This window comes from Setaria viridis, chromosome 4 (assembly GCF_005286985.2).
Source record: "Setaria viridis chromosome 4, Setaria_viridis_v4.0, whole genome shotgun sequence".
Taxonomy (NCBI): Eukaryota; Viridiplantae; Streptophyta; class Magnoliopsida; order Poales; family Poaceae; genus Setaria; species Setaria viridis.
The window spans coordinates 25,250,683-25,322,771 of record NC_048266.2 but is presented as its reverse complement, the minus strand read 5'-3'; the positions used below and the strand labels follow the sequence as shown (position 1 = coordinate 25,322,771).

At 47.8% G+C, this 72,089-nt stretch overlaps 1 protein-coding gene and 1 pseudogene across 1 annotated transcript; one reads left to right on the top strand and one right to left on the bottom strand.

Annotated features, from left to right (window-relative positions):
- Positions 1-36,673: 36,673 nt before the first annotated feature.
- Positions 36,674-37,809, bottom strand: LOC140222620 (uncharacterized; annotated as a pseudogene).
- Positions 37,810-58,377: 20,568 nt separating this feature from the next.
- On the top strand, positions 58,378-60,848 carry LOC117851246 (ubiquitin-conjugating enzyme E2 5B). Its single transcript, XM_034733028.2, has 4 exons — positions 58,378-58,695; positions 59,494-59,621; positions 60,222-60,326; positions 60,529-60,848. Exons 1-4 carry the CDS (start codon positions 58,626-58,628, stop codon positions 60,670-60,672), a joined length of 447 nt encoding a protein of 148 aa, XP_034588919.1. The 5' UTR covers positions 58,378-58,625; the 3' UTR covers positions 60,673-60,848.
- The last annotated feature ends 11,241 nt before the right edge of the window (positions 60,849-72,089 follow it).

Sequence of the window (72,089 nt, the reverse complement as noted above, 5' to 3'; positions counted from 1 at the left end):
TAGGGGATATATGTGGAAAATAGATGTCCTTCACTAAAAATCATGAAAAATTCACCAAAGTCTCTGTCACACACATTCAACCCACTGCTAAAGTTTCACTCTCAGAATCACTGTAGATTTTGATATAAAAATGGTTAAGTACATACTACCTTTGGGTAATGAAACAATTTTAATTATCTTTGTACTAGTCCAATGGGTCCCAAAGTTTTACAGTAACTCAGTGATGACATGATTGAGTTACTGCTAAATTCTCAGTGTCATATGTTGCTGTTTGAATATGGTAACAAATTTGGAAGATGAACTGGTTTAAATGAATAAAACAAAATGTTAACTCATAGTAAGGTTAAAATGGTAATTTATGGAAGAGGTACTCAAAAAAATTCCAAAACAGGATAACTTTCCAAATGAACCTTGAGAAACCCTAGAGTGACCCCACTTTCCTTTTGTGAAATCTAAATTATAAAACCTTAAATGTGTACACAATCACCATCAAAGTCAACCCCGAGTTTTATACCACAACAAACCTTACTTCATGAAGATAATGAAAGTCTAGAACCTTGTTTAGGTGAATGTGGTCGAAATGCAATTTACACTTCAACAATAATTCATGTCTTGCATCCTGCATGTGAAAGCATGAAAAATTGAACTACCTACGTATGCATATCGTGTAGAAGTTAATATCGCCAACGGAACCTACGAGCTCCACCCCACACCGGAAGAGGAACCCACCGCAGAGCTACATCATGTGGAAGCTGAGCTCGAGCTAGATCAAGACCCTGAAGACCAGCTAACTTTCTCTGAACCTGAAGGCAAGCCCCGATGCATGATCCCCTGTGTTAAACTTATGCAACATGTTGATGCTTATGATTGTGCATTTATGTTTCTAGGAGTTGATTGAAACCATAGATGCATGAAACTTAGTACCTTGATCTGAACACTAGTTGCTAAAGTCGAGTAAATGCAATGCTTAAATAAGACTCGGTAAAAGTCGAGTGATTGCCTGTCACTCGCGAGTTATAGGAGTTGATTGCTTTACTTATGTTATAACCATAAGGACGATGGACGGGGTCGGGCTTTATTGTTCGGTACTCGGTGGTTTGTCCCGTCTATCTACTTAAAATGGACTAAGGTCAAAAAGTGATAGTGTTCGTGATCAAGTGTTTGAAAGTACTAATCTCATACCTAGTATGGGATGGGGAAGCCTAGTACCTAATTGAACTAGGACGTGAGTGTATCGTTCCACTATCTCTGGAAACTGAGTTTTCCCCTGGTGCATCATGTGGTGACAAGTGCAGTCACAGTACGGCAGAGGCCGGGACTGTGAGGCCTTGTACCAAGGGAAGTGGACCCGACATGTGCCTGGGAATTGATGGGGATGGCTGAAAAGTGAAGTGACCCGTTGTGGTGCACAGATGTCGTGGGATTAGGTTCACCATGCATGATTAACAAACTCGATTTGAATCGTCTGCCTCTCACAATTTGGGACTACTTGATCGCTATGCTGCACTGAGTAAAGATTGAACATGATGGAAATATTAAACTTGATGCTTGTCATTAATTGTTTGAAAACTATGTTTTCTTAGTATAAGTTGCTAATTTAGACTGGTTAATGAACTTAGAACCTGAGCTAAAATATTAAAAGTAAGGATCAACATTAGTCGCTTTTGGCAAAAACAAACCCACAACCAACGAGCCTGCATGTCTAGAAGTTAGTGGTTTAGCAACCACTGTCGGGTCAGTCTTGTTGGGTATTAGTTGCTCAGCCTTGCTTGTGGCATAACTTTTCAGGTAACATTGATAGTTTGGCTGCTAGCGTCACTTGGCCTACCTAGCACCCTCCGGGTTGGATAGTCGAGTGGGATCCCTCCTCGGACGGTGAGGACAAGGGTTATTAATATCATGGTCAGCTTCGCCATGGTATTATGTATCGACATTTAGCTTTCGCATGTATACTTCTTCATTGTTTACAACCTTGCAAACTCTGTCTGAATTTTGAAAATTCTAATGTAATAAAATGTTGAACTACATGTGATGGGAACATTGTAATCTCTGTAACCATTCACCTTTGTGTGAGCAATGCTTCTCGATCCTGAGTATGTGGTTTATCAGATGAAATCCGATGGACGACCCAGTTGGCTTGTTTAAAGTGCATGATCGCATGTTAGGCGACTTAAGTGCATTTTAGCCAAGATAATTTGGGGCGGTTCTTCCACAATATCATTGAAGTGGGTCTCGCCCTTCTTGCTAATGCATCTATGCCTCTGAAATTCTAGGATCAAGCTTTCTTAACTGCCACCTATCTTATTAATATTCTGCCTAGCAAAGTCATAAATTTTGAAACCCCTGTCGAGCGTCTTCTCCATGAGAAACCCAATTACAGCTCGCTCCGTGCGTTTGGGTGTGCTTGTTGGCCAAATTTATGTCCCTTCAATTCTCATAAGCTTGCTTTTCGGTCTATTCGGTCCACCTTCTTTGGTTATAGCTCCATGCATAAAGGCTTCAAGTGTGTCGACCCTACCACTTGTAGAATCTATATATCTCGTGATGTCATCTTAGATGAATCCTATTTTCCCTTTTCGCACCTCCATCCAAATGCGGGAGCTCTCCTCCGAAAAGAAATCCTCCTTCTACCCAGTCACCTTCGGAATCAGGGGGATGAAAATTTTTCTAACCATATTACTACTAAACCTATTGGCTTGGATGATAGCACTACAAAGGAAAATTTACAAACAGAAGCTTGGAGCACCTGGATCTTGGATACTGCAGGAAATCCCGACCACGCCTCTCCCAGCTTAGCGCGTGGGCGGGGGTGCATAGCGCGCGCAGACGTGCTCCCGACCGCTCCGACCGCGCCCGCAACGCATGTGGACGCGCTCGCAGCGCACGTGGATGCGCTCGCCTGTAGCACGTGTGGACGCGCTCCTGACCGCGACCGTAGCACGTGCGCACGTGCTCCCAACTACTCCGTTCGTGCTCGTAGCGCGCGCGGACGCGCCAGCAACCGTGCCTACACCAGAGTCCAGCGTGCCAAGATCCTCTGCAGCGCCAGGATTAGCTGCGCCCGATTCTATTTCTTCTCCTGCACCTGTGGTGCCTCGACGACATATGAGACTTCAAAGTGGGATTACTAAACCAAAACAATTCACGGATATGATCAGGTATGGCCTGTTTTTAGCAAATGGCGAGCCGCATGATTTTCAGGAAGCATTAACAGATCCTAGATGGAAAGAAGCTATGCAAGATGAATACAATGCACTTATCAGGAATCAGACCTGGCATTTGGTTCCAGAAAAGAAAGGCAAAAATATCATTGATTGTAAATGGGTGTTTAAAGTCAAAAGAAAATCTAATGGCACTATAGACAGATACAAGGTGAGGCTTGTTGCAAAAGGCTTTCGACAATGGTATGGGATTGATTATGAAGACACATTCAGCCCAGTGGTTAAAATTGCAACTGTAAGGCTTGTTCTTTCTATTGCTGTCTCAAAAGGATGGTGTCTCAGACAATTAGATGTGCAAAATGCTTTTCTTCATGGCGTTCTAGAAGAAGAGCTATATATGAGGCAACCCCTAGGATTTGAATATAAAGAAGCTTCACATCTTGTGTGCAGATTGGATAAAGCTATTTATGGTTTGAAACAAGCTCCACGGGCTTGGTATGCTCGGTTAAGCTTTAAACTCATTGCTCTTGGCTTCTTAGCTTCCAGGTCTGATACATCATTATTTATCTATCAAAGATCAAATGTGACAATTTATATGTCAGTGTATGTTGATGACATCTGTTGACACCATTTTTTGACATACATCAAGGATGGCGTCAAAAGGAAGCAGAGATGCCGATGCATAGTGGAAAGACAATGACTAGTGAAATCGGCCAATGGGGTTGCAGAGGGCTCAGCCAACAAAGTTATAAGAGATCGGCTGATGATGGCGAAAGCTTTTGCCGATAGAGGAAGATAGAAGCCTAGCTAATGGAATCACAAGGGTGCAGCCGATGGCAGATAATAGAGGCATAGCCCATGGAGTGAGCTGATGCGAGAATAAGGGTTCCAGCAGATTGGAAATGTCGGAGGTTCGGCCGATGAAGAGCAGGTTTTGGCCAATAGAGGACAAGTTCATTTCTGACTCTTGTGCGAGTCATTTTTATTTTATTTAAAGAGTTTGTTTCTTTAGAGATAGATCTTATGTTTTGTCATAATCCACTAGGACTAGAAGTGTTGATGTTTAGGGTATAAATAGGGGCCCTGCGAGGTCTGGGAAGATGGCCCTGCGAGGTCTGGGAAGATATACACATCATAATCAATACAAATCTACTATTTTTGCAAATTACTTTCAAGTCGACGACTTCGCCATTATTTTCTTTTCTTCATGAGTTCTTCCAAGCTAGTTGGGCTGCATCTCTTCGATCTCCGGCTAGACTGTAAGTTCCGCGTTTATCGAATACTTTCTAGGCTTTAACTTTGGGCGCATCGCTGTAATTTCGTCTAGATTTATTAACAAGTTATCGATATTTGCTAGATCCGCAAGCTTTATTAGTTAAATCTTGTTGTTTTAGCTTTTACCACAGTTATCCAGCTTGGAACACGTTCCGATCAGCTTTTACTTTATTTTCTTGTATCATTCTACTGTCACATAACCGATTAGATCTGTTTTGATTGTTATCCATGTAGTACTGTTTAGGTTGCCCTTTATGCTTCCTTTGCATCTACTACATCCACATCGGCTGATCTAGCCGATTGTCTTTTGCTTGTGCCGGCAGTCCTGCTGATATGTCGTGTGGAGCGATTCAGAACACCAGCTGATTTGCTCTTGTATTTGACATTTTATTTGTCCTTGTCAATCTGCAGGTCAGATTGACTGGCACGCCATGGATCGATAGGGCTAGAACCCGAACAGGAGCGAAGCAGATTCTCCCGAGTTTTGTGTGTTAGTGCGCGAAGGTCATCTCTTGATTTTGTGTCAACACACTTTTAGCATGCCTAGTAGGACACTACAAAGCCTCAACATGTCTGCACCGAAGAGTGCTGAAGTTTCGGATGACAACGTCATCGAGGTTACGGAGAATGAGCTCCAGGACGATCAGAAGAGCGAGGTGGCAAGGGTTGTAGAAGAATTCAGATTGTTGTGCCTGAAGTCCTTCAGCCGTACTAGGAAAGGGGAACCTATCAAAAAGCACGCCCTTCCAACTCCTCGCCAGATCACCATTGCTGAAGACACAGGGAAGATGCAGGAGATGATCGACCAGGCTCTCAATCACGCACTGATCAACCAAGCTGCAGTAATGACCAACACCATGCACAAACCGTCCTCAACACTCTCTATGGTGGAAGCTCTCAGAGGTTTCATAGTCCAGCATACGGGCCACCTAGGAGCATTCCGGTTGGAAGTGTGATGACTCCATCTGCGGTAGGACAGTTGGCTTCTCAGCCGATCTAGATGTCAAGTGGGGGTTGAGGTGCTGCACTACTTCAAAACACCAATGTTGTGACACCCTCGCTCACTTAGACAGCAAACCAGCCTGCTCTAGCATACTCTGTGCCATCGTCGTTGGCAGCATTGGCGCCATGGGGGGCAACAGGGACACCATTCGGACCTGTCCGGAATCCGGCCATTGGATATGGGATGCTTCCAGGATCATTTGTTCTAGCCATGGGTCTCCAGTACAACCACCATCACCATCAGTTCCGCACCCAACAGTCCAGCGTTGTTAGCAGAATCCACCAGAAGTCAGCAGGGAGGAAGGTGCTCCGGATCTTCACAAAGATGGGTCACCAATAGTGGTGTACGACGAGACAACCGACGTGTTGCGGCAAGTTGATCCTCCTCGTCAGCAAGCGTCGGCTCCTCAATAGATGATCCAACCGCAGCCTCTGCAACATATATCGGCTATTCAACAGCCAATCGTCGTGCCACAGATTCAGCAGTAGGTGCGGGCAATCCAGCCAATGCTCCAACCTATTGTCCAGCAGCAGCCGCAACAGGTTGATTGGGCTGCAAAGATAGTCAAGGTGTTGTAAGATCAGTTTGGGCTAAAACCTAAACTGCAGACCTACACGTATAGGACGTCGTACCCGTTAGCCTATGATATGTTGCCATTCCCTCACTGATACAAGGTGCCCGATTTCACTAAATTCTCAGGCCAAGACAACACATCGATGGTGGAGCATGTTAATAGGTTCATCATTCAGTGCGGGGAAGCAGCTGCTCAAGATGCTTTGAGAGTTCGGCTATTCTCATCATCCCTGTCCGGGTCGGCCTTCCAGTGGTTCACGATGCTTCCACCTAACTCCATCATCACCTGGGCCGATCTGGAGAAATAGTTCCACAAGTACTTCTACGCTGGGGTTCATGAGATGAAGCTGACGGATCTGACCAGTCTCAAGCAGAGGAGTGATGAATCGGTGGCCAGCTTCATCCAGTGATTCAGAGAGGTCAGGAACAAGTGCTATAGGTTGGTCTTGAGCGACAGCCAACTAGCCGACGCGGCTTTTCAGGGGCTCCTACCGCACATCAAAGAAAAGTATGCTTCACAGGAGTTTGAGAGTCTGAGCTAGATTGTACATCGGCTGTCGAATCAAGATGCATGCCCATTTGATCAGAGGAAGAACTTCTAGAAGAAAGTGGCGTACATAGAGTCTTCGAACTCAGAGGGAGAGGCAGAGATCGGTTTGGCAGAATGGGTTAAGACCAAAACGTTGATCTCATGCTCGTACGGCAAGAAGGAGCCTGAGAAGTTCGGATTCGACATCTTCAAGGCTGATAAGATCTTTGACTTGCTGCTGCAAGAAGGGCAGATCAAGCTCTCACCATACCGTACGATCCCGTTGGCCGAAGAACTTAAAAACATCAAGTACTGCAGGTGGCACAATGCCACATCTCATGACACCAATGAGTGCAAAGTCTTCCGCCAGCAGATCCAATCGGCTATTGAGCAAGGGAGGCTGAAGTTTGAAGCTCCTTCGAAACTAGTAAAGTTGATGAAAATCAACCAACATCCGTTCCCAACAAATATGGTGGAAGTTGGGGGCAAAAGCGCACCTCCCATGAAGGTGATGACATAAGAATCGGCCAAAAGGAGTGGAGTTGTGGACCCTAAAGTACAAGTGTCAGCCAACGACATCAGAGGAAAGAGTTAGTTGCAGGAAGGGGAAAGCTCAGAAAGGCCTCGCCGGCTGATCACTTCCCAAGAGTTGCTCAACAAGTTCCAAAGACAGCAAGAATAGGCAAGGCGCCGGGAAGAGATTATACGCCGCCATGAAGACCACTAGAGATGCCCATTCTTCATATACTATTGGGAGGAGGGAATCAAGCTACCATCGATTGACAACTGCCCTAAGTGCAACGGATCATACCAAGACAACCGATTGTCCAAAAGGCTGTTCTTTGATGGTAGGAATCAAAAGCCGATCAGCAGGGATAGGTCCATGATGATAGGCGCATCCTAGTGCGTGATCGGCTGGGGGGCAGAGTCAGTATACACGATCAGCTAGGGGGCAGGTTTAATGTACCCAGCAGACTGGAGGATAGAGCCAATGCAATGGTCCTCGACGAAGAGCCTCTGTGTCGCAAACCGGAGCGATGGCATGCATCACAAGACAAAGCTTTAGAACACCCTAGATGGTGCCCAGCAGGTTTGACTAAGTCCCAGAAGAGGAGGGTCCAACGCCTGCGACAATGGGAGAAACAGGAAGAGGAACAAAGGTGTGCTTCGGAAAGGAAAGGGGTCAAAAATCCCGGTGTGGCGCATCAAAGACAAAGCTGATGACGAAGATAACAATCCTGGATCAGCTGCCGATGTCAAAATGGTCTTCATCTTGCCGATGGAGTTCATGGCTCCAACCGACCACAAAGTAACAGAAGCAGAACAGGGGATGGCACAGTTAGCCTTGGAGCCTATGTCAGCCACCTTTGAAAACCCCGAAGACAAAAAAATGTCGGCACCTGAAAGCTCTCTTCCTCAAGGGGCAAGTCGACGGGAGGCCAGTTACCAAACTTTTAGTGGATGGAGGCGCAACCGTGAACATCATGCCGTATGCCATGTTCCGCAAGATCGGCAAAGGTGAGGAAGACTTGATCAAAACTGACATGATGTTGAATGACTTCGAAGGAAACATCTCCCCAGCCTGGGGGGCACTCTGCGTCCACCTCACCATCGGCAGTAAGACCCTACCTACTACTTTCTTTGTCATTAATGGTAAAGGGTCCTACAACATGCTTCTGGGTCGAGATTGGATTCACGCCAACGTCTGCATCCCGTCTACAATGCATCAATGTCTCGTCCAATGGATCAGCGACTCAGTTGAAGTGGTCACCGCCGATTCCTCTTTCAGCATCGCTGCCGCCAACGCACAACAGTGGAATTATGAACAAGTCAGCTGCATATCTGGTAGAGTCTGGGACACAGACTTCCTAAAGATGTCCGATTTCGGGCTACAGCTAATCCAAGCAGTCGACTCTGAAGAATCATCCTGATGGATGAGTTCAACCAAGAAGATGAGAAGCTGGGGCACAGGTTTACATCGGCCGATGAGTTAAAGATGGTAGATCTTGGAGATGGGAGCAAGCCAAGGCTAATGTATATTAGTGCTAAGTTAGATCCTGAGTATAAGCGCGACTTAATTAAGTTGTTAAAAGAATTCAAAGATTGTTTTGCTTGGGAGTATCATGAAATACCTGGTTTAGATCGATTATTGTTGAACATTAGTTGCCAATAAAGCCAAGATATCGGCCGTATCAGCAGCCTACGCGATGTTGTAATCCGAAGATATTACCTGATATTAAGGCCGAGATTACAAGATTAATTGAAGCAGGGTTTATTCGGCAATGTCGGTATGCTGAGTGGATTTCTAATGTGGTTCCTGTGTACAAGAAGAATGGAAAACTGCACGTTTGCATTGATTACAAGAATCCCAATCAAGCCACACCGATGGATGGTTATCCGATGCCGACAGCTGATGTGTTGATAGATGCCGCTTCAGGACACAGAGTCATCAGTTTCATGGATGGCAATGCTGGATATAACCAAGTGTTAATGGCTGAAGAAGATATTTCTAAGACGGCCTTCAGGTGTCCTAGGCATATTAGCTTATTCGAATGGGTGGTCATGACGTTTGGATTGAAAAACACTAGGGCTACATATCAACGGGCTATGAATTACATCTTCCATAAACTTATCGGTACCCTAGTGGAGTTTATATCGATGATGTCATAGTCAAATCGAAAGGGTACCGAGAGCACTTAGCCGATTTGCGTAAAGTCCTGGAATGCACAAGGAAACATGGTTGAAAATGAACCCGAATAAACGTGCTTTTGGCATGTCGGCTGGACAATTCTTAGGATTCATGGTCCATGAACGTGGCATTGAAATTAATCAGAAGATCATTGGTGCTATTAACAAGGTCGTGGCTCCGCAAAATAAGACTGAGTTGCGGTCGTTGATCGGCAAGATCAATTTCATCCAAAGATTCATATCAAACCTGTCTGGAAGGATTCAATCTTTCAGCCCGTTGCTTAAACTAAAAGCCGATCAGGAGTTTGTTTGGGGGGCAGAGCAAGAAAAGACATTTGATGATATCAAACAATACCTGGTGTCACCTCCTGTGTTGGTTCCTCCACAAGCTAACAAGCCATTCAGGTTGTACTTTTCAGCCGATGAGTGTGCTATCGGGTCGGCTCTTGTCCAAGAATTTGAAGGGAAGGAACGAGTAATTTATTATGTGAGCAGAAGACTCTTGGATACAGAGACCAGGTATTCTCCAGTCGAGAGATTGTGTCTGTGCTTATATTTCTCCTACACTAAGCTTAGACACTATTTGTTATCTGCCGAGTGCGTTGTGGTATGCAAAGATGATGTAGTCAAATACATGTTGTCATTGCCGATTTTAAATGGAAGGATTGGGAAGTGGATTCTAGCTCTATCGGAGTTTGATCTAAAGTACGAATCAACTAAAGCTGTCAAGGGGCAAGTCATGGCCAATTTCGTGGCTCAGCATTGTGGGCCAGAGGTTGCTATTGTTGAAGTATCCCTATGGACTTTATTCTTTGATGTATCCTCATGTGGGACTGGATCAGGAATCGGCATAATTCTCATATCGCCTCGGGGGGCAAACTATGAGTTCTCGCTGCCGATTGAGGCTTCCGCTACCAACAATCAGGCTGCGTATCAAGCCATTTTGAAGGGGATCCCATTGCTGAGAGAAATCAAAGCTGATGCCGTTGAGATATTTGGGGACTCTATGCTTATTATCAATCAGCTGACTGGAGGATGTGAATGCAGAGATGATATTTTGAGAATTTACTATGAGTAGTGCCTTTAGTTACTTAAAGAGTTCAAAAAAGTGTGGTTATTGAGCATATTCCCAGAGATTACAATGAGGATGCTAACAAACTCGCTCAGCATATTTCTGGTTACCGGCCGATTTGTTGTGCTATGGCCTCAGAGTTGATGGCTGATGATTGAAGGAAAGAGATAGCAGATTACTTAAAGGATCCTTCCAAGAAAGTCGATAGCAAGCTTGATTTCAGGCTTTGAAATATGTATTGCTTGAGAATGACCTTTATTATCGGACAGTTGATGGGGTCCTGCTTAAATGTCTTGGGGTCGAAGAAGCCAAGAATCTGATGGGCGAAATTCATGAAGGGGTTTGCGGAGCTCATCAATCGGCTTTTAAGATGAAATGGATGATTAGAAACAATGGGTATTATTAGCCGATGATACTTGAAGATTGCTTCAAATACTATAAGGGCTGTCAAGATTGTCGGAAGTTTGGCAACATACAAAGAGCCCGGCTTCGGCTGTGAACCCTATAATAAAGCCGTGGCCATTTAGGGTTGGGGTATTGATTTGATCGACCAGATTTATCCACCTTCAATTAAGGGTCATAAGTTCATATTGGTAGCAACAGATTATTTTACCAAGTGGGTTGAAGCAATTCCCCTGAAGAATGTGACATCGGCAAACATGGTTGATTTTGTCAAAGAACACATCATCTATCGATTTGGTATTCCTCAAACTATCACAACCGATCAAGGGACAATGTTCACTTTGGGAGAGTTCAAAGAATTTGCTACTAGTATGGGAATTAAATTGTTGAATTCTTCTCCGTATTATGCCTAGGCAAATGGTCAAGCTGAATCATCTAACAAGGGGATCATTAAATTAATTAAGAGGAAGATCGAAGAGCAGCCAAGGCGCTGGCACACTACGTTGAACGAATCCTTATGGGCATATCGGAGGGCTTGTCATGGAGCCACAAAAGTATCCCCTTATCAGTTGGTTTATGGACATGAAGCAGTTCTACCTTGGGAGTTAAGGATGCGTGTGTCGTTGCAAGACCAGTTAACAGCCGAAGAATACTCTACTTTGATGAAAGGGGAGTTGGAAGACTTAGCGGGTCATCGGCTAAGGGCTTTGATCAGCATCAAAGAAAATAAGAAGAGGGTGGCTAGATGGTACGATAACAAGGTCAAGGTCAAAGAGTTTTCCTAAGGAGATTTAGTCTGGAAGCTGGTGTTGCCGATTGGGTCTAAAGATCCCAAATTTGGAAAATGGTCGCCTACGTGGGAGGGAACGTATTGGATAAACTGGTGTGCTCCTGGCAACGTGTATATTTTGGAGACACTTGAAGGGGAGGAGTTCACAAGGGCTCTAAATGGAAAATACTTAAAGAAATATTACACTAGTATATAGGTAGATGCATAGCCGACGGTGTGATGCCTCGGATAGACATAGCCGATACCGAGGGTATCGCCTTTAGTCCAAAAAGAGAGAAGTAAAAAAGGCAGACATACGGATAGCTAATGAAATTAGCTGTGATATGGTCGACACAATATAACTCGCCCTTAGGACAAATAATACTTGCAAAACTTGGAATAAAGAAGGTTATTACATCAAAGTTATTGTCGTATCTTGGCCAAGACATTTTATCATAGGCAAATCTGGCTGGCTCTATATTGGTATCGGCAAATATCTACTCCCTTTGGTGAGATGTGCTTGCGAGGCACCCCAGTTGGGCCTCAGTAGTGCCGATTTTCCTATCAACTTGGCCTAGTTCTAGTAGAAGTTGAATCCTCCTTGCCTCCAAACTGGTCAACTTGTCTTCGAGCAATACGCGGGGGGGGGGGGGGGAGGTTGATGGCTTCGAAGGATTGGCTGTTGCGCCTGCTGGTTTGAGCCTACGGCTTCAATTGAGGACAAGATCGTTTTGACGTCCGTGGGCAGATGGTCTTTGATTCGATCATGATGAGCTTGGATCAAAGCTTTGTCTGTTTGGATGAGAGGCTCGTTGGAATGGAGGATCTGGATTACTCGTTCAAGCTGTTCGTCCACTTGATTTGGCTAGAAAAGAGAACAATGGGTCAAGGTTTGGTTCACGATAACTAGTTCAGGATGGAGAAAGCATAGCAATACCTGGTTGACCGAAGAAGAGGTATCCATCTTGGTCGCGTGAATTCGATCTGGCTTGAGGACTTGCAGTGTGTGCGATCTTGAAGGTGACCTCAAGGGAGGCGTAGGGGTCCGTATTTATAAGACAAGTAAACATGTGAAATGTGAGCAACGGTTAGTCAAAAGGGGCTTTAAATGGGACTAGACGTTGGCGAGTCAGAAAAAGCTACGAAGAAATGGCCGATTTACATTCAAGATGGACGTTGAATATTGACATCATGGGAGGAATGTACCAATTGCCTGTATACATAGGAGCCAATAATGTTCGTTACAACTATTCCAGAAGAGTCTGGATAGCATCTATCGCACGTAGGAGAATCTGAACGGCGGCCTCTATTTCCCTACGATCATCATCGGTTGAACTGGGTATGTCTGTTATGCTCTGGTGTAGCCGAATAGCCTGATGGGCATGTGTTTGCTTTTCCTGCTCTAACTGCTTGAAGACTTCTGGAAGCTAAGCAAGCTTGGTTTCTTCGACGGTGATGGCGTGACCAATGCTTTTTAGTTCTTTCATTAGTTCTGCTCTCCTCTTTTTAAGCCGATCAATTTCACCAACAATATTGGGGCGAGAATCTCTAAGAAAGCCAATCTTTTGATGGATTTCGTCGGCTTGAAGCTTATGTAATTCCTTGTCCTTATGCAATTGTTCCCGTTTGACGCGATCGGCTGTGCGGCGTAGAGCCCTTAACACCGGGACTTGGTGGCTCTCTATATAGGCTGCGGGGAGGATGGCTTCCTCTTTGTCTTCCGGGATCTGGCCTTGCAGGTTATGGAGGATGTCGTGCATCGGCTGTGCATCTTTAACTAGTTGGCCAATGTCTTGCTGAAGGAAGTATAGTATGTCTTGAAGTTTGGCCTTCACATCATCAGGAATAGATCCTGAAACCAGCAGGTGTGACAAAACTTCTTCTTCCTCATGGATTTCCCCAACCTGGAAGGAGAAGAGGCTATTGTTCAGAGTGTGCTGAGCTTGCAACGATCAGTAAAGTATAAGATGATGAAGCTAGTTGATGGGAAATCGGCTAATATGCGAAAAAGTGCTTACCATCTTCCATTGAGTCTCTTTAGCCTGTGTTGATGACTCTACTGGAGGCTCTTGTTGAACGAGTTCAACCGAAGGTGGCATGTTCTCAGAAGACGTATCGGCTATCGGTGATTCAAGGGGAGCGGCCATCGCATTTGAAATAGTCTGTATAGAAAACCAGCTAATTCTTAGCAACAAGGGTTGAAAGGGTTGGAATAGAATATGTGTTTTACCTCAAGTATTGAGGTGATGGCTGGTGCAGTCTCCTGAGTATCTTTAACCTGCGGATCAACCGATGAAGGAGGCAGAGGCATGGCCAATACTAGGACGGGCTCCTCTGGTGCCGATTGTGCGGAAGGATGAAAGAAACAATAGTCAGCGCTGGTTAAAATATCTAAAGAGATTCAAATAAGTAAGATTACATGGATAGCCTCTATCAAGAGTGATGCTACCACTGATGCTACTTCCGTCAAAACGGCCATTTGGGGTGCTGCCGCTACCATTGGATAAGTCTCCTGGGCTGATGTTGCTGTCGGCAGATCAGTCGCCTATGCCGATGTTGAGCCCTTTTGAAGGCGCTTCTTGCGGGTAGTCTTCTCGAGGGCAGAGACTTTGCGCTTCCGACCTGAGGCTATGTACATTAAGGATGGTGCACCGTAGCCAATAGTAGGATCAGCCGATGGAGGGGCGTAGGCAATCGGCTTGTTGTTTTGGCTAACTCTTGGAGGTTTAAAGTCAATACCCTACAAAGGGGATATGTATTAGTGGGAAGAAAATATCTATGACAAAAGAAGATTCGAAAATCGGTAGTAATTACCCCTCCATCAGGATCATTGAAGTCTAGGTCAAACTTCCAGCAGTATATTCCTGTCGCCACGCAGAAGAGATGATTCTTCCATTCTTTCCACCACAACTTGAATTGTTTAATAGTGAAGGTGGCAGCTGTCCATGATTCCAAGTTGATGGTGCTGGTGTCCCGGGCCAAGTTGCTGAGTCTGTTATATTCAAGGCTGCTGGAAAGTTTCTCACGGGGCTTCACAAGATTAGCAAAATAAGGTATTATCGGCAATTGACCAAAGCTGAGTTGACGAGCTGCTACCGACGAGTGATAAATTCGTACGTCGGATATTGACCTTTACCGGCGAAGAAGTTAGCTGGAAGAATTCTAGGCTTGATGATCACCTCTAAGATTTCTCCGCTAAAGGTGCATGTGACGAAGTCGAAGCAATATGGCAGCTCAAAAATGGGGACTTCACTGTGATAAGCGTACCAGAGGGTAGCCCCTTTGGTGAGTCCGTTGTAACAACACTTGAAGGCTTCGGCTGCTGCGGAAGGGGTGAGTTTACTGCCAGGGACAGCTGATACTGCTTCACCATAAGACATGCATCGGTGGGTTGCAGCTGGTTCTTTCTCTGGTTGATCGCTGGGAAAAGACATACTCTTGATGTCGTACTTGCAGGCACGTTGGAAGTGAAGATTGAGCCACAGATTGATGAACCACCAGGGGCCGCCTAGATTGCTGATGGATTCTCCAGCCAATAGTTTGCTGCATACTTGATGCAGTAAGTGATAGGCCAATCGAAGAAGATGCTTTCCTAGGGGAATTGAAGACCCCGTTGCCAATGCTTCGGCCAAAGGTTGCAAATTACTGGTTGGGCCGGCCGATCTTCCGCAGAATACAAATTTGTCCAACCACATATTCAGAAAGGCCACGTGCTCATTTTCTTCAATGGTTCCGGTTCTGATGTGATGATCAATATAACCTTTCCATCCACCAATGGATTTTGTCTCCAGCCGGCAAGAACCTTTAGCCGGGAAGTGAAATGGCAAATTGGTAGAAGTGATATCCAAGCCCGTCAGCATCAGGACGTTGGCTAAGGTTGGGGTCATCGTCCCATGACTGAACAAGAAGACGTTTAGGGTGTCCGACTAGAAATATGATGCGGCTATGAGCATGGGTTCGTTTCTAGCCATATCTGATAGAGAAAGGGTAATGCATTGACTGATGCGGCGCTCTTGCTAGAAGACCCTTTTGGAATTGGTTACCCTAAGATACCATCCGGGTGTGCGGTTGGGCCAAGATCTAAAGGCGTTATCCCAATCGGCTAGATCCATCGACGCATACTTAAAAGGGGTTTCAATAGTCTCCAAATTAATCAGATCTGTTCGATTAGGGTCTCCCATGGGGCCTAAGGTGATGAATCCAGAGGTATCAGCTATGGGGATGGTGATTCTATCTTTAAGCTCCTGAGAAATGCGAAAATAGCTAAGTAAGGAAGGGAAAATAGAAACACGGGGAAAATGATGGAGGCAGAGAGGTGTACCTCGGGCATGGCGGTAAGAGTGGCCATGGAACTGGTTTGGAATCTGAAGTGATTAGCAAGTGAATCACCGATGGTCGCTGGAGATCATTGATGGTCGTCGGGAATCGTCGAAGGTCGCCTTTCGCTCAGAGGAAAGAGGAAGCAAGGTGTGGCGGTGCGAGAAGATGAACTGGTGGGGAAGAAGAAGATGATGGCTGTAAATTTATAAACTCACCCGAGAGGGTAAATGCGGTATCTCATCCATCGCTTGTGCGAAACCCGAAGGGCTCTTACCCCCAGACGCTTTTTCAGGCAATCATGCCTGAGGAGATTTCGGAACAGAAAATATTTTGTTACTTGGTGATTGGTAAACATCAACGTTTTCCTAGGGAAAGTGAAAATCATGGTTGAGATAATTTCGGAGCAAAAGATATGTTTCACTCCAAAACTGGGGGGCATGTGTTGACACCATTTTTTGACATACATCAAGGATGGCGTCAAAAGGAAGCGGAGATGCCGATGCATAGTGGAAAGACAACGGCTAGTGGAATCAACCGATGGGGTTGCAGAGGGCTCAGCTGATGAAGTTATAAGAGATCAGCTTATGATGGCGAAAGCTTTGCTGATAGAGGAAGATAGAAGCCTAGCCAATGGAATCACAAGGGTGCAGCCGATGGAAGATAATAGAGGCATAGCCGATGGAGTTAGCCGATGCGAGCAGAAGGGTTCTAGCCGATTGGAAATGTCGGAGGTTCAGCCGATGAAGAGCAGGTTCTGGCCGATAGAGGCCATGTTCGTTTCCGACTCTTGTGCGAGTCATTTTTATTTTATTTAAAGAGTTTGTTTCTTTAAAAATAGATCTTATGTTTTGTCATAATTGACTAGGACTAGAAGTCTTGATGTTTAGGGTATAAATAGGGGCCCTGCGAGGTCTGGGAAGATATACACATCATAATCAATACAAATCTACTATTTTCGCAAATTACTTTCAAGTCGACGACTTCGCCATTATTTTCTTTTCTTCATGAGTTCTTCCAAGCTAGTTGGGCTGCATCTCTTCGATCTCCGGCTAGACTGTAAGTTCCACGTTTACCGAATACTTTCTAGGCTTTAACTTTGGGCGCATCACTGTCGTTTCGTCTAGATTTATTCACAAGTTATCGATATTTGCTAGATCCGCAAGCTTTATTAGTTAAATCTTGTTGTTTTAGCTTTTATCACAGTTATCCATCTTGGAACACGTTCCGGTCGGCTTTTACTTTATTTTCTTATATCATTCTACTGTCACATAGCCGATTAGATCTGTTTTGAGTGTTATCCACGTAGTACTGTTTAGGTTGTCCTTTATGCTTCCTTTGCATCTACTACGTCCACATCGGCTGATCTAGCCGATTGTCTTTTGCTCACGTTGGCAGTCCTGCTGATACGTCATGTGGAGCGATTCAGAACACCAGCCGATTTGCTCTTGTATTTGACATTTTATTTGTCCTTGTCAATCTGCAGGTCAGATTGACTAGCACGCCGCGGATCGATAGGGCTACAACCCGAACAGGAGCGAAGCAGATTCTCCCGGGTTTTGTGTGTTAGTGCGTGAAGGTCGTCTCTTGATTTTTGCGTCAACAACATCATTGTCTCAAGTTCATCTAGTCAGGCTGTTGCGTCTTTACTTGCTGATCTTAAGAAGGATTTTGCTCTAAAAGACTTGGGGGACCTCAGTTATTTCCTAGGAATAGAAGTTCCAAGAAAAAAGGAGCATCTGCTGCTAACTCAAGAAAAGTATGCAAAGGAGATTTTGGCTCGAGTAGGTATGACCAACTGAAAGCCATCCACTACTCCTTTGTATGCTAGTGAGAAGCTCTCAAAATATGAAGGAGATCCACTGAATTCAGATGATAGTACAAGATATAGAAGCGTTGTAGGAGCTTTACAATATCTGACGCTTACTAGGTGTGATCTAGCCTTCGTAGTCAACAAGGTGTGTCATTTCTTACATGCTCCTACAACTATTCATTAGACAGCAGTGAAGAGGATACTTCGGTATATAAAAAGTACCTTGAATGTTGGTTTGAGCTTTTGGGCATCTACTTCTATTTTAATCAACGCATTTTCTGATGCTGATTGGGCAGGCAGTATTGATGATAGAAGGTCTACAGGTGGCTTTGCTGTTTATTTTGGACCGAATTTAATTTCGTGGAATGCTAGAAAGCAAGCAACAGTTTCAAGATCAAGTACAGAGGCGGAATATAAATCTATGGCTGAAGGCTTTACTGCGAGAGCTTGATGTATTTTCGGTTCAAACTCCATGTTTGTGGTGTGATAATTTAGGTGCTACATATTTGTCAGCCAATCCTATTTTTCATGCAAGAGCTAAGCATATATAGATTGACTTTCATTTTGTTCGAGAGCGTGTTGTTAACAAGCAGCTGCAAGTACGCTTGGTGGCGTCAAGGGATCAGCTAGCAGATGGGTTTACTAAGGCATTGCCGAGTGGTTTGTTTGAGTTTGAGCAGTTCAAAACCAATCTAAATCTCACGGCTAAAAGAGGTTTAGATTGAGAGCGGCTGTTGGAATTAGAGATATCATCATATGCAAGTTGGATTATGCAATCCTAGAGATATAGGTGTTGAGACTTTGGTTTCGGTTGTTAGAGATAGGAATCTTGTTGTAATCATATCCAATCTAACCGAATATCTGCAATGCCTTAGGATATAATCTGTTGGGACTCTCCCTATATATTAACGTGTAACCGTGGCGAGCCAAGATAGACAACCAAGTTCTATCATTTTACATTTGTGACTTGTAATGAGCTTACATCTAAATCCTGTGGAAGCTAAGCTAGTCATGCAAATTATTATTATTATTCAGGCTATGAATATGGGGCCAAAGAAACGCAGTAGTTCCTCCGGATACAAATGTAGCATATGCACATGTTGATGTTCATCTCCCAAGTAGCTAGTACTGATGGATGGATACCGTCCTTATAAATTACATGTATGTCGATATCTGTTATCAAAATGTGGACCTGATGCTAGTTACTCCCTCCGTCAAATTGTAGATTATTTTGACTTATTAGCTTATAGGAGAACTCAGTAGGTGATGATACTTTTATTATAGTACTAATTCTGCACTTGTGCAACGATGCCTCTCAGCAAAAAAGAAGTTACCGAAAGGAATGGATCGCTATAATCTCAACTGGTAGGTGCTGAATGCATTAGGTGATAGTAGGACAACCATGTACTGATGTTTTCACCGATGCTTTCTTAATGCAAACGTGCTGATCACATGGCAGGCTGCAAGTTCTTGATGATGACTACCTGCAAGAACACGATTTCCTCTATTTTATGGATAAAAAGGACAGAAAAACCAAGTTGAATTATTGCTGTGGACCTGCCGGAAGGCCTGATTCGGCTATAAATAGGAGATGGCTGATTCTTTTTTTAGGAATCCAATATTGTTTCCATTAAGAAAAGGAAAGGTATTGATTCTTGCTGAACATAATTATGGGAGAACTAACAAGTGGGCCATATTTTAAAGTAAAATGTTCCTAGTTTTGCACATGGGCAAAAATTCAACTACCGAAAGAAAAGACTCAAAGCAAAAAAAAAAAAGTACCGAAAGGCAAGATATAAATACATATGGAGGTGTGACGGAAAAGAAAAAAATGTGACTAGATGGAAATTTAAAGAGTACGTAGTAGAGAAGGGAGCATTCTGTTAACGATAGACATCTCTTCCTATTCATAGAAGGAGTCCTGATTCTCCTGGAGCTGTGTCTCTGTGATTTCCATAGGGGTTGTTAAACTCGGATGTAATCTCCTCAATGTATCCTGCCTATATATATGAGAGAATACGACCCTAGCAGGTCAGGCAATGCCAATTACATTGACATGGTAACAGAGCCACGAAATTTTTTCTGAAGATGTCGTTTACTTCATCTTCTTCCTCCTCCACCACCTCCGGCACCATATCCAGCTCCTTCTCATCTACAACCTTTGCTCCTATTCCTCTCCACCATGCGGTCACTATCCGCCTAACCAAAACCAATTATTCCCTATGGCGTGCCCAGCTTCTTCCGTATCTACGGAGTACAAAGCTCATGGGCCTTATCGATGGAACGCTCGCCGCGCCGCCACAGCTTATCCCATCGTCGACTTCTGCGGGCGCCGAGCTAGTACCAAATCCGGCGTATGACCGGTGGTACGATCTAGACCAACAGGTCCTCAGTGGCCTCCTCTCGTCGATGACTGAAGAAGTTCTCGAAGATGTGGCTTCCGCCCTGTCTGCAAAGGAGGCATGGGACATTCTACAACGCATGTTCTCCTCCACCACGCGAGCTCGCTCAGTTCAGATCCGGGTCGATCTCGCCACCACCAAGAAACGAGATCTTTCTGCTGCTGACTACTTCCGCAAAATCAAGGGCCTTGCCTCTGAGTTAGCTGCAGCTGGTGCCCCCCTGCGCCCTGACGAAATTATTGCATATCTCCTAGCTGGTCTTGGTCCGGATTATGATCCGTTTGTTACGTCTATGACCACCAAATCTGAGCCACTTACTATTGATGATGTTTACTCCTATCTCTTGGCGTATGAGGCGCGTCAACTCCATCATCAGGCTGAGATGCGTCTCAATGTTGGCTCCTCGGCAAATTTCGCTGGACGCGGTGGCCCGTCCTCGTACCGTGGTCGTGGCGGTCCGCATACAGGCAGGAGTCCTGGCCATGGTGGTGCCCATCCCGGCCGTCTGCGAAGTCCTACTCAACCGCCTGCTGGTAATCGCTCTGCTCGCCCTTCGTGCCAAATCTGTGGTCGTAAGGGTCATACGGCTGTCAAGTGTTGGCATCGCATGGATGAATCATATCAGGAGGAACAACCATATGCTGCCGTCGCCACTGCCTCCTACAAAGTTGATCCAAATTGGTACACTGATACAGGAGCTACGGATCACATCACTAGTGATTTAGATCGTCTTGCACTTCGTGAACAATATCATGGTGGGGAAACAGTCCAAGTAGGCAACGGAGCAGGTTTGCACATTATGCATTTCGGTTCTTGTTCTATTAATACTGCTACTCGCCCTCTTGCTCTAAATAATGTTCTTCATGTACCTGAAATATCAAAACACCTTTTGTCAGTTCATAAACTTTCTCGTGACAATAACATATTCTTTGAATTTCATCCTTCCTATTTTCTTATCAAGGATCGAGCAACGAAACAACTCCTCCTGGAAGGAAGATGTGAGTCAGGTCTTTATCCCATTAAGCCCTCCGATGTTGAGTCCTTCAAACAGGCCCTAGTCAGTGTCAAGGCGTCCCCAAATCAGTGGCATGCTCGGTTTGGCCATCCTTCTATCCAAGTTGTCAGGTCGATTTTGAGTCTTCATAGTTTGCCATATGTTAAGGAGTCTTCTTCCTCAGTTTGTAATGCTTGTCAATTGGCCAAGAGTCACCAACTCCCTTATAATAATGCCATTCATCGCTCTACTTCACCTCTCGAACTTGTCTTTTCCGATGTTTGGGGCCCTGCTCCAACATCTGTTGGTGGTTACAAATATTACATCAGCTTTATTGATGACTTTAGCAAGTTTACTTGGATATATTTAATGCACGATCGAACTGAGGTACAACGCATTTTCTTGCAATTTCAGACTCATGCTGAACGCCTCCTTGACACAAAGATTAAGTTTGTTCAATCTGATTAGGGTGGGGAGTACCAGAAACTTCATACTCAATTTTTCCGTACTCTTGGGATTGCTCATCATGTTTCTTGCCCTCACACCCATCAACAAAACGGCTCGGCCGAACGAAAGCATCGCCATATAGTTGAAACTGGGCTTGCACTCTTAGCTCATGCATCTATGCCACTCAAATTTTGGGACGAAGCCTTCCTCACAGCTACTTATCTCATTAATAGGCTCCCTACTCGAGTCATTGATAATTTGTGCCCTCTAGAACGCCTTCTAAAAGCTCCACCCAATTACACCATGCTTCGCATTTTTGGGTGTGCTTGCTGGCCGCATCTTAGACCCTACAACAAACATAAACTATCCTTTCGATCCAAAGCTTGTGTCTTTCTAGGCTATAGTGCTCTTCATAAGGGATATAAATGCCTTGACATGGACTCTAGTCGCGTCTACATTTCTCGCGATGTTATATTTGATGAATCAATTTTTCCTTTCTCCAACGTTGCGCCCTCCCACCAAACCTCATCTGTTAATCCGGCTAGTGGCAGTGTTAATTTGAACATTAACCCAATGTACACTTTGCTTCCTGGTAATTCTATGGTTGCAGCAGTAGCAGATCCTACGCCCCTGGCACCTGAATCTTCACCAGGATCGGCTCCTGTTCTTGATGCTCCTGCACAGACAGTGGCTGCAGCAGGGTCTCCATCTGCCAGCACACATGGTGCGTTGTCACCAACGGCTGCGTCGTCGCTATCTCCTGCACTGCCTCCTCCCTCGACAGCAGTGCCTCTACCAGCCTCGCCTGGGCAACCTGAGACGACAACTCCACAAGGCGCACCACATGTTCCTGCCCATCAGTATGGAACCCGATTGCAGAACCATATTCGGCGTCCAAAAATTCGTACTGATGGGACGGTCACATACTCTGCTGTGCGGACATCCGATGATGAACCTGTTTCTCACATCACTGCCATGAAACATCCCCTTTGGCGATCCGCGATGAATGATGAATTTCAAGCGCTTGTCAAGAACAAGATGTGGCACCTTGTCCCTCCACATGCCGGCCTCAATGTTATCAACTGCAAGTGGATTTTTAAACTTAAACGTAAAGTGGATGGTTCTATTGATCGATACAAAGCACGGTTGGTTGCCAAGGGTTTCAAGCAACAATATGGTATTGATTATGATGATACCTTCAGTCCTGTGGTCAAACCTACGACCATCCGAGTGTTGCTATCTCTTGCAGTGTCTCATGGCTGGTCGCTCAGGCAAATTGACATCCAAAATGCATTTTTGCATGGCTACCTTCACGAGGATGTCTATATGAAACAACCACCTGGATTTGAGGATTCAACTCATCCTAACTATATTTGCAAATTGGACAAATCTCTCTATGGTCTCAAACAGGCTCCACGTGCCTGGTTTTCTCGTCTCAGTAGCACCCTTTTGCAATTGGGGTTTCATGCTTCAAAGGCTGATGTTTCTCTCTTCATCTTCAACAGAGGTGGCATTCAGATGTATATTCTCATCTACGTTGATGATATTATCATTGTAAGCTCCTCAACAGCGGCTACAGATCGCCTATTGACTCAACTTCAAGCTGACTTTGCGGTAAAAGATCTTGGCAGTCTTGGTTATTTTCTTGGCATTGAGGTACATCATACTTCTCCTGGCCTTATCTTGACACAACGTAAATATATACAAGATCTCCTGAAGCGCACGAACATGGTCTTCTCGAATGGTGTTCCAACACCGATGCTTCCGAGTGATAAATTGTTGCTGAAAATTGGTGATCCTCTCTCAGCTGAAGACACAACACGGTATCGCAGTGTTGTTGGGGCTCTCCAATACTTGTCATTGACTCGACCAGACATTTCATTTTGTGTCAACCGTGTGTGCCAATTTCTTTCTGCACCCACAACTGCTCATTGGGCTGCCGTCAAACGCATTCTACGTTACCTTCATGCTACCATTGACCTTGGATTGTGCATCACTAAATCCGGCTCATCATTACTAAATGCGTTCTCGGATGCTGATTGGGCCGGCAATCTGGATGACCGGCGCAGTACAGGTGGTTATGCCATTTTTCTTGGCCCAAATCTCGTATCATGGAGCTCTCGCAAACAACCGACTGTCTCTCGCTCGAGCACTGAGGCAGAGTATAAAGCTGTTGCCAATGCCACTGCTGAACTCATATGGGTCGAAGTACTGTTGCGCGAGCTTGGGATTTCACAACCTCGGCCTCCTAGTCTCTGGTGTGACAATATTGGTGCCACCTACCTGTCGGCTAATCCCATATTCCATCGCCAGACTAAACATGTGGAAGTTGACTATCACTTTGTTTGCGAACGTGTTGCCTCCCGTCAACTTGAAGTGCGCTTTATCAGCTCCAAAGATCAGATAGCTGACATCATGACAAAGCCGTTGCCTTCAACTGCGTTTACTCAAATACGTCACAATCTGAACTTAGTGTCACACCGTCCAGATTGAGGGGGGGTGTTAACGATAGACATCTCTTCCTATTCATAGAAGGAGTCCTGATTCTCCTGGAGCTGTGTCTCTGTGATTTCCATAGGGGTTGTTAAACTCGGATGTAATCTCCTCAATATATCCTGCCTATATATATGAGAGAATACGACCCTAGCAGGTCAGGCAATGCCAATTACATTGACACATTCCACATCAATCATTGAACAGAGAGTAACAAATTGGCTCCTAGAAGTTGTTCAATGTGTGCTCGCCCACCTTACCCTTTCACCTCCTATTTCGCCGGCTTCTGTCCTCTCTGGATGAGGGCGTCGGCAAATGCATCGAGCTGGTTTGTTTGTTCCTCCATTGAAACGTTAAGAGAAAACGGCAACAATTACAAGGAGTTTTATGCTGCTGATGTCTCCTCAACTCTTGTGTTTCCCCCGAAAAAAAAACGAACTCTTTGCTTGTGTATGCACCTGAAGCCTCTGATGCAGTGATGCGTATCAGTTGCTATAATGTATGAAGACTTTCATGTGTGCGTGTGCATGCGTTCCTGGATGTATAACTGTAGATTCAACAGCGAAGAGCCCCAGACCTTAACTGCAGTTCAGGGTTTGTCATTCTCAGATCGCCATGTTTTTGGCTCTACGGCCACCTGTGTTTGTCGTAGAGATTTGACAATCCTGTACTTACTGACTCGGTAATTTCGAGTTTTCGACTAAAAAGATTGTCCCACAACTCGCTTGTTCCATTCAGGGGTAGTGTTAGTCTTACTCTGTTTTTTTTTATTGAGAGTAAGTGTTAATGTTACTACTTACTACCGGTAGTCCTGACTCCTGAACCAACAGGGGGGCGCAGAAGCTACAGTAAATCAATAATGAAGCATCTCAATTGGTTCTCTGACCCCATGGATCGGTCTGCTTGCTTAAAACTTCGCAAACTAAACGTGGAGAAAAAGTGCAAAAAAAATGAAAGGCCTCCTATGGCGATATGCCGGAGCATGAATAGGCATCCATGCATCCTATCCCATGTCGTCTTCTAGCATTGGTCTTCTCCCACCGCCATAACCCCTCACGATCGATGCATTCTCTTGCCGCCCTCCACCAGGCCTGTAGACCGACGACACGCCCCGCCATCCATAGATAGAGGCATCAGGCATAGAGCAGTTCTCTCCTAAGCAGTTTGAAGAGTGGATGATACCTAGATCCGCAGCGCGTCAGCCCTCAGCTATACCTCTGCGTCAAGCAGTCTGGGGAGTGGACGATGTAGCAGCTAGATCCCGAGTGCCTCTCAGTCCTATTTAATCAGCATAGATAATTAGATCCTAGCTATATATGACTCTCAGAGGGGAAAGTGGTCTGTGGACGACCTGAATGAGAGCCTAAGCACTTGCACTGGCATGTCATCATGGCTGCGTGTGGGTGCTTGTTGCCGCAACGATTTGGGAAAGAGATGGGCAATTTAAAGAGACGGACTTTCGATCAGCAGACCAGCTTTTGAGACTTTTTCATTTGGCGGAATAGCTAGCTATTTTCGTCCCTAAACTATCACTCGGGGATTAATTTTATTCATGAACTACCACAATGGCCATTCTAGTCCTCAAACTTTCTCAATCGGCTTAAATTCATCCTTAATCCGACATGGCTAGCCACGTCAGCTCGTCTCGTCATCACCCGATCAGCTAGTTTTGTAAATTACCCTTTCTACCTTGCCTATCTCTTCCCCCATCCGCTCAAGGGCACAAGATAGCAGCCACACCTTTCATTTCTCCCTCTCCATAGCGTGTGCACATGGTACAATCCATCTTAATTTATGCGAAGTTGCAGTCTTTTTTCCATTGCTCTCGGCAACTTGCCAATTTGGTCACCCATTTGCATCCTTGCAATTGCTTCAGCAGCAAAGCTGAACTAGCCTGGACGATGCTCTGGCAAAGCAAGACTTGTTGCTAAAGGTTTCAAACAAAAGTTAGGAATTGACTATTATGAGATATATGCTCCTAGATCCACAAGACAAGAGCACTGATAATCTTAACAGGAGAGTTACGGGGGCTTTCAGGGCTACTATTGGGCATCTGGAATTAAAGAAAATTCAGTTAAGAGGGAAAAATACACATGGTCAAATAACTATACACATACTAGGATTGACAGGTTCTTCTGCACAACAGAATGTGAATACATGTTGCCAAATTGCAGGCTGCAAGCTGAGTCATCCCTAATTTCAGATCATTGCCCTCTTCTCAATGCCCAAAGCTGTTTCAAATTGTACAAGGGGTTTCTGTTTGAAAACTTTTGGCCACAGATTCTGGGATTTCAAGAAGAGGTGACCCAAACATGGAACAAAAGCCTAACAGTGCAAAACCCTTTTCTCAGGTTATACATCAAAATGAAGAGAACAGCCAAAAGTTTGAGAAAGTGGGCTAAAACCAAGATAGGCAACAACAAGCTTCTTATGTTGGTAGCAAAACAACTGATTGCAATTTTAGATGTGGTACAGGAACATAGATCACTAAGTACTCAGGAAATACAACTGAAAAGGGACATCAAAAACAAGTTACTAGCAATGGCCACTGTGGAGAAGATGAGAAGCAGACAATGCTCCAGAGTCAACTATATCAAGGCAGGAGAAGCTCAATCAAAATTTTTCTTTCTGACTGCAAACGGTAGAAGGAAAAAGAAGTTCATACAGTCACTCCATACTGATCAGGGCTTCCTGCATACACAAGAGGAAAAACATAAAGCAATTATGACCATTTCAGGATAGCATTGGGGACAGCTCAAAGCAGGCAGCACACATTGAACTGGGAGGCCTTTCAAATGCCAACTTTCAACCTGCAGCAATTGGAAGAGGTTTTCTCTGAAGAAGAAATTCATAATGTGATTATGGATATTAAACAAGAGGTTGCACCTGGCCAGATGGTTTCACTGGAAAATTCTTCAGAGAATGCTAGGACATTATCAAGGAAGATCTTTTTGGGGCAATTCAATACTTCTACAATGTCCATGGGCAGCATTTCAACTTGTCAAATTCAGCACACATTGTGTTGCTACCTAAAAAAGCTACATCAACACAGATAAATGAGTTCAAGCCTATCAGTCTCACTAGTAGCATTGCAAAGCTTATCTCGAAGCTGTTGGCAAATAGGCTATCCATTTTCCTCAATCAGCTTGTCTCAAGGAACTAGAGTGCATTTATACAAAAAAGGAGCATTCATGATAACTTTCTGTATACACAGAACACCATGAGAAACCTACACAGATCGCATAAGCTGGCACTTTTCCTCAAACTGCACATTGCTAAAGCTTTCGACTCTGTCAGATGGGACTACCTAATGGAGCTTATGGAGACTATGGGATTTGGAGGAAGATGGAGGGACTTTCCATTTTGCTGTCCACAGGCTCTTCCTCGGTGTTTATTAATGGCTCTACGACCCCCAATTTCAGGCATAAAATTGGCTTGAGGCAGGGAGACCCACTGTCTCCAATGGTGTTATTCATTCTGGCCTTGGAACCATTGCAAAGAATCTTGTGCAGGGCTGAGCATCATGGTCTGTTAACACCAGTAACTAGAAGAGGAGCAAACATAAGAATCAGCCTTTATGCAGACGATGCTGCATTGTTTGTAAATCCAGTGAAGGAAGAGATAGATTTCATCAAGCAAGTGCTTGACTCTTTTGGACAGGCTACAGGCTTAACAATCAACCAGAGCAAAAGTGAGATTTTTCCCATATGTTGTCAATAGCTGCCTGTGGAGGACATTATCCAGAACATGCCATGTAAGATTTCAAGCTTCCCTTGCAAGTACTTGGGGCTTCCTTTGACCCTGAGAAGGCTTAGGCGAAATGAGGTGCAGCCACTCATTGACAAGATAGTACTCAAACTTTCAACTGGAAAGGAAAATTAATGGACACATCAGGAAGGCTAGCATTGGTAAAATCAGTTCTATCTTCTATACCGGTTTACTTCCTAATAGTTTTCCCTCTCAAGAAATGGGCAATAAAGAAGATTGAAAAGATTAGAAGAGGATTTTTATGGAAAGGAGCTGAAAATGCTCATGGGGGCACTGCTTGGTCAAATGGAAGAAGGTATTACTTCCCAAAAAGTTGGGAGGACTGGGAATCATTGATCTGGAGCTTTTTGCCAGGGCCTTGAGAGTGTGGTGGATGTGGTATGAATGGTCAGATCTAGATAGGCCTTGGGTGGGCACAGAACTACCTTGTGATAACACTGATCGCCAGGTTTTCAGAATTAGCACCATAGTGTCGGTGGGGGATGGCAAAACTGCAAAGTTCTAGCACAGTCCTTGGCTACATGGGAAAGCACCAATGGATATTGCACCAAGCCTGTACAAGTTGGCATGGAGGAAAAATAGAACGGTCAAAGATAAACTCACAAAACTTAATTGGACAAGGGGTTTATGGCGCATGGAAACGGCTGAAGAGATGGCAGAATTCATACTTTTATGGGATATGCTACAGGGCATTCAGCTAACAAATGAACCAGACTCTATAAGGTGGAGGTGGACTGCTAATGGTGAATATACTGCAAAGTCGGCCTACCGAGTGCAACTCCAAGGAACTATCTCAAATTTGAAAGCTAAAGTGATATGGAAGGCCATGTCGGGCATGCATCCCAGGCCCGTGAGTAGGCCCTGTGCGGCCCACTAAGGGATATACTCGAACGAAATCAAGACTCGGGGGCTACGCGGCAAAGAAGCGTATCCCACTCGGAGTCCCGAAGACTAGTATGCATATGGAAACTACTCTGTCTACATCGAGTAGAACTCTGTAACCGTACCCGACTAGGATTCTAGCTTGTAACTCTGCTCCTCCGATTATATAAAGGCAGGCAGGGACCCTCTCAAAGACAACTCTCTCAACTCACCTGAGTTCAATACAATCAACACACAGGACGTAGGGTGTTACACGATCTAGCGGCCCGAACCTGTCTAAATCGTGTTCCTTGCGTCACCATTAACTCCTTGATTCTTGACGACACCCACCGCACAAAAGACCACCTAGGGTACCCCCTAGGCGGCTTGCCGGTCTAAAACACCGACAGCTGGCGCGTCAGGTAGGGGAGTCGCCGAGTTTCTCTGTGTGAGTTCAATGGCACCTGTCATTATCAAGCCTGCTTTCACCTTCGAGGCAGGCGCAACCTTTGTTTTCGGATCCTGGCTCTGCATCGCCGATGGCACTGGCTCGTTTCAGCGTCAGATCATCAGCATCCAGGAGAGGAAACCCCTCGACAAAAGTTTTCCTCAGCCAAAAACGGGGGATTTTATCAAGAAAAGCTAAATTTTCAAAGTTAGCGGTGTCGACTACACTTCGGACTCGACCCCAGTTCGGACTAGTCGACACAAGCCGGAGCCCCAGTCACTTCACAAGTCGACTTCAACTCCAAAACGATTCCCATACAAACTCCGCAATACAACCAAAGTCTACCAAGGACTCCTCACTCGAACTCAACTCGAACACGGGGAAGACAAGGATTGCGACTTCAACTCAGACTATGCCCAAGAAATGCCGTTATCAGGGCAAGCCCAAGGTTTGGTAATAACTTCAACACCGCAAGGCAGATTCATTCATTGGCCAGGAATGAGTCCATCTCTCCTTACCCACGACTACGAGTCATGCCTTGTCGCTCACATAGATAACCTTCCATACCAAGAAGGCATCCCGCTCACTTCAAGCCGCAAGGAGAGCTCTACAGAAATCGCAACATCAAGCTCTGGAAGCTACTACCCAGATAGAGAAATCTTTGTCATCACACAAAATAACAATATGGGTACTAGCCAACAGAGAACCCCTCGACGAATAGCGCATCTTGACAACGTTTCAGAGGATGAGTCATCGGCTAACGCTCCACAAGACGAAACTTCCAATCAAAGAAACCAAAGAAGGATACGAAACATTACTCGGGCTGAATGCCGACAAATGCTAGCTGCAAACATTCCCATCACAAACCTTGAAAGAGCATTTGATGCAATACAAGCTCAAGAGCACAACACTCCACTTGCAGCAATCGCCTCAATAAACCTCATATCAACTCTCATACCTCAAAATAGAGGCAATGAAATAACAGCTCAACTTGCGCAGTGAGGCAATGGACTAATTGCACAACACGCAGAACAAGCATACAAACTACTCAATAAAGAATCACCAATCCCATCTATCTCCCGCAACCAGCTCATCAAGAGGGCAGCAGGGGCGCTACAGTCGACAATGGCCTTCACAAAACCCAAAGAAACAACAAGGTAATCAACCAGCCAAGGCAACTTAGCCAAGGACAGAGCAAACACGAAGCTTCAGTAAGACATAAGGACGTTGGAGAGGCCAGCTGCACCAATTCTGCAAAAAGCTCTCGCCATATTAGGAAAAATCACGAAGTATCAAATTTCGATGATCTACGGGAAATAATCCATAGTTGCCACGAACGAGAAGTCGACAACTACAACCACTTTCCTACCTATACAACACGGGTAATGAGGACAAGACTACACGAAAAATTTAAGCCAACAGGAATCACCAAGTATGATGGCAAGCAAGACCCAATTCAATGGCTCCGATGCTACTCGTTAGCAGTCCAAGCAACCGGAGGCAATAATGACACCAAAGTCATCCATTTTCCCATATGCATGGAACCCGCGCCCCTAAAATGGCTTGAGTCACTCAAGCCTAGAACAATTGACTCTTGGGAAGATTTGACAAAGGTGTTCACCAACAACTACGCATACTCCATGACTAGACCAGGCAACAAGATCGACCTAAGTCAAGTAAAACAAAAGGAAGGCAAAACACTGCGCGACTACCTACGGTGATTCTTCGAAAAGAAGGCCACTATAGTCAACATTTCAGAAATGAACGTCATCGAGTGCTTCCAAAATGGCCTCTATGATCGACGAACATACCAGGACTTTGGCAGACGACGACCAGTCACTGTCAAAGACCTTAAAATCATGGTGCAACAATGGGCAGATGAAGAAGATAAAGAGTGAGAACGATTCGGCTCCCATCGCAACCGCGGGCGCGACAATAATAGCCACGGACAGGACAGGAACTGACACAGCGATACTCGAAACAACTTTTCGAATAACCAAAATCGCAAACGGAAACCTAACAACACCATTGCTTCCATGACCAACTCAGGAAAGAAAAGATCCTGCAAATACGATGACGGTCCAAGCTTCGCCGAATTACTCAAAAAACAGTGCCCATGGCACCCAAATATCAAACATTCAGCAATAGACTGCTACAGCATGCGCCGAGTAATGCAAGATTTACCCGCACCACCACCTCCCGAGGAGTATAACCAGAAAAAAGATAAGGGCAAAAACAAAGTCCATAAAGATGAAGAAGGAGAGGGAGACTTCCAGACCGCCTCCAAAATAGTCAACGTCATTTTTTGGGGAATCCCGGGTACCGTATCCAAGCGATCCAGTAAATTGGTACTCAGGGAAATCATGGCCATCGAACCAACAGATCCAACACCACTAAAATGGTCTGAGGTACCCATAACCTTCAGTAGAAGGGACCAATGGACAAACTTTTTAGAACCAGGCCGATTTCCCCTAATACTTGATCCTGTCGCTGCAGGCTCAAAACTGACAAAAGTACTCATCGATGGCGGAAGCGGACTCAACGTCATTTTTGCCAAAACGCTAAGAAAAATGTGTCTAGACGTCACGAACGTGCTCACTCCAACAGACTCCCCCTTTTACGGAATTGTACCAGGAAACGCCACCATACCACTAGGACAAGTCGTCCTACCAATTACTTTTGGCACTAAGGAACATTACCGAACCGAGTACATCAGATTTGAAGTCGCCGACTTCGGGACCTCTTAGCACGCCATACTCGGGAGACCAGCTCTGGCTAAGTTCATGGCTATACCACATTATGTCACTTAGTACTCAAAATGCCAGAGCACAAGGGAGAACTAGCGCTACGAGGAGACCTAAGGCGATCCTATGAATGTGACACCGAAACCGTGGAGATTGCAGCAACCTCTCAAGTACCCAGCCCTATGCAACAAGTTTTTTCAGCTTCAAAGAAACTTCACCCAACAGAACTCGAAATCCCAGAAAACAAGTCGGGGCCAGCTACTACTGCAGGAAAAAATCCTAACAGCAGATAATCTGATTTGAAGGAACTGGCCTTGCAGCCAAACATGTGTTTTATGTGAGCAGCAAGATGAAACAGCATTGCATCTGGTGGTTAATTGTTGTTATGCAAAGGAGGTTTGGTACAGGATGTCGGTCTGGGTGGGAGTTTCAACTGTCGTTTTCACTACAAATATGCTGGATTTTCAACAGGGTGGGAAAGCATAATCCAGAGACTAAACTCAAAGCAAAAGAGATCAATGGCAGCGATTTTAATGTACACTGCTTGGCACTTGTGGAAAGAAAGGAATAGAAGGATCTTCCAAAACCAGGTGATAAGACCGGATCAGCTGATGGACTTAATCCAGAATGATGTCCTGACCAGGAGAATGGCATCGGGGTTCCCCCTACTGCGAGAGGAGTTGTTTATGCTGTAGCAGTACAATTTTCACTTTACTAGTTTCCCTACGTGTGATGTGTTTTTTCGTTGGTCAAAATGTAATCATAGGCTGATCGTCATGGAAAACCAAGGCAGTGCTCCTGCCAATGTTTGTTAAAAAAAAACAGACATATGCTACTGTTGCATGGTTGGAAACAATTCGTACAATAATTGCTCTAGCAACCCAGAAGAGATGGAATCTCTATCAACTTGATGTCAAATCAGCATCCTTGAATGGCTATCTCAAAGAAGTAATCAACTTGATGTCAATCAAGGAAATGAATTAAGGGGGAGTTTGTTGGAGGTAATTCATTTCCAGGACCTTCTAGAACAATCAGCTGGTTGCTTGCTTGGTAAGAAATTGAAGCATGCAGAGTTGATAGCATGTATTCCAGAGTTTTCTAGTACTGTGTGTGAGTATGTATAATAGTGAATCCAAGCTATGTGTGTGCTGTAACTCTGAGTAGTAAAAAGTCTCTAGAACAGTCCAGCAGCTTAGGTAGTGGTTGGATCCTTGCCTAAAGTTTAGCCCTTGTCACATCAAATGTTCGGATGCTAATTAGGAGGATTAAATATGAACTAATTATAAAACTAATTGTAGAAGTCCTGGACTAATTCGCAAGATGAATCTATTAAACCTAATTAATCCACATTAGCAAATGGTTATTGTACCACCACATTGTTAAATCATGGACTAATTAGGCTTAATAGATTCGTCTCATGAATTGGCCTCCATCTGTGCAATTAATTTTGTAATTAGTCTATGTTTAATACTCCTAATTAGTATCCAAATATCCGATATGACAAGAGCTAAAGTTTAACCCCTAGTATTCAAGCAAGCATTAGAGTATGTCGGTTCCATGGTCTATAAAAGTGCTTGTGCCCAGCTATGTGTGTAATAGAAGAAATACAACAGAGCACTCCCTCTGTTTTTGTGCTGAACGTGAGCCCTTTCCCTCCTCTATTCCTTTGCTCCTACTGTCCACCATTCCAATAGTTGGTAGGCCTGCAGCAGAGCTGAGCGGAATTGAATTGGCTGGCGAGCTTATTAGGGGCAAGGAGCTATTTAGGGAGGAGAACTTGTTGGGGCCGATGAGCGCATGAGTGGGATGGGATCAGAGACGACGAGCTGATTGGGGCGGCAAACTTCTCCGGGGCAGCGAGCTGTTGGGGGTGACAACTTTACTTTAGGGCTCCTTTGGAAGTACAGAGCTGATTAGCTCAGGGAAGAAATGCTCCTACGAGATTTCTTTTATTTCAAATCCCATCCACTAGAGGGTTTTTTTGGGCTCTCTCCCCCGTCACTGTTTGGAAGTTCTCAGGCAGGGGCAAGCAGCCCAGGAGGAAATAATTAGGTCCTGTTTGGCATGGCTCTGTAGCTGAACTCCAGCAACTTCAGCAAAAGATTGCAGCCAAACACCCCAGCTCCAAAACTCCATGAGGCTACCAACTCCATGAAGCTGTAGTGCAAATGGGGGTGGAGTTTTGGAGTACATCTTTTGCAGCTCCAAAACCACCTCTTCTGAACCTCCTCGTGGAGTTGAGGGGTAATTACCCACCAATGCCACTAGTTACACAAAAAATAGTTTGATTCTATTTCTCCCGAGGCCCCCACACCGTGACTCCCTCCCTCCCGCGCCGTCGTCTTCCTTCCTCGCCGCCCCTCCTATGGCCCCTCCCGACCGCCCGACCCCACTACCCCTCCTGCTGCCCCTCCCGGTCGTTGGCCGGCCCTTCCTACCACCCCTCCTGCTGCCCATCCCGACCGTCGCCGGCCGCCCGACCCCCACCGCCCCTCCTGCTGCCCCTCCCGACCGCCGATCGGCCCCTCCTGCCACCCTTCCTGCTGCCCCTCCCGACCGCCACCGACCGTCCAACCCCCCCCCCCCCCCCCCCCGCCCCTCCTCCTGCCCCTCCTGGCCGCTGGCTGGCCCCTCCTGCCGTCCCTCCCGATCGATTCGGAATGCGGCGCTGGTCAGGGCACAGGTCGTGAGCACCGGGGCAGCTCGCCAGCCACGGCGAGAGACTTGGGGATCCCGGTGATGAGGTCCTGCAAGGTGATGGGAGCGCCGAGGTAAGGAAAAAAGAGGAAGAAGAGGATGGGGGTAGAGAGGATGACAAGTGGGGTCTGAATTTGGGGCCAACAATGGCAATCCACACTGAAATCGGTCTTTTTTGGATCTGAGAGCACTCTTTTGGCCAAACACCCCATCTAGATCGCTCTAACTCCGCCCAGAGCTGGCTCCACATGGATTTTTGGAGTAGAGTAGCTCTACCCAGAGCTGGAGCCATACCAAATAGGGCCTTAATAACATATATGATGGCCCTTTGCTAGCGGAAGGAAATAACAATATGCGATGACCTTATGTTGTCTGCCACCGTACACAAAACCTATGCTAGCGGAAGGAAATAATAGTATGTGATGACCTAATGTTGTCTACCACCGTACACTTTTGTGTATATATATAAAAAGATATCAACCAAGAATACATAGTATAAAGTAGTGATCCTAAGTTAACAGCTTAACTTTTCTCTTCTAGTAACGACATGTATTTTGCTGATGACATCGATCAACAAGCAAAATCTATCACAAGTTATCAGGCCATCACATAGAAAGGTACATCGTATTACATCCAGCTGATGCAAGAGAGAAAAAGTTACAGGTTTCTTGGCGTGTTTTAAGCATATAATCTATCACTAAACTTCGCTGTTTAACTTTACCGTTGATGCAATACAAGTTTTTTTAAGTAAACGAAGCCAAGGACCTTCCCCCAACCATTCTCTTTGCGCCTCTTAGTTCTCTTCAACACTTACAAATTTTGGCAAATAAACACTGGAGTTAGAAAGCTGCAGCACAAAAAAATGTAAAATTAGTGACACCAGTAGGGGATAAAATTTAATGTTTTATATATGCAAATAGAGGATTCAACAGACACTTGAGCAAGGGTACAAAACTGAGAAAGGGAACATACCCGAGCAATCTTTTTCTTCAACCAAATCAGCCGGACACTTGGGTTTTGGTGCCCACCAATATTTTTCTATTTGTTTCATTTTTGAAAACTTCATTTGCATCAGCTTTTTGTTCATCCGATAGCCCTTCCATGGCATCCACAATGTCAATACATTTCTCGATTGAGTAGTCTTCATGTCTCTTCTTCTCTTCTAACTTTTCTAGAGTTTTTTCAATCTGATCCTTTCTAAAGTCAATGTAGTCCCCAAGTTTTGCTACTATTTGACTTTGTTTGCATTTCTTTCCACCGGTAACATCTTGGTCCTCTGAATTACGACTGGCTAGAGTAGATTGAACTTCAGTGCTTTTTCTACACCACTAAGACCAAAACTGAGTGGATTTCTATCAATAGAAGCCATGTTATGATTGCTTTGCTCTGAGATACTTCTTTAGGGAGTGGGTTCAGCTTGCAACTTAGTTTTTTTATGGTGGAGGCTCAATTGATGTAAAATTTAAATCCCCTGTGGCCACACTTCCTACTAAACAAATAATTGAATGGGTGAACAAGTGAATAATTAACTAAAGTTGTGGCTATTAATGTAAACAAGAGCAAAATGAAAGCATTACCTTCATACAATAATTCCTAATTGTTATATAAAGGAAATGACTTCTTTCGGAACATGGCAACTTTGTGGTTATCCAATTGAAGTACAACAAAAACATATTATTAGAAGTTTAGAATCAGAATGTGCCTCTCAAGATTCTACTCTGTTTAAGAGACCTAACCTTAATCAACTTCTCCTAACCTTTTGGTTCTGCAATGATCATACCCAAAGTATCGTTTCAGCCAACACCACTTTTCTCGCTTCTTCTATTATCTTATAGTTTCCTTTTAGCTCTTTCTCCTTTTCTTGCACTTGCTGCTTCGTGAAATGTGCTATTGGAAACATATCATTAAATTTATTTGTGATATTCCTCCAACCTTCTTCTATCCACCCATTCTATCCCTTAAACATTGGGATGTTGACAAGCTCTTTCAGAATATCCATAAGTCCCTTCTCATACATGTAGCTCCATGTAGCCCTTTTTGTTGACATGGCTGCAACAAATAAACAAGATTAGATAAAGGCTGTAGTGAAAACAATACACAAATAAGCAATGAAGCAAAAAAAACAATACAGGAACAAACAATCCATGCATACTAGTGCTTACATTTATGCTTCACCTAATTATTACGGGCAGCCCACATCTGAAGGGCAATTTAGTCTCATAGGGTGCTTCCTTCATTTGATTGTAGTTTATTTGGGTAGTTGTTATCCCCCTCTGGCAACTCAACATAATCAGATGGGTTTATATTATTTGGTTGGTGATCCAGTCACCCTTCATCCCCATTTTGCCCTCTAATGAGATTGTGAAATACTGTAGCTGCCGCTGGAATTTTAATTTGATTCTCAGCTGGATGAAATGTCCCAACTTTTAGGATTGGAAACCGCTTTTTTAGCACGCCAAAGGTCCTTTCAATATGATTGCATAGCTGCGCATACTGATGGTTGAACAATTCTTTGTAATTTGCAACTGATTTCCATGTCTCCTAAACTTACTAAAGTGATACCTAACTCCTCGGTATGGACCAATGAACCTCATGTATTTGTGTATCCACCATCTACAAGGTAGAACTTCCCCACAGGTACATGAAAACCCTTCGCACATGCAGACTGTAGGACCCCTGCATCAGATGCAGATCCTTCCCAACCACATGAGATGAAAGTGAAATTTAAATCAAAGTCACATGCACACATCATGTTCTGTGACAAGATTTCTTTCCTATTTCTGTAGGGAGTAACTCTTTCTTGTGCAATGGTGATAGGGACATGAGTGTCATCAATAGCCCCAATGCAGTTCTGGAAGAAAGGCATAAAGCGAGGGTCTGATGCAATCTTCACATGTGTGTGGTTCACATTTGGGAACTTCAAGAATCTATGAGTCAGTGCTGGAATTATATCGAAGAACTCTATTATTTTCCTATGAATTGTCTCGCCACTGTGTTGAAATTCCTTTTTAGCCTATCGGTGCTTGCATTATGAGAGAGCATGAACATAAACATTCCCAGCTGCTCCTCAACTCTAACACCACGGGTGTCACGTAACAAGTTCTCCACTCTAAGATAATTTGCTATAACTCTAAATATCTTAGGCTCTATCCTGAACTCCACTTTGTACCAATTCTCGTGGCCTCCAAGATTTGTCTGACCTTTTCAGCACTAGGTAGATTTGAGGTGTGCTCCGATCTTTTCTCCTCATACAGACACTGCTGAAGCGTAGGGACCATAACTAGGAATAGCTCATCATTCTCTTCTTCCTCCTCTAGCATGAATCTCCTAACTTCATCTTCGCAAGATTCCATTATCTATATGTATGTATATGGTAAGGTAAGTAAACTATGTCACTCAAATGCATATGGTCTAGGAAAAAAAAGAAAAAGCTTACAGGTTATGAAAACTGGAATACTTACAAGAATATATGATATAAGCTAGCATTTTGGTTCAGGATCAAAAAGAAAGGAAACATCCTCCCATTCACAGCAAAGCATAAAAAACTTGAGTTAAGTAACCTAAAATATTTGATTATAGAAAAATAACATGAGGCACTGGAAGTACAATTGACCTCAGAAGAACACTGGTAAGCATAACTGCATCATAACCACACGGTGACTTAATATGGCAAACAGATCATAGGTTCAGGATTACTATTTGTCGTTGTCAAGATCAGTGGATCAAGACTTAGACTAGTAAATTTCTTTTATGCGCGTAAGCCTCACGTGGTTGCGCGGGGGACACGGATTTAGACTGGTTCGGGCAAAGGAGACCCTACGTCCAGTATCGGGGTTGTTCGTGTTGCCCACGCGGGGTTCTGTAGTAGGGGGTTACAGATGGACGAGAGAGGGACGGGTCCCAAGTCTCTTTGGTGCTTGCGCTCTCAGGGAGCGTTATTGTGTGCTATGGCTTGCGGGAGGAGAAGCCGATCGATCCCCCTCTCCGGCCCTGGGTTCCTCCTTTTATATCGCAAGGGGATGGCCGGAGTTACAATTGGGATCGGGTAAAGAGGACTGTAAAGAGTAAGGCGTAGAATGGTAAAAGGCACGGCAGGAAGAAGGAGCAAGACCCTAGGCATCCGATGCCTCTGCCGGCCCCGGACACGCGCCGGCGCGCATGCCGGAGGGGGAGGTCCCCATGTGCCAAGTGCTGCTGCTCCCTGCATATAGCTACTTCGATGCTCGTAGGTGCCAGATCATGATGAGGGCGTTCCGTCGTTTCCCCAGCGTCTGTTAGGGAGGACGGCGGATGCCGCTGCTCAGGTGATGGCTGCTGAGAGGGAGAGCGTCACATCTGTGCTGCTGGATGCACGGGACCCGAGGGTGTGTGGGCCCCGAGGACAGGCCGCTCTCTCCTTTGCTCCGGTCGGCGCAGGCCATGAGTACCCTGCGGCGAATGGGAGCCAGCCGCTGGCACTGTAGCCTGCACAGGGCGGTCGTGCACGGGTACTTGCACCGGGTTGCGTGAGGGGTGCGGTCGCCCTGCCCTCTGCCAGTCCTGCGGCGCATTTATGGCGAGGCCGACGGGGTCGCGGTCTTGCCCATGTGGACCGCATCCGAGGGGGATCCCGGCCCCGGAGGCTCCAGCGCGCCCGACTCCTTTGCTTGGGGTCGGACGAGGCGGAACTTCCATGGCACAGGGTCGGGCGCCCCCGACCCCGGGGTCGCGGTCGGGCGAGGCGGAAACCTTGCGGAGGGGGGTCGGCCGTTCCCGATCCTGGCGTCTTGATCGGGCGAGGCGGAGTTTTGATCACGTCTTGGTGGGCCTGGGCCTTCTGCGTTTGCTTCCTTAAAGTGGCGTCCTAGGGGATCGTTAATATTTCCCCCCAACAGTAGGTTCCTCCGGAGGCTTCTTTCGGTATTTTGCCGCGGGTTCTGTGTTATGGCGCGCTTGTTTTATTTCGACCTGGCTGGGGGAACCTACAGTTTGTGACCACACGCGTGGTAGTTGGTTGCGAGACTAGCCCCCGAGCTCCTGCTCGTTGCAGGAAACCGATCGGGAGGCTAGGTCGACTTTTTGATCGTTGCCCCTCAAGCGTCCGTTCGCTAGGACAGAGGGGTTGAGCCGGGCCACGTTATCCACGTTGGACGAACCGTGGTGCTCGTTTGAGCTGCAAATGGGTAAGTTCGAGTGGAGTCCCGGTCCCCGTTCGGGGGGGTCCGGCTCGGGCCAAGCTGGTGGCGTACTCCAATTTCCCGCCGGCCAGTTCATATAGTTCCCGGACCCGTTCGACCGGATCTGAGGGCTCGTTGCCTTTCCCCATGGAAAAACCATGAACTTTATACCGAGCGGGACTCGAACGTTAGGTTGGGGCGCCCTTGGCGTTCGCTCGCCTGGGTATTGGCCGCTAGCGGGCCCGTCCCTTCTCACCCCTTGCTCGGGGGATGTCCTGAGGCAGCTGTCGAACCCGTGTTGGGCCAGCTTTCGAACCTCTGGACCGTAATGGGCCGTAGGGGCGTTTTCAGCCCCGTATCCCTTTCTTACCTCCCTGTGGGCCTTGGACCGGAGCGGAGCGGTTGGTGTGCCTGGGCCGAACGTGGGGGGCGTCGTGGGCGCGGTACCCGGGAAGTGGAGTTATGGAAGTGCCGTCCCACAAATCGAGGAAGATAGGATGTTTTCGCGGCCGATCGTGCGTGCGGTTTTCGAAAAGGAAACGGGCGTGGCAGGGGCGTACCTGGCGCCGCATTTATGGCGGCCGGGGCGTCGATTTGGCTTCCCCGGTACTTTTCCTATAAAAGCAGGAGCTCACCGCGCCGGTTCCTCTCTCCTTTCGCACTCGAGCCTCCTTGCCTTCCTCTTAGTTCACCTGCGCTCGCCTCGTTCCCTTCGCTCCACGCCGCGCGCTTTCTTCTTCCACCTCCGTCGATCTCCTCCTTCTCCCGGCGATGGCCTCCTGGGGAGTTTCTCACTTCACCTCCAATCGCGCTGAGGGCTTGGTGCGGAAGGGGCTCCTTTGCGAGAGGATGGAGGCGGACGAGTGGATGCTGCCGGGGCCGGAGCAGGTTCCGTCGCCTCCCGCCGGCTACGTCGTCTCCTTCGCCCACTTCCACGAGCGGGGATTCGCCTCCCCCCCAAGCCGCTTCTTCCGCGGGCTCCTCCACCACTACGGGCTCGAGCTCCAGCACCTCAACCCCAACGGGATCCAGCACATCGCGGCGTTCGTCGCGTTGCGCGAGGGATTCCTGGGGATTGAGCCCCACTTCGCGCTGTGGAAGTACTTCTTCACGGTGAGCCTGTACCAGAAGACGGGGAAGGCCGGGAGCCAGCAGCGGTCGCCTCCGGTGCCAATCGGGTGCGCCGGGATCCATCTCCGTCACACTCGCTCCAAGGAGTACATGACGGTGAAGACCTCGGTGTCCCACAAGGGGTGGCACAATCAGTGGTTCTACATGAAGAACCACCCGGACTCCCCCCTGCCAACCTTCACCGGCCGCACCATCGACGCGGCGCCCAAGGTATGGGCGTACGGGCCGGTGGAGAAGGAGAGGAAGAAGATCTCCGACTTGCTGCAGGCCATTAAGCAGCTGAAGCGGAGTGGGCTCACCGGTGCCGGGGTCATCGGCGCGTACCACGCCCGGCGGGTGGCGCCGCTGATGCGCCGGGCCCAGCCGCTTGGCGCCATGACCCCCGACGCGCCGCCTGAGGGCACCGCCCTGGCGACGGGTGCGCTCGCCACCTCCGAGATCCGGCAGCGGCTCCGGGAGGCGCTGGAGGATAGGGACGTCGACTACCCGATCCCTAGGCATCCGCCGATGCGCCCGGAGCCGGGCTTCGTAGACCTGGTAAGGAGCTAGGACATCGTTTCTCTTTCCTTGTGTTCCGCTGTTTGTTGTTCTGATGCGGATCTGCTTTACGTTTGCAGGGCATGCTGACCCGGGTCGCGGACTTCCTTCCGCCGGTGCCGGAAGATGCCGAGCGGAGGGCTCGCAACCGTCTCCAGGCCGAGGAGCAGAAGCGCCGCAAGGACAAAGAGACGGCGAGGAGGCGGAAGAAGGCCGCCAAGGAGCTCCAGCGGCGGCGGAGGGGGACGGTCGTGTCGGATGACGACGACGATGAAGAAGAAGAAGAAGAAGAAGATGAGGAAGAGGAAGAGGAGGAAGAGCTGGTTCCCCCCCGATCGGGGGCTTTGGTGATTCGTGATGCGCCCCCGCAGACGGCCGCGGGGGGTGAAGCGGCCGAAGCGTCCGCCCGGGCATTGGCTCCCCCGGGCCCTAGGGCTGTGCCTCAGGGGCCAACACAGCGCGCGCCTCAGGAGCCGGCGCGGATCGCCCCTCAGGGGTCGGCGCAGGGCGTCCCCCGGGAGCAGGTGCGGGGCGCCACCCAGGGGTCGGCGCAGGGCGTCCCCCAGGAACGGGCGCGGGGCGCCCCCCCGGGGTCGGCTCAGGGCGTCCCCCAGGAGCGGGCGCGGGCCGCTCCCCCGGGGTCGGCAAGGGATGCCCCCCCGGTGTCAATACGGAGCGCCCCTCAGGGGTCTTCAGAGCCTGCCCCTGCCGCCGCCTTGGGTTCGGCACGGGGCGCTCCCCAGGAGTCCGCCCGGGGCGCTCCTCGAGGGTCCGTGGGGCCTGCCTCCACCGCCGTGCCCGAGGGCAGCAAGCCGGTGACAAGCGGCCGCTGCCAGATGCCCCGAGGTCGGCGTCCGGCTCCGAATCGAAGCGTGCGCGCCGTCCCTGCGATTTGAGGGCGTAAGTTGGCTTTCCTTATTTGTAATTCTTCTCCTCTTTTTTCGTTTGTTCCTGCTGATGCCTGGCCGTCGATTGTGCAGCACTTCTCCTCGTGGCCTCACCCTGCAGCTGGCGCCCAAGAAGGCGCTGCGGATGCCGTCCTCCTCCGGGGGGCGGGCCGCGGCCCCGCCAGCGGCGATCGGCGGGGTTCCTGGTGTGGCCGCAGGTCCCCCCGCGGAGGTGGCCCCTGCGGAGGCGGCTGTCGGAGCGGCGGCGGCGTCAGGCGCAGGAGAGGGAGCGGACTCCACTCCGCCTTCGGCCCCTCTGATTGCCCCTTCAGCTCAGGGCGTGATCCTCCCGGGCCCGCAAGTCGGGGAGGTGATCGACCTTGACGCGGATGAGGCGGAGGAGGCGGCGACGACCGGAGGCAGGGCGGATGCCCCCGCTGCCATGGCGGGATCAGAGGCGGAGGGGGCGCCTGCTCCCGAAGGCGCGGCGGCGGCAGAGGCAGCGGTGACAGAGGCAGGGGCCTCCGCCCTGGTCACCCCCGCGGGAGTGATGCTGGCGGCTGAGGTAGAGGTGCCCACAGGGGTACCGTTGGTAGCCTCAGCGGCGATGGGTGTGCAGGCGCCGGGGCTGTCGGCGGATCCAGTGGCCTCTGGCGTCGTGGTGCCGTCCTTGACGGTGACGTCAGGGTCAGCTCCTGTCCCACCCTCGGCTTCCTCCGTCCCGAGGGCGTGGAGAGGGTCCGTCCTCCGCTGGTCATCCCGCGATGACCCGCCGAGGCACCTCTACGCGCTGGATGATGCCGCCGAGTGGCATAGGTGGCAGTCGATGCACGGCGGCGTCGCCCAGGTTCAGACGGCGCTGACTTCGGCGCTGGGAGTTCTGGCCAGCACCGTGGTCCCTGGCAGCCAGGTATGTTATTCCTATTGCTTGGTGATGATTATCTCCTTTTTGCCTTTTTTGCTTTAAACGGTGTATTGCTTTGCAGGTTCTCCAAGAGGGCAGCCGGGAGAAATCTAATTTCCTCCGGCGGCAGCAGAGTCTCTGGGAGCACTACAACACCGAGAGGGAGCGCACCAGGGATCTGTCCCTGCAGCTTGGCGCCGCCCAGGGGGCCGTCCGCGACCTGGAGGGTCGTGAGCGGGCGGCGTTGGAGGAGGCGCGGCGTGCGGAGGCCAGGCTCCACACCGTCGCCGAGAAGGCCCGCCTCGACCTCGAGGAGTTCCAGGCCGTCGTGGAAAGGGCCCGCCGTGATGCCGAGGGGCTCAAAGCTGCTGCTGCTGAGAGGGCCCGCCGCGACGCCGAGGAGCTGGCGCGGCTGAGGGGGGAGGGTGGAGCCCTCCGCACGGAGAACGATCAACTCCATTTGCAAGTGCAGGGGCTTCAGTCTGCCCTGTCCCGCAGCGCCGACCGGGAGCGCGAGCTGAAGGCCCAGGCCGACGGTGAGGTTCTTTCCGTTCCTGCGTTCTTGTGTCGTTTGAGTTCTGCTCTTTTGACTCGGTGGGATTTTTTGGGTGGCTTCTACAGGCGAGATCGCCAACTTGCGGGCTCTGCTCGACGAGGAGCGCGGCGAGCATGGCGCCCTGCGAGATGCGGTCCGCGTCATCTGCGAGGACTTCAGTGTAGCTCCGGAGGAGGGATCGAGCTCTCTGCCGGCTCGTGTCCTCGAGGTGCGCCGTCGCCGTCGCGAGATCGCCGTGGACGCGCTTCGCCTTGGCGTGCGGCGCGCCTTCGGGGTCTTCGGCTCTCACTATTCCGGCATTAATTTTGCCGGGATGAGTGAGGGGTACTGCGCCGGCTACACCGAAGCCGAGCTGGACGAGATCGATGCTGGGGTGACCGCGCCGGCGGAGGCCCTCGCGAAGCACCTGGAGGATGAAGCCGTCCCTCCTGCCGACCCTGAAGCTGGCCCTTCTGCCGTCCCCGAAGCCGCTGCTCCTGCCGACCCCGACGCCGCCGCTCCTGCTGACCCTTCTGCGAATTAGCTGTACCGGGCTTGCGCCCAAAAAGTTTGTACTTATGTCAGTCCTTTTGAACTCGTTTGCGTTGGCCATACGGGCCTGTTCTTATGACTCTTTGTTTGCACAAAAGAACCCGATTCCCTTTGTTATTCCTTTGGTCTTGAAAGCTTTAGGATGCGTTGCCGGGTGCGTCAGTAAGTTTTTGATGAGCGAAGGTACCGTAGCCGCTGGGGCGTAGGCTTTTTCGCGGTCCGATCGCAACTTGGCTGAGTACCGTTCACGCATCCTTATCTTTTTTGCATCCAAAGGTTTTCGAAAGGGAGGTTCGGTTTGAAAAAGAAAAGGCGTTTTCTTTTTAGACGGCGCCCAGCGGCTGGGGTTGGGACCCCTGATAGCCCCCGAGGGGTATGCGGTCCTGGAGCCAGGCCAGGGTCGGATACCCCTGAGCTTAAAAGAAAAGGCCCTCTTTTTTCGCAGAAGAACAAAACTGGTAGCCCCCGAGGGGTATGCGACCCTGGAACGAGGCCAGGGTTGGATGCCCCTGAGCTTAAAGGAAAAGACCTGAGCCCAGGTGGCTCAGGGTTTCTTTTTTCGTAGAAGAACAAAACTGGTAGCCCCCGAGGGGTATGCGACCCTGGGACGAGGCCAGGGTCAGATGCCCCTGAGCTTAAACTAAAGAACGGAAAAGACGGCAAGATTATGCATAACTTGGAAATGAAAGCTATGGGTAGAAGCGCCTTAGCTGTTCTATGTTCCAGGCGTTGCTAAAGATTTGCCCGTCGGGAGTTGCCAACTTGTAGGTGCCTGGCCGTAGCACTTGTACGACGATGAACGGGCCTTCCCATGGGGGAGTCAACTTGTGCCGACCCCTGTTATCTTGGACGAGGCGGAGCACTAAATCTCCGACGTTGAAGGCGTGGCCTTGTATCCTGCGGCTGTGGTAACGCCGTAGGGCCAGCTGGTACTTAGCTGAGTGTAGTAGGGCTACATCTCGCGCCTCGTCGAGCTGATCTTGTGCGTCCTCGAGTGATGCCTGGTTTCCCTGTTCGTCGTATGCTTTGACCCTTGGCGACCCGTACCCTAGGTCGGTGGGCAAGATGGCCTCTGACCCGTAGATCATGAAGAACGGGGTGAACCCCGTCGCCCGACTGGGGGTCGTCCTCAAGCTCCAGAGGACCGCTGGGAGCTCCGCAACCCACCGTCCGCCGAACTTTTTAAGGCGGTCGAAGATCCGTGGCTTGAGACCCTGGAGTATCATGCCGTTGGCTCGCTCGACTTGCCCGTTCGTGCGGGGGTGCGCCACTGCCGCCCAATCCACTCGAATGTGGTGGTCGTCGCAGAACTGAAGAAATCTCTTCCCAGTGAATTGCGTGCCGTTGTCGGTGATGATGGAGTTTGGGATCCCGAAGCGGTGGATGATGTCGGTGAAGAACTGTACCACTTGCTCAGACCTGATTTGCGCCACTGGCCTTGCTTCAATCCATTTGGAGAACTTGTCGACAGCGACGAGCAGATGGGTGAAGCCCCCGGGCGCCCTTTTGAAGGGTCCGACGAGGTCCAGCCCCCAGACCGCGAACGGCCACGTGATGGGGATGGTTTGCAACGCCTGCGTGGGCAGGTGAGTTTGGCAGGCAAAGAACTGGCATCCTTCACAGGTGCGGACTACCTGGGTAGCATCCGCGACTGCGGTTGGCCAGTAAAAACCTTGTCGGAAGGCGTTGCCAACAAGTGTCCTTGGCGCAGCGTGGTGACCACAAGCCCTAGCGTGGATATCCTGGATCAGCGCCTTTCCCTGCTCGATCAGGATGCAGCGCTGGAGGATCCCAGTGTGGCTTCTCTTGTAGAGCTCCTGGTCGATGATGGTGAAGGATTTCGCACGGCGCGCGATCCTGCGGGCTTCTGTTTTGTCTGCCGGGAGCGCGTCGCAGACAAGGTAGTCGAGGTAGGGGGCTCTCCAGTCGGTCGGGGGGTCGGCCCCCGCCGCGGGGCCCGCCGCGATTTCCATAACCATGGGGTCGGATGGCTTGGCTTCCAGGGCCGGGTCGGGTAGGGCAGCGTTGATTCCCTTGGGATCGGTGCTCGGGTCCAGGACAGGTGGCGCGCTGCCGACCTCCCCCGGCTCGGGTCCCGACCCCAGGGCTGGGCATGCCTCGCCGACCCCTGCTGGCTCCAGATAACGGATCGAAGGCTTCAGCTGGTCGCTAACGAAAATGCCGTCGGGGACGGGCATCCGGCCGGACGCCGCCTTCGCTAGCTCGTCAGCGGCTTCGTTGAAGCGCCTTGCGACGTGGTTGAGCTCCAACCCGTCGAACTTGTCCTCGAGCTTACGGACCTCGTTGCAGTAGGCGGCCATTTTAGGGTCATGACAGCTCCATTCCTTCATGACTTGCTCGACGACCAACTGGGAATCGCCTCGGACGTCTAGCCGACAGATGCCAAGCTCGATGGCGATGCGGAGCCCGTTGAGCACGGCTTCATACTCAGCGACATTATTGGATGCAGGAAAATGGAGGCGGATCATGTACCTGATGCGTACGCCCAACGGAGAGACGAAGACGAGGCCTGCTCCGGCGCGGGCCCTCATCAGTGACCCGTCGAAGTACATCGTCCAGTACTCCTGCTCCTCTGTCGCCGATGGTGCTTGTACCTCTGTCCACTCGGCCACGAAATCGGCAAGTACCTGGGACTTGATGGCGGTGCGGGGGACGTAGGTGGTACCCTGATCCATAAGCTCAAGCACCCACTTCGCGATCCTTCCTGTTGCATTTGGGTTCCGGATTACTTCACCAAGCGGGAATGAAGAGACGACCGTTACCGGGTGGGAGGTGAAGCAGCTTCCTCTTCGTGATGAGGACGGCGTAGACGAGCTTCTGGATCTGCGGATACCGTGCCTTGGACTCGGACAATACTTCGCTGATGAAGTACACCGGGCGTTGCACCTTAAGAGCGTGCCCCTCCTCCTCCCGCTCCACTACTAGGGCCGCGCTAATCACCTGGGTGGTTGCCGCGACGTAGAGCAGAAGGGTCTCGCCGTCGGCGGGCGGGACTAGAATTGGGGTCTTCGTTAGGAGGTCCTTGAGTCGGTCAAGTGCCTCCTGGGCATCGCTGGTCCATTCGAAGCGGTCGGACTTCTTCAGGAGCCGATAGAGAGGAAGACCTCGCTCGCCAAGGCGCGAGATGAAGCGGCTTAGGGAGGCTAAGAATCCCATGATGCGCTGTACTCCCTTTATGTTTTGGATCGGCCCTATGTCGCTGATGGCCGCTATCTTCTCTGGGTTTGCCTCGATGCCACGCACAGAGACGATGAAGCCTAACAGCATGCCTCTTGGGACACCGAACACACACTTCTCGGGATTAAGCTTAATACACTTATCCCTCAGCCTTTCGAAGGCTAGCTCCAGGTCGGGAACGAGCTGGTCGCCCTTCCTGGATTTTACAACGATGTCGTCGACGTAGGCCTCAACGGTCCGCCCGATGAGATCTCCGAAGCATTTCAGCATGCATTGTTGGAAGGTAGCCCCCGCGTTTTTGAGGCCGAATGGCATCTTAACATAGCAGTAGGGACCAAAGGGGGTGATGAAGGAGGTAGCGAGCTGGTCGGCCTCTTTCATCGCGATCTGGTGGTAGCCGGAATACGCGTCGAGGAAGCTGAGGGTTTTGCATCCGGCGGTTGAGTCAACTATTTGATCTATGCGTGGCAAAGGAAACGGATCCTTTGGACACACTTTGTTGAGACCGGTATAATCAACACACATCCTCCATTTCCCGTTCTTTTTCGGTACAAGAACAGGATTGGCCAACCACTCGGGGTGGTGCACTTCCTTGATGAACCCGGCCGCCAGGAGCTTCTGGAGCTCTTCACCAATGGCTCTGCGCCTTTCTTCGTCGAAACGGCGCAAGCCTTGCTTCACTGGTTTGGAGCCGGCCCTGATGTTCAAGGAATGCTCGGCGACTTCTCTCGGGATGCCTGGCATATCCGAGGGCTTCAAGGCGAAGACGTCGCTGTTCGCGCGGAGGAAGTCGACGAGCGCGCTTTCCTATTTGGGGGATAGGGCCGTGCTGATCCGCACAACCCTACCATTGGAACAGCCGGGATCGAGAGGGACTTCTTTGATACCTTCGGTGGGCTCAAAGCAGGTACCTGACTGCTTGGCGTCAGGCTGGTCTTCGATCGCCTCCGCAAGCCGGACCGCCATGTCGCCCGAGACGGTGATGGCCGCGGCGTACTCGCAGCACTCCACGTCGCACTCGTATGCCTTCTGGAAGGTTGTGCCGACGGTGATGACCCCGTTGGGCCCTGGCAGCTTGAGCTTGAGGTAGGTGTAGTTGGGGATGGCCATGAACTTCGCGTAGCACGGCCGTCCCAAGATGGCATGGTAGGTACCGCGAAACCCTACCACCTCGAAGGTGAGGACCTCCTTCCTATAGTTGGAAGGGGTCCCGAATGTGACGGGCAGGTCGATCTGCCCGAGAGGCGTCGCCTGCTTCCCTGGCACGACGCCATGGAAGGGTGCCTTGCTAGGACGTAGGCGGGAACGATCGATCCCCATGGCGTCGAGGGTCTCGGCGTAGAGAAGGTTGAGGCCGCTGCCCCCATCCATGAGCACCTTGGTAAGACGCGTCGTGCCGACGATGGGGTCGACGACCAGAGGGTAGCGCCCTGGATGCCGGACGCGTCCAGGGTGGTCGGACCTATCGAAGGTGATGGCCGGTCCGGACCAATCGAGGAAGGCCGGAGTCGAAGGCTCGGCCGCGTAGACCTCCCGGCGCTCCAGCTTTTGCTGGCGCTTGGTGTCGTACGCTGCGGAGCCCCCGAAGATCATGAAGCAGCCGTCAACTTTAGGGAAGCCGTCTTCCTTCTCTTCGTCGCCCTTCTTTTCCTCATCGGGTTTTCGCTTCCGGTCACCTTTCACCGGGTTGCCCACAAAGTACCTCTTCATGAGGTTACAGTCTTTGTAGGCGTGCTTGACGGGGAACTCGTGGTTCGGGCACGGTCCCTCGAGCAACTTGTCGAAGAAGCCGGGAGCGCCTTCGGGGGGCGGCTGCCCTCGCTTGCGTTCGACCGCGGCCACGAGGGGGGCCTCGCGCCGCTGCTTGCCCTTCTTCTTCTGCTGGTGGTTGGAGGTGCCTTCGTCGGCGTCCTCCTCCCGTTTCGCCTTGCCCTTGGAACGATCGAAGATCGCTCCGACAGCCTCTTCGCCAGAGGCGTAGCTAGTGCCGATGTTGAGGAGCTCTTCCGTGGTTCGCGGGCCTCGGCGCCCTAGCTCGTTGACGAGGGGCCGGCAAGAGGTCCCTGCTAGGAAGGCTCCTATGACGTCGGCGTCGGCGACGTTGGAGAGCTCGGTGCGCTTTCTGGAGAAGCGCCGAATGTAATCCCGGAGGGACTCATCCGCCCCCTGGCGGCAGCTCCGGAGATCCCAGGAGTTTCCAGGGCGCGTGTACGTCCCTTGGAAGTTTCCTACGAAAACTTCTTTCAGGTCGTTCCAGTTGCGGATGCGTCCTGAAGGGATATGTTCTAGCCAGGCTCGCGTGGAGTCTGCCAGAAAAAGGGGTAGATTGCGGATGATAAATAGGTCATCGTCCGCCCCACCGGGTTGACATGCAAGCCGGTAATCGCTGAGCCATACTCCAGGATTTGTCTCCCTCGAGTATTTGGCTACACTCGTGGGTTGCCTGAAGCGTGGCGGAAAGGGCGCATTTAAGATGCGCGCGGAGAAGGCCCGAGGCCCTGCCGCTCCGGGGCTCGGGCTGCGGTCTTCCCCTCTATCGTAGCGCCCGCCACGGTGAACGTGGTAGCCTCGATCTGCCCCGTCCCCCCTGTCCGCGCGGGAGCGTCTCCGCGCGTTCAGGGTGTCGCGGGCGTCACGGACGAGACCGACGCGCTGGTGGACGGATCGAGCCTCGCCTACTGCGGGTGGCGGAGTTCGTCGGGCGGACGCGGCCTGATTTGCCCCCGGAGGGGGTTGATGGACAGATTCCCCCCGCCGTTCCGGGGGTGCGCCATGCGTTGCCCGGCTGGCGTTCTGCCCGCGTCGCCGAGACGCTGAACTTTCCGCCTGCTGGACGGCAGCGCACTCGAGTAGGTTGCGCATCTCTTGGCGTGCCCGTCGCTCCTCGGGCGTCGCTGGCTCGGGGAGCTGTCGGAGCAACACCGCCGCGGCGGCGACATTCTGGCTAGCGCGGGCAAAGAGCGGCGGACGCTCTCCGTCCGCACAGATGCGTTCCTGGACGTCGCGCGCCCGTTGTCGCGCTCCCCCCTCGTGGTGGGGGTGCTCTACTCCTTGGCGAGCGCCCACGTGCGCTTCCGGTTGCTGGGAGCACTCTGGGGCCCTGGGTAAGGCCCCAGTTGTAGCTGCGGCGCGCGAGGGGGGAGCCCGTTGCCTCCCCTCGGCACCATCGCCGTTGGACCCCTCGGAGTGCGCGTCAACCATAAGGCACTCGCGCGAGGGGCGGGGACTCCCGTTACTGGAGCCGGTGTCGGAGATTGTCCTCGCCACGCCCTCGAGCTCGTTGCTCGTGGGCGACGTGGTCAAGGACCGCGCTAGGAGGCGACCGTAAGCCCCCGTGGCGTTGCGTAGCCCGAAGGGCTGTCCCTCTGGTGAGGTCCTTCTGGTAGGCGACCGGCCGCTCGCCGCCGTCCTGGCGGCGGGACCGAGGGTAGCAGGACGAGCGGGCAAGATGAGGACAGGGATCAGCTCGATCCCTTCCCCGGTGGCCAGGAAGTCCAGGCTCCCGAAACGGATCAGGGAGCCCGGAGCAAAGCTGCTATCGCGATTGGCCATCTGAGGCTGGAGATGTACGCGCAAAGGTCCCCTACCTGGCGCGCCAACTGTCGTTGTCAAGATCAGCGGATCAAGACTTAGACTAGTAAATTTCTTTTATGCACGTAAGCCTCAGGTGGTTGCGCGGGGGACACGGATTTAGACTGGTTCGGGCAAAGGAGACCCTACGTCCAGTATCGGGGTTGTTCGTGTTGCCCACGCGGGGTTCTGTAGTAGGGGGTTACAGATGGACGAGAGAGGGACGGGTCCCAAGTCTCTTTGGTGCTTGCGCTCTCAGGGAGCGTTATTGTGTGCTATGGCTTACAGGAGGAGAAGCCGATCGATCCCCCTCTCCGGCCCTGGGTTCCTCCTTTTATATCGCAAGGGGATGGCCGGAGTTACAATTGGGATCGGGTAAAGAGGACTGTAAAGAGTAAGGCGTAGAATGGTAAAAGGCACGGCAGGAAGAAGGAGCAAGACCCTAGGCGTCCGATGCCTCTGCCGGCCCCGGACACGCGCCGGCACGCATGCCGGAGGGGGAGGTCCGCGTGTGCCAAGTGCTGCTGCTCCCTGCATATAGCTACTTCGATGCTCGTAGGTGCCAGATCATGATGAGGGCGTTCCGTCGTTTCCCCAGCGTCCGTTAGGGAGGACGGCGGATGCCACTGCTCAGGTGATGGCTGCTGAGAGGGAGAGCGTCACATCTGTGTTGCTGGATGCGCGGGACCCGAGGGTGTGTGGGCCCCGAGGACAGGCTGCTCTCTCCTTTGCTCCAGTCGGCGCAGGCCATGAGTACCCTGCGGCGAATGGGAGCCAGCCGCCGGCATTGTAGCCTACACAGGGCGGTCGTGCACGGGTACTTGCATCGGGTTGCGTGAGGGGCGCGGTCGCCCTGCCCTCTGCCAGTCCTGCGGCGCATTTATGGCGAGGCCGACGGGGGGGACCCACAGGATTTTGTCTGTCTTGCCCATGTGGACCGCATCCGAGGGGGATCCCGGCCCCGGTGGCCCCAGCGCGCCCGACTCCTTTGCTTGTGGTCGGACGAGGCGGAACTTCCGTGGCACAGGGTCGGGCGCCCCCGACCCCGAGGTCGCGGTCGGGCGAGGCGGAAACCTTGCGGAGGGGGGTCGGCCGTTCCCGATCCTGGCGTCTTGATCGGGCGAGGCGGAGTTTTGATCACGTCTTGGTGGGCCTGGGCCTTCTGCGTTTGCTTCCTTAAAGTGGCGTCTTAGGGGATCGTTAATATTTCCCCCCAACACTATTCAACGAATAAGGGGATCATAGTAATCCAATATTGGTCTACAGGCTGATTCAAGCCAAACAGATCATAGGTTCAGGATTCATTGTTAATCTAGTATTCCCATGTTGTGTTCTACCCATGATACATAAAGACAGGGCAAATATCAAGAGGCAAAATGAAAATAAATAATAGGAAGCACTGGTGGCTACCTATATGGAGGTTTGTTTTATGGAGGCTTAGCTACATCTAATGTTGCAAAAGAAATAACTTTATTCTACACTGCATCAAAAGACCTAAATATCTAATAATACGTCACAACAAATGTCTACAGTTTATCTACCAAGAATGAGTGGAAGGAAATGAGAACACAAAAAAGATGTGCTGAAGCTTAAAACATTACACATTTCTAAAACATTACAGATGGCTTTATTTTTTATCTGGTTGGCAAGAATAGCTAGTAATGGATTGGAGCCTCATCCAAATCTAGTACTTTTACAAGATAGAAACAACAAGATTTTTTCCCCTTACAGCAAGAATGACAAGCAATTATGCACTGAACATAAATAACAAGAACAATCCAAACATAACTTTAAGAGCACAAACATTACAATAAAAATCCAGTTTCACAATGATGCATCTCTAGATCTGTAGTTATCTCTATCAGTAAGCAGTGGTGAACTAGAGAACTGGTAGTCTTGTCATAAAAACCGAGAAACGTCTATAGTTCAAGAAGGAAATGAGAAAAGAATTAGTGCTGAAACTAGAGAACTTTGAATACTTCCAAATTTCAATAAGAACATTGCGGTGCAATGTCTATTCTACCAGTCATCAGCATGTTCGCTTCAGCTTATCAGCCGGCTTATCAGCCACCGAACAGTATTTTTCTCTCACAATAAATCAGCCGTTTCAGCTTTTCAGCTGGCTTATAAGTCCAGCCGAACATGATTTTTTCCTTTCATCAGGCTAGCAAGAACCTCATCCAAAACACTGATGAACCTCATCAAGATTTATAAGAGACAACAGCATTATATTTTTCATTCCAGGAAGAATGACAAGCAATTAAGCACTGAAGCTAAATAACTAGAACAAAGTCAAAGCTTTCCAAAGAGTGCAGACATTAGTACAAGATTCCATTTTTTACAGTGATGCTTCTCTATAATCGAAAAAAATTAGCTATCGCTAAGAGTAAACCGTAATGAACTAGTTAGCGCCTAAGACGAAAGCATTACCAGTCCTAGGGATCTAGAAATAAGATGAACCGAAGGAAGAACTTATACAAACCTAAAAGGCCTAAAAGATGAGAACTTAATGACAAGCAAATTTAGTATAACATTTTGCATTAGAAACATATGTACACTGATGCCAAGTAAAAATGTGGGCTACATGTAGAGTAACATACACGGAGAATAGAATCACAGATCACTATTGATACATAAATATGATCACAAATAGTGCAAGTTCATATGCACCAATTCATCAATCATTACTTAAAAACATCTAATACACATCTATCTGTAAAAAAGCACAAGCATAACAGATCCAAGTAGCAGGAGCTCGATCAGAGGAGGACAAGGAGGAGAGAGGAAGGGCTCACCGGATCTTGGGACGAGGCAAGGTGGGGCAATCACGGAGCAGCGGTGGAGATCGAGCTGGCGTGGGGATGGGGAGGCAACGGGGAGGACGGGGAGGCGACGGGGAGCAGCGACGGTGAGGCACAGGAAGGGGGAGCCGCACAAGCGACGATGCTCGTTGTGGCAGAACACCTCGGATTAACTTAGCTAAAGCACGGTTAAGTCGCCTAACATGCGAATCTCATGCTTTAATCAAGTTAATCTCGACGATCCGTCGGATTTCATCCGATTTAACCACTTAAACAGGACCGAGTTAGCATAGCTCACGCGAAGGTGAGTAGTTCCAGAGAATACAACAGATCAAATAATTAGTCCAACAATTCATTACACCTGGTTCGAAAGCAGAGTTTTACAAGGTTCAAAAGCAACGGAAGACAAAATATAGCGGAAGCTAGCGCCGGGGGTCGGATGTCCCTGGTGAGGCCAAACAGGACATCAGTGATCCCACTCCTCGCCGTCCGAGGAACGATCCCACTCGACCGTCCACCCAGGAGGAAGCTGGGGTGGCCAAGTGCCAACAGCAGCGAACTCAGAAGTTTCAACTTCACCTCAAAAGAGATGCCACAAACAAGGCTGAGCTGCTAAGCTCAACAAGACTTAACCGACCGGTGGGAAAAACTAGTCCACCACTTCTAGACATGCCAAGCTCTTTGGCTGAGGGATTTTGTTTGCCAAAAGCAACTATGTTAGATCCTTACTTTCAAAGTTTTAGCTCAAATTCTAAGTTCATTAACCAGTCTACATTGGAAACTTATGCTAAGCAAACATAGATCCAAACATTATGTATATAAGCTCAACACCAAGTTCATGTCATCATCAGATTCCTTCTTAACTCAGTGTAGCATAGCGATCAAGCAGTCTCAAACTGTGAGAGGCAGACGAATTGATTCGAGTTCCTTAACCTTGCATGGCGAACCTAACCTCACGACATCCACGCACCACCGAGGGTCGCTTCTTGTGTCGGCCGTCCACATCAATTCCCTAACCTATTTCGGGCCCACCTATCTTGGTGCAAGGTTCCACAGACCCGGCCTCTGCCGTTCCGTGACCACACTTTCCACCACATGCAGCCGCAGGGGAAACTCTGTTCCAGAGACAGTGGATCGAACCGCTCACGTCCAGGTTCAATCAGGTACTAGGCTTCCCCATCCCATAATGGGTATGAGATTAGTACTTTCAAACACTTGATCACGAACACCACCACTGTCGGACCTTAAACAGATTCAAGTAAACAGACGGGGCAATCAGCCGACCACCAAAAGAGTTCACCAAGCCCTGCCCCGTCCATTGTCCTTATAGTTGTAACCAGAAGGAGAAACAACCAACTCCTATAACTCACGAGTGACAGAAAATCACTCGACTTCTGCCGAGTCGTATTAAGCATTGCGACTACTCAGACTCAACAGACTAGTGTTCAGATCAAGGGAACTAAGTCATGCATCTATGGTTTCAAACAACTCCTATAACGTAAATGCACATACATATGAAGGAAGGCATGTGCAAGTTTAGAAAGTTAGGTTCATGCTCCGGGGCTTGCCTTCGAGCGGGGTGGAGGCAAACTGGTCCTCGGCGGTTTCTGCTTCGGCTCCTGCAGTCGGCGGCTCAGCTACTGCTCCATCTTCTACCGCCGGATGTAGCTTGTAGGTGCCGTCGGTGAGATTTAGTTCTACACGAATGCAAATGCAGGAGTTAAACATTTAGACGGTTATTTCAACAACACTTGCAAGCTTTAGCCCAGAACTTGTAGCAAAGCTACAAGAAAGGTGGAGGAGTCCAACTTCAGTTGGTGGAGAACAGGATAAAAGGATCGGATTGGGAGAAACTTATGATCTGATCCTCAGACTTAAGGAATAACTGTACCGGGGTCCTCAGACATAGCATAGAGAAGTCCCCAAAATTTTACACAGATACCCTCGGGTCAAAGGAAAGGATACAGCCGAGCCCTCGGGCGAGGCGGACAAGGGTCAACGAGATAGAAAAGGGGTCGGGCGAACTGGGAAGGGGTCAGCAGCTTACCTTCAGGTCTACTGGTGAAGTCTTGGGGTCGGGAAGGAACAGACTTAGGCGGAAGGACTAAGGCGCTAAGGCTTGGACAGCGGCGAGGTTCGACGGTGCTCCGGCGGCGGCGGGGCTTCTTGTGGACAACAAGCAAGCTTAGCACCATGTAGAGGATAGACGACTGGTGGGTTGGGGAGAAGCGGCTTGAGCGGAGGGGGAAACTTCCTCAAGGGATTAAGCGGCAGTGCTCAAGTGCGAGCAGAGTATGGTGCGACGAAGCAGCGATGGCGAAGGAAACTCCGGTAGGGGCTCTGGTACTCCATTTTATAGCTGCGCGGAAGAGAGAGAGAGAGAGAGAGAGAGAGAGAGAGAGTTTGAGCAGCGCAAAGATCAGGAAGAAAAGGATGGAGTGCTCTGCCTTGGTGGCGATTGAGCGGCGATGGGCGGCGAAGCAGAGCTTCGGGGACAAGGTCTTTGGTCATTGGGCACTGGAGACAAAGCCGGCACAGGCGCAGTTTTGCCGGGATTAAGAGTTGGCGGAGGCGAGCAGGGTCTGGTCGCGTCAAGCGGCGGATTGTGGGTGGCGACTTGACTGGCATGTGACAGGAAGGAAGGCACTGCAAGCGAGGTCACAATAGGCGAGGTGACAGGGCGAGCGGCGGCACGAACAAGCGCAAACAACGGCTTGTCGGGGCACATCACTGGCGAGGCGAAAAAAGGAGCTGTCTCTGCCGGAGTCGTGGTTGGCGAGGGCGGTATCGTCGTGGAGCGCGCGCGTGGGTGGTGCGACTGTGGAGAGGCGGAAAAGCCGAAAAAACATCGGGGCGCGCGGTCGGGGATCCGGGCGAGGTGATGGGTGCGGGATGCGAGGCGGTCTGGCGCGGCAGCGGCAAAACCTCTGTCACGGCGGCGATAGGGCGCCTTGGCGCGGCCGGCGAGGGTGCAAACTAGATGAGGCGAGGCAGAAAGGGCTGCAGGGGCTTCCGCGCGCGATTGGGAGGGAGGCGTGCTGATCTATCTTGTCGCGGTCGGCGACTGGGCGAGGCGGCGCGCGTTGGGGAAGTTGAGCCACGCGGCGGGGAAGCTCTGAAGTGGGGCGCACGCTGGCTCTGGCGCGTTTGACTCAAGAGATCCGGGGGATCTGGTTGTGGGTCCAACTTCCGGACTCTGGCTCTCCCACAGCTCTAAGATTTTGAAGGAACACTGCCTTTGGGACTTAGAGAAGAGTTGCCGGTTGCCGGTTGGTGCGGTTTTAGGGGTCGGACCGGTGGAAACTGCAGATCGGGATTAGTCTTGAGATTAACTCGGCTGGTTAACCAAGATCGTTACACTCGTGTTGCTCGGGGAGCCGCACGGGGAAGCGGTGGCCAGACCCTCGAGGTGGGGAGGGCCTGCCCGAGGGAAAGGCGAGGAAACGGGTCGCCCAACCCCTCGGAGATCATGGGCGAAGCGGTTTTATCGTGGAGTTAACAGAGGAGCTACCAAAGGAGGAGATGTCACTTACCATGGAGAAAACAACAATAGCAATCCGGGCGCCACAAAGGGGGGCGAGCTATGTAGCCTTCTTGAATAGGCTAGCACGACGCTTTATGAATGATGCTTGACGTCTCTATTTCTTTCCTATACGCTTCATCTCGATCTTTCTCTCCAATTACGTACTCTGCTTACTCTTCATCTTAGTGTTATTGGTAGATACCATGTCTTAAAAAATGTGTAGAGAGATGGGGCGTTGCAAGCGGATTAAACAGGGGCGCCAACCATGAGCCTAGCCATAGGATTATATGACCCACGATCACATCTACACTAGCCAAAATTCTGAATCTAGTGATTACTATAGGCCTACAATCAATTTGTTGTGCGCATCATATTTTATCAAAATTGATAAAGATTGTATGAATCATGAATTTTGCCGGGCAATCAAAGAACAAAATCTTTTATGTCAGTATAGTACCGCTCCGTCCCAAATAACTATTAGTTTTAGATTTTCTAGATATATAGCTATTGATATGCACTTATTTATTATATTTAAATACATAGCAATAGTTATGCATTAATAGAAAAAGGTAAATGAATAGTAATTTGAGATGGAGGGAATATATATATTAAAAAGATTAGAAGGATTTCTACTCATAGCATCAAAATTCTTGTCGGCGGATGTGATCTTCCGAAATAAAATTAGGACCATAGCTTCTCGAGGAGTCAAACAGTTTCAAATTTGACCACATTTATAAAAAAATATACTACCATTCACGTCTTCAAATAGATTTGTATAAAAATATATTACATAATTAATCTATTGATATTTATTTTATACTATAAATGTTAATATTATTTTATATAAAATTAGTTAAATTTAAAATTGATTGACTCCTCCGGAAGCGAGGGTTGCACCGGAGGGAGTAAAGCCCAACGCGTGAGGACGACGACGATTGATTGACCGGTGGCTGCGGTTGAAACTGAACGAGTCCGCGTAGCGCCGCGCCGCGCAGCCGAGCGGAGCCGACCAAGCTAACGAAGAGCGCTGGATCTCGAACGGACGGTGGATGTTGAGAGAAATGGCACGCGCTTTGGCTCTGCCTCCTTTCCCTTCCCTTCCAATCCAAACCAAACCGTGTGCCACGAGAAGGTTCCAGAACCCACCGGCTGCTTCGTCCCACCAATCTCTTCTTCGCCTGCACGCCACCTCCCTACCTCCTCCTCGCCCGTATTTATACGCCTCGATCCCCCTCTCGCTTGCTCCTTCCTGCTTCTCGATCGGATTGGGTTGGGGTTTTCGGTAGGTGCGGTGTGCACGGGAGTTGGGGCAAGTTGCTTTGCTCGTGCGCAAGAGGAAAGGGAAGAGGAAGAGGGGGAGTAAGCGAGAAGGCCGATGGCGTCGAAGCGGATCCTCAAGGAGCTCAAGGACCTGCAGAAGGATCCTCCCACCTCCTGCAGCGCAGGTAATTTCGGTTCGGCCCGCCCCCTCCTCTTCTGCTACTACCGCTTTACACTTTTTGAAATTTAAATCATGGGGAATGGGAGATCAGTTCTTCCGTAGCCTTGGATGTGTGCGCGATGGGGGGTCTTCGTGCTTAGTTTCCGGATCTGTGTGTAGATCCACTGGGAGGCCGTGGTTGGCGCTCGAAAATTTCAAATGTTGCAAGTTCTTGTGTGGGACTGGTAACAGCATGTTAGTGCAAAATTAGGAAAAGAGTCGAAGCTTAACTGTTTGTATAGTTTGTATAGTGGTACATAGTGGGTGCTCCATCCCGCTGTCCTGCAATTTTTTGTTAGATCCAGTGATGAGGGGCCCGGCCTCCGTGTGTTCATTTCGTGTCATGGCCACAAGGCTGACACAAGATCACACAGGACAGTTACAGCGTGCTCTTCCGAAATTTGCCAATTCAGTGATTCACGTCGCCTCGCCTCCTTATGGGCTGTGTATTGTAGTTTGGTATTAGTTTTCTCAGGATCATAGATTAAGGTCATTTGGTCATTATCAAGCGAGCAACGCTTTTTTTTTAAAAAAAAATACGTAAATATTTGACTCCATGCACCATGTTAGTTCAGTGCTTCACCATACAAACCTGATGAGTGCTTTCATTGCCGTCAGGACCTGCACTGTGGCACATGCAACTTATGCTTCTGTATGCTCATAATGTAACAGGGTTTTCAGTTGTGTTGTGAAATTGTCTTCTGCTTGTATTAAAATTGAGATTGAAGTTTATGACTAAAATGCATGCTTTGTCCATTTGCAGGCCCTGTTGCCGAAGATATGTTCCACTGGCAAGCAACGATTATGGGTCCAACAGATAGCCCATATGCAGGGGGCGTCTTTTTGGTCACTATTCACTTCCCTCCGGACTACCCATTCAAACCACCTAAGGTACAGACATGTTATCTCATTGTTTATTTGTTTTGCACACAATTTTGTACGAGTATATAAGATCACTGCCCAGTTTCAATTAGTTTCCTTCTGTTTATTAATGTCAACTCATGAATTATTGGACGCCCATTCCTGTACCACAAGTTTTCTAGATAGGTCCCAGATCCACAATAGAATTAGTCATGAGCAATGGTGCGTGCCAGTTACCAGTTTCCAACTGGCTACTGCCCACATTTATGTGCTGCTTGTGAACAAATCTGAAACTGGCCATCACATATTACAATACTGTTCATATATACCATGTTCAAAATCGTGTGTTTGTGCCCGATCTTGTGAACTGAAACTCTTTCTTCTTTATACAAAGATGCCCAGCTCTCCTGTGTATTCTGGGAAAAAAAAGTTTTGTGCATGACAATTAATTCTCTGAAACTTAAATGTTTTTAGTTTTTACTTTGTCATTCTGCTATGTGCTAGCCTTATCTAGTGTGAAATCAACCTTGTTCTTCGCAGATCTTAGGCTCTACCTACATAAATGCGCATTGTCAATGCAACTAAATATTAAATGTCTGTCATGTGCTAAGCATTTGCTATGTTCTGCAGGTTGCGTTCAAGACAAAGGTCTTCCATCCGAATATCAACATCAATGGGAGCATCTGTCTTGATATCTTGAAGGAACAGTGGAGCCCTGCACTGACAGTTTCTAAGGTTAGTAAGTTCTGCTTTCCATAGCTTTCGTAACCTAATATTTCAAGGCAACTGTGTTAATCATATGGTAGTAGCCTGCCCAAGAAGTTGGGGCAATCTAGTGTTTTCAACAGATTAGCCCACACCCCCCTGCACGCTACTAATATGTCCAAGTACGGTTCTCCAGTCGTGTCATTATCTCACAATGCATGCATGTTTTCAGGTACTACTATCAATTTGCTCCCTTTTGACGGACCCGAACCCTGATGACCCATTGGTTCCGGAGATTGCTCACATGTACAAGACTGATCGGGTGAAGTATGAGTCTACTGCTAGGAGCTGGACCCAGAAATATGCAATGGGCTGACATTGCTGGTTACTGGGAAGATGACCTAGTGATCTGCTCATGTTACACCAGCTGTGCCTTCGTTCCAGATCTAATGTATTGCCTTTCGTCATTGAAACAAAACGTCTAAATTAAATTGTTCGTTCATCGAACAATCAATTGATCTATAATGGAAGGCGAAACATTGATTGTGTTCCCCCCGAGCGTGATCCAATTTGTTTGTTTGATGGTTTATCGTTTATGTGACATGATAGCTGGGGTCGTTCACAGTCGCAGCTGGTGACTCTGGACATGGATTGAAACTGCGCATTCTTCAATTGTTGGGATTTTTGCTGCTGGACATAGGATTAGAAGCTGCAGGTCTTCCGTATTGACTTGATGTAGAATATGGTAGTCATGCTTATGTTGGCCTGATGTCCTTTAGCTTCATATTAACCTCAATCGTTTGAAATGGGTTTGGGCTAACACTAATAGTGAAAATAACAGGGTAAATCTTTCTTCAGACTAAGAAAGCACTCAGGTTTACGGAAGGTCAGTGTGACACGTTGAGACTGTATTAATTAGACTACTAAATATCTACTACATCAAACTCATTTTATTAGATACAGATACACCATGAAATATATATTAGTTGTGCATTTATCTACTCCTGTTTCTAAAAGAATGCAACTCACATTTTTCGAGAAGTCAATAATTTTAAATTTGATCAAAATTATACAAAATAGCACTAACATATATGGTACAAAATAAATATTAATAGATTAATCATGTAATATATTTTCATACTAAATCCATTTGGAGACCTGGATGTTAATATTCCTTTTATAAATTTGATCCATCTTGAAACAGTTTGACTCCTCGAGAGAGTTGCATTCTTTTTGGATGGAGGGAGTAAGTATAAACTTGGTTGAGGTTGGATAGGTCAAACTTAGGATAATGTTAAAATAATTTTGCATGATTCACAGTTTCCACCTTCCCTGGAGAGAGCATCCAAAGGTACTGAATTTTTTGTCGTAGAGTATGTAACTGTTCCTGACTTCACTGATTTGTAACAGAGGCATGCCATCTGTTCCTGAGTAGTGCTGCATCATTTTGACAGAGCATTGAGAAGTGCAAATGAGTTTTCAATTTATGATGGCTGGTTTAGGAATCGATAAAGTGACAAAGTTACGCACATCCAAAAGATGGAAGCAGATATATGCAAATAAAAATTTGACATAAAACTTATTGAACAGCGTGATACAGGCAAGAGCAATACACAACTCAAGTAATCAACCCATTAAAAGATTGACACATGCAACGCACTTTAGTTGTACTACATGGCCAAAAGATACAAATCCAAAAACTGAGCTTTATCAGTTAGGCAAAGGACCTTTGGCCCCTTACACTTGTCAAAGAAAAGAAGCAGAGAATATATAGTATCTTGTGAATAAATTCCAGCATGGTTGCTTGTTCAAGTGATTATGATGGAACTTACACGTCAGTATTATTCACCTAGCTCGTGATCGATGCTAGTGAACCATGTCGCAAACTGCATAACAACAACGTCTCACAGCAGCACCAAGTAACCAACATGTTCCAACCTAAAACTAAATCTATTGGCCTGATTCCAGCATACAAGGGGGAAAAAGCAATTTGCACATACTAATAACGAAACCATTCTAACAGTGTATCACAAGCTATTTGAACAAAAGGGAACTTGTTTACAAAATTCTGGCAATCCTTTTGAAAAATTGAAACCATTTTTGACTTGTGTTTTACATCTAACACAGAAGACCAACCCATCGAACTGAATATAATGTAGTCCAGATAAAAAAGCAGAGGAAAACTGACAACAGAACAATATTTCCCTGGACAAACAACAGTCTGATGATCCGTCAACCTCTAGCAAATGATACTTCGAGATGCTTACCTGTATAATTCTTTCTTGAGGTCTCAGAACGAAAACAATTATCAGACCTCCTACCCTCGATTGCCGGAGATTTTTTATGAAAGGTCGCTTGCTGCAGCTGCACAAAAGCAAGGCCGCTTGCTGCAGCTGCACAAAAGCAAGCATGGCTAGTGCAAACACCGTGGCATTCCCCAGCAGATTACCAATTATCTCCAATCTTATGGAGTTCTTGACTAGATCTAAATCACAGGATAGCACATGAACAACAATTATTCTCCTTGATTGGTTACACACCCCATGAACATCTCCTGGAGTGGCAAACCGGGACGTATCAAGCACCTCATCCACAAAAGCCAAGGGTTTCCTGAATAAATTGGTGCCTTCTCCATTAATGTTCGGCCAACCTTGTAGCAAGGAGAAAACTACTTTGTTGCACCCTTGAAATTGCGACACTTTGCTCGGCCTGCTGTCGTGCTACTACATCCTAGAAGAAAAAAATAATAAGTAAGATGTTTTTTACAATTAATTACATCATGCCAGAAAACTAGCTGAATGATCACAAAGCTCAGGAAGTACTTGCCATAAGTAATAGTGTTGAAATTCTCATTTAACCAACGTGGAAATAAGATAGCTCAAATACTTCTTATTTCTTCTGCTATAAAGTGCAACAATATGTTCTGATATCCTTCAGCTGAAACTTAAGCTGGTAGGGAAAGAGTAAAATGTACTTCTTATTCTTATCCCTTGGGAGGAAATGAGGTACAGAAAATTAGGGTTGGACTATATATTTGAAGATCTAATTGAGTGCTTAAGACTTAAAACTGGAGCATAACAAACTACACATATATAGGTTAATTCCATGCCCAGAAGACAGCAAGCTAAGGTTAATCACTTGGGCCAATTATGTGTCTTCAAGCCATCACTGGCTCTAAGGGCAGTCCCAACACTCAGGGAAGAAAAGGAAAATGCAGATTTTACTATTAGGAATAACCAATGCACACCACAATTTAGGAATTAGGATCAGATTGATTCATCATTGTTTATGGAACAGTAGCACACCCTTATCTAAACAAAATCCAGTTCAGTATCCCTTATGTTTTTGTATTTTCACTTAGCTCGATTCAAAGTTCCCAGAGATACTAAATCTCGAGCAATGAGAACAATTCAAGAGTTTCTGCTTATAAAATAAATATTTATTTTCTATAAATATGAAACGATCTCTGACTACCATCAGTTCACTCATTCTCTTAACTTCACTGGATACTTTGCTCAAGGACTTGCAGTTTCTGATATTGCTGAGGGATATTTACCTAAAGTAAACATGCTTCTTCACTATAGTGCTTCACTTTATTTTCATTGGCAAATTTCTCTGCTTATACTATCATTATCAGGTACTTCACTGATGATCTTACACTTTATTTTCCTCATTAAAATTGCTGCGAATCATAACACCTTTCCTTATGATTGCCTATAAGCCACTTTTTGTTCACCGCAATGGCAAATACATAATTATATCTTCTAATATAATTTTCTTGACAATGCTGCGAATCATACTAATACTGTCTGAAAACTACCAAGATCAGACTAAAATTATTGAAATATAGAACTTATCTACATTTCAGCAATCCCGCAGCTCATATCATGTAGTTTAAAGAACAAAAATGTAATTTATTTTTTTTGAAAGGACAAAAATGTAATTTCAAGGTAGCAGAGACCACATTTCCTGTTCAGTGTCATTTGAAGACAATTGCATTTCTTTCTTCCTCTTCTTTCCTTTACAGAATACCATGTATGCTACAATAGTTCAGTCAGAAAGATTGTATGCAATAACAAATGAAAAGCATATATTTTCTTGAAGACTAAGGGGGTGTTTGGATCCTGAAGCTAAAGTTTAGTCCGTGTTACATCGGATATTTGGATGCTAATTAGGAGGATTAAGCATAAGCTAATTACAAAACTAATTGCAGAATCCCTAGGCTAAATCGTGAGATGAATCTATTAAGTTCAATTAATCCATCATTAGCGAATGTTTACTGTAGCACCATATAGTCAAATCATGGACTAATTAGGCTTAATAGATTCGTCTCGCGATTTAGACTAGGGGTTGTGAAATTGATTTTGTAATTAGCCTATGTTTATTACTCCTAATTAGTATCCAAACATTCGATGTGACAGGAGCTAGAATTTAGCATGGGCATCCAAACACCCCCTAAATGATCAAACATATTTATGCATGCGCTCATGTCGGTAAGCTGCTTTGGTTTCCTTAGTCTTGTTAATGTATATACTGGTTTTTCCATCAAACTCTAAGCTGGCTGCTCCGCCCAGAATCATCAGTGGCTACAAAGATGGCGCGGCAACACGGAATCTAGTCATCTAACTTTTGTACACTAAGCATGTATGCATATAATTTGACTAATTATTAATGGAAATTTATGAAGTTTTTTTAACATTTTAAAATCCTAATGCACTTACTAATTCATAACGGAGGGAGTAGTTAATTCCTTTAACCAAATCGTTCAGCCAAATCAATGGCCGCCAAATGGCTTAGTACAAGAACTAGAGAAGCGTCCTCCCGCATATACATCCCCTCGCATGAAGTGTTGTGGGCTTGTTCCCCATGACAAGCTGCCTTCAATTTGGTCTAACGGAGCATGATTTTACGAGGGAGAAGTTCAAGTGCTCCCACACCTTAGGGTGCCACATTGCTACCATTCTAACAACGCATGAAAAAAAAATTATAAAGTTCAATTAGAATAGACATGGATAGATTATGCAATCATCTATGTGTACATACGACTTTAGTTTGAACAAAAACTAGTACAAAGAGAAAAAAAAAGAGAAAACAACACATGAATAGTTGCAGGTTAAAACGGTTGCAACCTGCTACTTTTTAGAATTTCCATTTTTTCTTCTTGCATAATTTTTTTTTGTTCAAGCTCAAGTTTTGCAAGCACATTGATAATTGCATGATGCAGCATTCATATTTTTGTTAAACTCTTTCATACAAAATTAGTGGGTGCCTTTATCATGTGGTAGCATTATTACCACAACCCACCAGAGCACCTGAGCACCAGAGCACCTGAGCTTCTTCTTTGCACGAAATGCCTATGGGGGTGTTACGATTCTAAAGGGATTCTAGTCATTTTAATTCAGACGACCCCAAATTTTTTGATTCTGGTATGCTTTTGTGGGAATCGATTCCCCAAGCATTGAGGGAAACAACATGCGCTAAGAATTGTCTAGCTCGTTGCTTGGGGAAAAATCTCGCCGATTCTATGGGTGAGTTACCTGTTTGCCCTTGAACTTCATACAAAATTACACGAAAACTGCCATCGTATATAGGCCCAGAGATAGGGTTCGGCTGGCACTCTCCCACCCATTTCGCCGCCCCGCAGGCAGGGACGAGCGGAGCCTCCCGTCGCCCGTCATCCCTTGCGGCCGCTCTCGCCGCTTGGGGCCCATGCTCCCCTGGCTGGCGCGGCCGCCGCCTGACACGCCGCCTCCGGCTCCGCCAAGCCCCTGACATGCCGCCCCTAGCGAGCCCTCTTCCCCAGGAACGCGAGCGGCAAGGCCAGCAGCAGCCAGCCCCCTCCCTAAGATCTGCCGTGAGCAGCACCACCGAAGGCCGGCACCAGGAGCCCCAAGGCACATGCTGGACGCCTCCCTGGAGGCAAGGTAAGCAAATTTGCCTCCTCTGATTTGTCTAAAAGATGGATCTATTGTTACAAAAATTGGTTGCTAATGATTCATGTGTGAGTGCTATGATATCGATCTACTAATTTCTGCAGGATTTATCAAGAGTCCCATGTCTCTGTACATCTTGTTGTTAGAGTGTCCTGTCAAATGTTTCTGTACATTTAAATTGATGCATTCCTATGATATATGATTAAATGGGATAGATGGAAAAACCCTAAAAGAATGTTGCAAAGTGGGATCCATTTGCTGCAAAGGTTTTTAATCAGATTTGTGTGGAAGAAATCAATGCCAAAAATAGGCCGCAACACTGTCTGAATACCGTAGGATATGCAAATCTGATTAGGAAGTTTACTGAAAGAACCAAAAGGCAGTACACCCAGATGCAAATGAAGAATAGATGTGATGCATTGAAGAGGATGTATACATAGTGGAAGACTTTGAATCTTAGGGCCAATGGTTTAGGCAGGGATCCTAATACTGGATGCATAGTTGCTGATAAAACTTGGTGGGAACGATAGAATGCGGTGAGTTATTTTTTAGGCTGCAGCACTATGTATTATTCTAATGCATAACAATTGCCAAATTATTTCTTGTTCTAATATATTTTTCAATCATATTTTCAGGCTATGCCAAGTTGTATGGTGTTTAAAGATGCACCACTTGAAATAAGTTTGGACACTCACTAGAAACTGTCAGTAGGAAGTTTGGAGAGGTATTGGATATGCTCACATTATAAAGCCAAAAGATCTTTACTTTACAACAACTCATTCTAGGATTAGGGATAACTCAAGGTTTTGGTCCCATTTTAAGGATTGTATCGGTGCAATTGATGAAACACACGTACCTATTACGATCCCATTGAGTGAATAACCAAAATACTTTGGTCGACATGGTTATGCATCACAAAATGTAATGGCGGCATGCGAATTTGATATGAGATTCATATTTGTTGTCACCTGTTGATTTGGTTCAGTTCATGACACTCGTGTATTGCTAGATACTTTGAAAATATACAACCAGCAATTTCCACATCCCCAGGAGGGAAGTATTATCTTGTTGATTCAGGATATCCTAACGGAAAGGGGTATCTAGCCCCTTACAAGGGTCAAAGGTACCATGTATCTGAATGGCAACATGGGAGACAAATGGTGGGCTCCAAAGAGGTGTTTAACTATGCACATTCGTCCCTTCGAAATGTGATCGAGTGTTGTTTTGGTGTTCTAAAGATGAAGTGGCGCATTCTTTTGAGCTTGCCTACCTATCCCATCAACAAGCAAGCTAGAATCATATCTGCAGTTATGGCTCTTCACAATTTTATAAGGGATAGCGCCATACATGATGCTAATTTTGAAAACTATGTTGATGATAACGATGGTTAGGATGTCACAAGTATTACTCATGATGGGAGTGCTTCAGCAGGTGACAGTGATATGGGTGCTTTGCAGGATTCTATTGCTGCGGCTTTGGTAGCATGATTGCTCATGTAGTTGCTTTTATTATTTTGGACGTATGAGGAGAGATTGTAATAGGCGCTAGTAATGACAATTGATGCCTTAATTAAAAATTAATAAACTTGTAATGTCAAAAATTAATGCAGTTATTGCATTCTGTGCTTTTTTTAGGGCAGTCCTAATGGATGGTTTCCAGAGGCCGTTTCCAAGAGAGAAAGAGAGAAAGTAATATCCAATAGAAACTATTTCTCCCAACTCATGGTTTCTACATCAGTGTCCATACAAAGGATAAATTAAATGCAACACAAAAAGGGAGTAGATCATCTGTGGCTATCAGCCATGGCACGAGAGAGGAATTAGGGCAGCGGCGGCGTACGGGATCCAGCGAGAAACTACTAGAGTCTTCCCAACGGCGTTTTGGTGGTTTCGTGGTGTCTAGAAGCTTGCGTAGACTTGGTTCCATGAGTGTGGCGGAACCGCCCAACTTAAGCTGGTTTAAGTGCGCCTAATCGCTGTCGAAACAGCAATTATCCGAAATGCACCTAAAACAGCATAAGTCCGGTAGTCCGTCGAGTGTCCCTCGGACTCCTCGAAGGATCCACGGCGTGTCTCATAACCATACATCAGGATAATATCCGCGATGGGATAATATCAACAAATATTACATTTTTACATACATGATTAAGAGGTACGAGTTATTACAAGACATAAGTTGAGGCAAACTTAGTGGTGCAGTGTTAGACAAGCTCTAAGATTAAACATAAATAGTTCAGGAGAAGATGCGTCGATAAACTGTTTTCTAGAGTATTGTGAGACTCAGATCAATACTCTAGGTCTTCGGGGTCTCCTCCTCGGTAGCTTCCTGTGGAGCTTCTGAAAGATAACCACAAGGGGAAAACCCTGAGTACGGGGTACTCAGCAAGTCTTACCCGACTAACCAATATAATAGTTTTTCTTTGGAATGCATGTCAGCCTTTGGGTGTGCTTGGTTGACACAATTTTTGCCGAAAAAGCTTACTATGAGTGAGGCCTTAGTTTTATCTTTTATTTGAGTTAAGTCATTACCTAACCATTCTAGATGATAACAGAAGTAAAACAATCACAGCTGTTAATTCATACAGTACTTGGCAACAGAAGATTTTATATCGCATGAGTTCATACTACGAAGCTTAACAGCGATCAAGCGCATTCATAACCGAGAATTGCGGCGATCCGGATCTAATTACATCCTGCAGGAGAGTACCCTGATCACCAGCATTATACGACTGTCCAGGTCGTACTAACAACCTCTCGATTAGCAAAGTCAATGATTAGGAATACAACTACCCGGACCCAGGGATGCACCCCCACATGGGACCCCACGTCTGGCCTGATCTCCATGTGAGTTTCAGGCTACACCCCTGCCAATCTCCAGCACGTCAAGCGCGGGTACGAAGCATTCCTGATCATAGAATTTACTAATCTACTGGGCTTTACTGGTCCCATACCTAGTAAGTGATCAGATGTTATCACTTGATCAATGGTTAAGACACGAATCGGTCCTTAACCAAATTAATCTAGCAGACAGAACTACATCTCTAGCTTCTGTCCGTTTTCATATTCCAGACTATTCTTCATAAGCAACATGTATGACTTAAGAGTTTTCCTTAAGGTTGGTAAGCCAATCATGTAAGCAAGTAAGCAATTCTAGACTTGGGTAGTTTCTAGGATTTGAACAAGTGGCAAAGATGTCCTTAAATCAAGGCATGATCATACACAAGAATAGGTTTCATTCAACTCCTAGACTTAGTGCATACAATAAGCAAATAACCTATAACTAGTCACATGAAATAACGACTCCAAAATAGATAGGTATAAATGCACCGGGGCTTGCCTTGATCGTTAAAAAGATTAGTAGAAGCCGACGGATTTGCTTCACAGGGAACAAATTCAAACACTTCGTCGGACTCCAAGGGTCCTTCTGAAAATTCCCAGTAATCCTCTTCTGGTGCTTCTGGATCTACGGCACAATATATGCAGGGGTTAGAATGCAAACTTTTTAAATAACAGACTATACAACTTTCCTTCATGATAAAGTTGCAAGCCAACAAGGACTATACGACTTATCATGATAAAGTTGTAAGTCAACACACAAAATCTAAAAAGATTAACCTATGTTTTTATTTTTCTTAATTAACCCTTCCTATAGTTTTTCCTTTAATTTTTAGAAAAGGTGGTAAATAATTTCTAACTTGAAAATCTAATTTCCTATGGGTTAAGAGTTATTTGTGATTGATAAAGTATTGTTCATGTTTTTATACATTTTATAAATATTAAGTATTTATTTAATTACCTTAAAAGGAAGGCATTAAATAAATACCCAAATTTTTATTATTTTCCTAGGGTGTAAAAATTTTAATGCATAAAGGAAAATAAAACAAGCCTAACAAAATTGGTTTCACTAATTTTGGACATTCCTACAAATTTCTGTGATTAAAATGGTATAAAACGAATTTAAACGGATTATTTTGCTAAAGAAATCTAACTTTTTCCGAAAATCCCCCGGAAAAACTTTTCTTACTCACCCACGCGCTACCCTCTCTCACGAATCACTGGACCCCACGTCGTGGACCCCACCTTCCTATTCATTTCTACCCGTCGGTCCTCCTTCTTCTCCTGACGGGCCCCCACGGGCCGATTCCTTTTCTTTTTCCTTCGGCAGCCCAGCACCGGCCCACGGCCTCTTTTCTTTTTCTTCTTTTTTTTCTTCGCGACGCCGGCCTGCGTCGCTCGCGCGCGGCTCCCTGGGCCTCCGCGATGCCAGCCCAAAACCCACGCCGGCCCCTTTTCTTTTCTTTCCAGCCGAACCGCGCGCGCGTGCTCTTGGGCCTCCAACGCGTCGCGGCCCAGCCACCGACTGCACCGCCTCGGCCTGCTCCTTCTCCCCCTCTTCTCTCCGACACGCGGGCCCGAGCGCCCAGCGCTTTCTTCTTCCTCCCGCCAAGACACACCCGCGACAGGGGGCGGTGCGGCTCGCCGGCCGGCGCCCTCCCGGCGGCGGAACCAGGCGACGACACCAACCCTAGACCTACACAACCCCGTGCGCGGCAACAGCTTCCCCGGAGATGGCCGGAGCCATCCCCTCCACGGCGACAGGCGGCGACTCCCTCGGCCGGCCGTGGCTCTTTGCGATAACAGCTCAACCGACTCGAACGACTGCTTCTACTCCATCGTCAGACCCTAAGGACTTGACTACGACTGCTCAAGAAGGAAGAAAGGCAGCGCAAGGTGGTTCTCACCGTGAGTGGATGGCGCGACGGCGGCGGACAGAAGCGGCGGCGAGCACGGCTATCTTGGCAAGGATGTAGGACAACGACTGGCTCGGGGTGTAGCTGGGGTGTCTGTGGAGGAGTGAGCGAGAGGAATCGACGGGAGCTGCTGGGAGGTGGTAGAATTTTGCGCGGCGGTGATACTGATCAGAGGAGAGTGGGTGGCGGTAAAAAGAAGAGCAATGAAACGGTGGCGCGGGAACAGTAAACATTCAAGGGTTTCACCGCGCGCATGGCTGCCACCGTGGTCTACCTCTAGGCTTGCGTGGTGAGGAGGTGGCCTAGCTAGTCATGCTAGCGGGCGACCGACGACGGCGGCGGCGACACGTCTGGGTGCTCTGTCACCGCTCTTCTGGTGCCCGTGAGCTTCAGAAGCAACTGAGGGTTGATCCTCAATCCGACGGCCTCCCGTGTTTTAACAGAAGTTGAAGATAAACACAAGACCGTCATCTTTTATTTTGGCGTCGACTTGAGATAAACATCGAATCAACTGAATTCTTGAAATTTTGCTCGGTTTAGTTCTGAATGTCGACTGAATTGTAAATACAGTTCGTCAGTTTGACAGTGATGTTGACCTTACTTTGGGAACCAAATTAAGGACTTAAATCTTGTTTTGTTAATCCAACTTCCTCCTAAACATGTCCTCCTATGTCCCAATGTTCCATTTTGCTCATGAACAAGTACCTTTCTTGATCTACATTGCTCTGAATTTGGATTCAAAGTCGATGCCTAGCTGCTGTTCAGACTTAGGCATTTTCAGAGTTTCAGACACTTGTGATTTTGTGCTGACTTTGAGCTCGAGTTTGACTTCCTTCCTGTTACTGATCCTGGCCAACAACACATGATTATTGTAGTCCAAAGTCTATATTTCAACATGGTATAGTTGTTCTGGTGCACTTGGTTGAAAAATTTTCCAGAATTAAATTTTGAAAACAGACTCTGCTGCTGTTTACTGAGCTGCTGTTTTCGGACGGTGAACAGTAAACGACATTTCCCTTTTCTTTTTCTTTCTCTGATTCTTCTGTAATGTTTGGCACCAATTTAGCTCCAAACTTTTGATCCCTTAACTCCAAATAATCTCACACTTGT

Excerpts from the sequence above, each read along its gene's own strand:
- LOC117851246 (XM_034733028.2), top strand. The coding sequence starts at position 58,626 with ATGGCGTCGAAGCGGATCCTCAAGGAGCTCAAGGACCTGCAGAAGGAT. Across the intron at positions 58,696-59,493 it reads TCCCACCTCCTGCAGCGCAG|GCCCTGTTGCCGAAGATATG; the intron begins GTAATTTCGGTT and ends GTCCATTTGCAG. Across the intron at positions 60,327-60,528 it reads CTGCACTGACAGTTTCTAAG|GTACTACTATCAATTTGCTC; the intron begins GTTAGTAAGTTC and ends GCATGTTTTCAG.